General features: G+C 39.6%; 1 protein-coding gene and 1 long non-coding RNA gene across 2 annotated transcripts; one reads left to right on the top strand and one right to left on the bottom strand.

Annotated features, from left to right (window-relative positions):
• Positions 1 to 22,336: 22,336 nt before the first annotated feature.
• PNPT1 (polyribonucleotide nucleotidyltransferase 1) lies at positions 22,337 to 66,511 on the top strand. Its single transcript, XM_058667812.1, has 28 exons — positions 22,337 to 22,563; positions 26,297 to 26,357; positions 27,207 to 27,281; positions 28,693 to 28,798; positions 29,174 to 29,223; positions 30,771 to 30,834; positions 30,928 to 30,975; positions 32,183 to 32,296; positions 35,428 to 35,614; positions 36,303 to 36,354; positions 36,711 to 36,768; positions 38,233 to 38,329; positions 38,775 to 38,877; positions 43,688 to 43,758; positions 45,653 to 45,689; positions 47,504 to 47,570; positions 47,650 to 47,739; positions 49,328 to 49,381; positions 54,768 to 54,874; positions 55,263 to 55,334; positions 55,449 to 55,512; positions 55,888 to 55,971; positions 58,212 to 58,295; positions 61,344 to 61,450; positions 61,528 to 61,583; positions 63,003 to 63,081; positions 65,047 to 65,094; positions 66,330 to 66,511. The coding sequence occupies exons 1-28, from the start codon at positions 22,403 to 22,405 to the stop codon at positions 66,483 to 66,485; spliced, it is 2,352 nt and encodes a 783-aa protein (XP_058523795.1). The 5' UTR covers positions 22,337 to 22,402; the 3' UTR covers positions 66,486 to 66,511.
• On the bottom strand, positions 28,621 to 50,269 carry LOC131480992 (uncharacterized). The gene is made up of 4 exons (XR_009245956.1): positions 50,170 to 50,269; positions 49,677 to 49,769; positions 34,670 to 34,761; positions 28,621 to 28,935 (listed from the first exon to the last, which is right to left on the bottom strand). It is a non-coding gene; the product is annotated as an uncharacterized LOC131480992 (long non-coding RNA).
• Positions 66,512 to 72,089: the final 5,578 nt, after the last annotated feature.

Below are 72,089 nucleotides of genomic sequence, written 5' to 3'. Positions count from 1 at the left end.
AAGGAAAATCAAAAGACTCCACTAAGAGACTATTGGAACTCATAAGAGAGTTTGATAAAGTTGCAGGATATAAAATCAACACATAAAAATCACAAACAATGCCACTGCTAAGAACCAACTTGTAAGATCAGAGCCATTCACAACAACTAAAAAAACTTACATACCTTTAAATAAATTTAGCCAAGAATATATAGAAGGTCTCTGCAACAGAAATTACAAAACATGAAAGAAATAGAAGAAAACACACAAAAAAAGTTGAAAAATCTAACATATTATTGGATGGGAGGAATCAGTATAATCAAAATATCCATGCTACCCAAAGTTGTTTACAATTTCAGCATGATCCAAGTCAATACCATCTTCTCAGAGATGGAAAAAAATAATACTAAAATGGGAATACAAGAGACTCCAAATAGCTAAATCAATCTTAAACTACAAAAAGACAGGTAGAGGCAGCACAATACCAGATTTTGAGATATACCTTAGGAGTTATAATCAAAACATCCTGATATTGGCACAAAATCAGACATGTAGGGTCCAATGTGAAGGTTCATGGGCACGCATCTTTGTCAACTATGTAAACACCAAAACTAAAACATAAATATATAGAAGGAAGAATTTTGAATGGCTTCAACATAACAAGATGATGAGTGTTTAAGGATGTGCTTAACCGGACTAGACCTTACCCGGTGTTTATGTATATAGATGCCTCATACATACTCCATGAACATGTACAATTTTTAAGATAATTTTAAGCTATCAATTTAAAATCTATGAAAAAATGCACATCAAATGGTACCCTACAAATATGTAAAAAAATTATTTGTCAGTTAGCCATCTTAACAATTTTGTAACTCTCCAGGAGTAAGCATTTGGTATAGCAGCTCAGATACCACTTGGAATACTCCTATCTCTCATCAAAGTGCCTGGGTTTGTGTTCCTGCTCCACTAATAATTCCAGGCTCTTAGTAATGCACACTTTGGCCAGCAGCAGGTAATAGCTCACATTATTGGGTCCCTGCCACCCTCGTGGGAGACACAGATTGAGTTCCAGGCTCCCAGATTTGACCTGGTCTAACCCCAAAAGTAATTGTTAGGAATTTTTGCCATTTATGCAAGACACCAGATGCCAGTGAGCCAGGCAGGAGATATCTCTTTATTCAGCGCAGAGGGATGATGTTTGGAAGGGGAAGAAAGCAGGGCAGAGGGAGATGGTCATGGGGAGGGAGTGGAGACAGAGCAGAGAAAGGAAGAGAGAGGGGGTTACTGACAAAATAGCAGGAGAGGGACTTCAAGGGACCACAGAAGGAGGGGGGGGGCTGTGAGCCCACAGGAGAGTGAAAGAAAGAATGGGAAAAAGAACATAGGGGAGGTATTGGGAGTACAGGGCCTTGGGGACTGGAAGATGTGGCAGTAGTCAGGGCCAGGGATACAGGACTGCAGGGTATTGGTGGATAGGGTTGTCAGGTACAAAACTGGGCGAGTATCTAAATAGTGAGACACTTACAGGAATGAAAATGAAACTGAAACTTAGGGGAACTGAAACCTAAGACAGTAACTGTTTAAAGTAGCAGTGAGTATAAAATGGTGGGAGCCTCATCAATCTTTGGGGCTGATATTCAAGTAACAGTAATGTACACTTGTTACTTTCTAAGTGCGAAAGAACGGTAAAATGGAAGGAAATGTTAGGAAAGTTAATATCTCAAGGTATAATTTTGCTGTATTTCAAGATCTCCTTGCAAATTTCTCAAGAGAGGCAGAGTCTATCATATTTAAATTTCTGATAGTACATTGCTCATGAAATCAAATAAGGCAAATCTGTGTGGCCATTTCTCTCCATTCTCCACAGTTAAATAAAATCAAAAGTATGCAAATAGTATACTATGTATAACCAAAAGACTCAATAAACTATTTTTGAAAATGAACCCCACTACTTAAGGTATCATTTCCAAATTAACCTCTTTATTAAAAGGGTACTAACTTGAGTATAAAAAATTCAACACTTCAATGAAATATATTCCCTCAAAAGTTACAATGTTAAAAAAAAAAATAGGAGGCTTATAGGCTGAGATTACGCCAGTATTTTGGGTTCTTGCTAGCAAAGACAAATGCAATTCAATGTAAACAGTAAAAGGTAACTCAAGAGTAACCCATGGAAAACCTCCAACTAACCTCTATCTAGGAACTTTTCATTTTAACAAATCAAACATTTTTTTGTCTTGCATTTGCAAAGACCTATTATATTCCCTGTATGGAGCCCTGAACATTTCACATTGTGGTATTGACAGTTCATGAATTGTTGTCTGCTCAGTCTTCAAAATTTTAATGTACCAAAGTTTGTCTTCTTACGAAACAACCAAACTTTACCAACAATTAAAAACTGAATTTATTCATTAGAAAATACTGGGGGGAAGAAGATTAAACAAGGCTTTGTATCTAAGCCCAAAAGCAATTTAAAGGAAGTTAAATGAGAACCGGGCAGAAGCGTAAAAGAAATGCCATTATGGCCTTTTCATTCATTTCATTGTTTAGAGTCCATGAGAATCTACATTTAAAGGGACAAAATGAAAGTACATTCACTAAAGATACTGTTATATTTCCTCATGATTAGGCAATATAAATGTTTGGTGGTGATGAGAATGATACATATGAAAGCCAAAAAAAAAGTCGAAATTGCTATAAAGAGAGAAACGATAAATGTGGATACTCAAAATTTTTGTGAATTTATTAATTTTTGAAGGCTATATGAAATACTGGAAAGTCAACAAAATATTAAAATTAACATTATTGCTGAACTGCAAAGCCTCATAAAACTGATACACACGTAGAAGCACAGCAGAGATTCTCTTTTAAATGTAAGCATTTCAACTAAAACTTCTTGACCCGGAACATCAACTCTAAAAGAGACCAAGCTGGGAAAAACTAAAGGCTTGTGATTTTAATGCGAATTAATGATGGCAATGTAAAACTACTTCATACACAATAGTCCACTAATTAGTAAGAGCATGATGCTGGTCTTCAGAGTCACCTGTTTCACATCCTAAGCAAAGAATGTGAGTTCCAGTGCAAAACCTTAAGATACCACAAACTGTTCTAAATTTGGATCAACATTCTCATCTCCCACAATGAGCCAAAATTAAAATGTATAGATTGCTTCTCTCTTGATCCATCTTTTGTGTTAATTATCAAAGCCAGAGAAAACTGGGTGAAGGGTGGCTTCCATTCTTCTTGATCTAACATTAATGCTATCCTATTCCAAAGTCAGATCAAAGATACTGTTATTCTGTTAAGAAAACACAGAATACTAATGAATAAGTGTAAATGTTAATGTGGTCTAAAACTCTCACTGGCATAATCAACCAAAAACAATGCCAAAAGTCTCCTATAAATTTCAGTTCACATTAATTCCAAATGACAAACACTGTTAATATAAACCATAGTAGTTTGAACTAACCTGACTAAAAGTGCAATACAGTGTTGGCAAGGTCAGGCTTTGCGCTTAATTACTGTTCACTCATGCTGACTTTAAAGAAATCACTTCTTGAGAAGGAACAATGATTCCACTATACTAAGGACAATTAACCAAACAAAAATTTTAATAACAACCCAAAGCAGAGAGGGAGTTACATTTAGTTAAAATCCCAATGACACACAAAAGTCTGTTTGTAGATTCTGTTTATCACAAAATCTATAAACTTCCTCTAAGATAGCTTATGCCAATTCAGGAAAGTCCATCCTCAGGGGAAAATGACAAACATGATGATAACAAGTAACAGATAACAAAGTAACAAAAAGCCAAATTTCCAAAGAGCAAAAACATTAAAAGCCACTAAAATGGTGTTTGGAAGTCAATGATCAAAGTAACACTAAATAATGAGAGTGCAGCTACTGAGCCACTGTTGTAAGATATGGAAAAATCCTAAAGTAATCTCATTTTCAGCAGTTCCCTTTCTGATTCTCTTTTATTGGAATGAAGGGAAATTTCAGTACACCAAGTGACAAACACAGGCTGAAATGTGTTCTGAGCATTCCTTATTCTTAAAAAAAATAAAACCTGCAAGTGACATTCAGACATTTTCTTATCTGCTTCTTTCCTCTGCCTATAAGCACATTGGCTCAACTGGCTAATCCTCTACTTTCAAGCACCAGCATCCCATACTGGCAGCGGTTCATGTCCTTGCCGCCCCACTTCCAATCCAGCTCCCTGCTTGTGGCCTGGGAAAACATTTGAGGATAGCCCAATGCCTCGGGACCCTGCACCCACATGGAAGAGCCCGAAGAAGCGCCTGGCTCCTGGCTTTGGATCGGCACAGCACCAGCCGTTGCGTCCACTTGGGGAGTGAATCATCAGACGGAAGATATTGCTCTCTGTCTCTCCTCCTCTCTGTATATTTGACTTTGTAATAAAAATAAATCTTTAGGGTCCGGCGGCGTGGCCTAGCAGCTAAAGTCCTCACCTTGAACGTCCCGGGATCCCATATGGGCGCAGGTTCTAGTCCCGGCAGCTCCACTTCCCATCCAGCTCCCTGCTTGTAGCCTGGGAAAGCAGGCGAGGACGGCCCAAAGCTTTGGGACCCTGCACCCGCATGGGAGACCCGGAAGAGGTTCCTGGTCCCAGCATCAGATTGGCGCGTACCGGCCTGTTGCGGCTCACTTGGGGAGTGAATCATCAGATGGAAGATCTTCCTCTCTGTCTCTCCTCCTCTGTATATCCGGCTTTCCAATAATAATAAAATCTTTAAAATAAATAAATAAATAAATCTTTAAAAAAAAGAATTATCACTGGTAAAAGTCAAGCTATCTTGTAATAAAGGAATTGGAGGTAATTCAATCAGACCAACGGGGGATGGGATGGTTGCTTAGCGCAAAGTCAACACAAGTTAGTAAACAATATTTCAGAAAATTGCTCTTAGGCCAGTCCAAAGGCCAGCTCACATCCTGGACAGGTATTCTGGAGGCCAATTAAAAGAGCAGCCCGATGTCCCACAACTTGATCCAACAATTAATTGTCCCCTCTAATCAGCCCCCACCAGTTTTAAAGTCCCAAATGAATGCTACTCCAGCTTTATCTTCCTTCATGATTGGTTACATCCTTACAAACGGTAATAGAAAAAGATTATACCCAGGTTCTTACCACCACATGAGTGGATCTTGAAAACAACCATCTTTTATCCCATGGCTATAATACAACACTCTATCCATTGAACCACCATTTCTCACTATTCATCTTCCTTCTCCTGGCTTAATATCTGGAGATCCTTATGATATCATTCGGCCGTAAGTAGGCTTCCAAAATCATTCAGAATTTAAAATCTCAAAAATACAAATTAATAGTTTTCAGAGCATGAAAACTTAGAGCAATTGTGGAGGTTAGGAGATGATCCTAGTGGGAGGCCCTCAAGTAATGAGGGTATACCCTTGGAAGGTAATCCTCACCAGAGGGTTGTTACAAAAGCCTGAGACAAACCCAACCACTCCATATTTCTGGTTCCTTACTTGATCTTTTCAATGCACACACCCCATCACAGCCTGCCATCCACTACTCTTATCAGATAATAAACTGATATCACCACCTGATCTTGGGCTTAAGCCTGCACAGCTGTGAGTAAAATAAACTTCTTTCCCTTGTAAGAGGCTTTTCTCAGGTACTTCGTTATCATAATGAAACACAGTCTACATTTCATATTTGATCCTTATAAATACTCTCCTGCAAATATGCCCTTTACTTTCTCTATCATTCTTGTGGTATTAGTCAGCCTCAGCTGCCATACGAAAATATCGTAACTGGTGATCTACATAACCAAAATCTATGTTTTTTATGTTTTCAAAGATTTGCATGCTTGAAGCACTAGATCAATGTGCAGCTGAGTCACTCCCTGGCAAGAACTCTTCTCTGGCTTACAGATGGCTGCCTTCTTCCATATTCATGTGAGAAGAGAAGAGAGGGAAAGTGTGAAAGCTCTTTGGTATCTTTTTTTCAAAAGAACACTAATCCTATCAGGGACCCACCCTGATAGAATGAGCTCATCTAACATTGATAAATTCCTTACTCTGGGTGCAGTTACACAGGGGATTAGCCTTCAACATATGAACTTGGGAGGGATGCATTCAAGTCAATGGCACCTAGTAAAACCCCACCCTAGATGGAAAGCCACTAGTCATTCTTTCCATTTCAACATCAAACTAGTGATGTTAAAACAAGTGAAAACACAGAATACAGACTCTTTTCCCTTGAAATTGATCATCACAAACCTCAAAGGGCATGCCTAACAATTCCACGGTTTCTTGAGTAGACTTACTTCTCTGTCACTAAGAATAACTTTCTCAGTAAAACTTCATACACCTTCTCTCCTAACTTGCTCCCTGCTATTACCCTAACCCCAAACTTCTTTAGAAACTGAATTTTTCTTATCCTTCCCTAAGCAAACCTTGAAATTTATCTGCCTCTATTCCCAACCTCACATTCCCGCCCATTACAGTGATGAAAATTTTCCTTCAGTGTGTAAAACACAAAACCAAGTGAGGAATTTCTTCACAGTATCAGAATTGGTTAAACTCCAAAACTGAAAACAGTAATAAGGATCTCAAAGTTCTATAATTTTCAGTGTCCATCACCAATTCCAGACAAAAAAAAGAAAAACTCTAGATATTTGGAAGTGGAATTGCAGAGTAATTGAGGTAGAGTTACCAGCCTAGGACAGTAATGTGGCATTATTATTTTCTTCTTTGGGGAGGAAGAGACAGCACCCTTTGCTTACCCCCATTCTGTACTGAACCAAGCAATGAGAGTCCAAGAGAGAACCATTTGTGGAGAATAAGGGAGAGTGGCATCTCCCTTCCCAAACAGATAATTACTTAGCTGTATAGCATCCTATGCTCTCATGAAGTAGCAGCCATGGCCAATAAGAGTTCTCAGGAACATATGACATATGTTCCTTAGAATAAGAAGAGTATAAGTTCAATATGGGATAGGTAGTCATCCAGATTAGGATCACGGAACTGAATTCATAAGCAACCCCCCTTTTAACCTCCTACTTCAATCAAAACACTCTTTCAGTGATGCATCTCCTTTGACTGAGACCTCAGAGGCCATGTAAACAGTGACACCCCACCCCCAACCTCATAAAAAGAGTCAGGCAACTGGGCAGAGTTCTCTTCCTCAAGAGATCACGATTGGAGCAGATGATGAGGTGCTTGCTTACTTTCTCCTTCCTCCCTTCCTCTACTTCTGGACACATTGTCGAGTCATGACAGTCAAAACACATGATATGTATAAAGAGTCACCTGTACTCATGTGTGTCTGTGTGTGTTTGCTTTATCACTTTTTGAATAAAACTTTGTCCTTTGTGCATCGTACACATGCCTGTACTTAGTATGCTTCTCTAGGTACAAGACAAGAACCTGAAATAAAAATTAACACCCCATTCTCCAAATACAAATCCACTTCATAAATCCACTTCTTAATGTTGGCTGCTAATTCTTTTTCAAAATGTTTTACATATTTATTGTTGAATCAACCCAGTAGTCACCACTCCCTATTAAACATGCCCACTTGTCTAGGGAATGGTGACATCATCAGCTTGACATGCTTAAGAAACATAAATATGTGTGCCACTCAAGTGCAATTTCTTACAGAACCAGCCTAATTCTTCTCCATTTTCTGCTCTTGAAATTGTGACTGACTTAGCAATTTTCATTTGAATCCACTGGGGAAATGAGGTGACTTTATTTTTTGGCCAGAAATCTCTTGATTCTGAAAGTCTTGAGAAAACATGGAGAAGAAAAATGAGATACATTCACCACAAAGGTGGGAAAATAGAGAAAGAATGTCTTTAACCCTTATCACTGATGGAGTTAGGAGACAGGTATTTAGTCCGACATAGGCAGAGAGTAGAAGTGGCTACATGGTGGTGGGCCTGGTTACTAAACAATCTAGGGACTTACATATCATGAGAATAAAAGACACACCTTCACACAAAAGTAGACTTACCTTACATAAGTGATAATCCACACTTAAGAGAAAGTTTTTGCAAAAACAAGATAAGGAAACCAACATCAGAGTCTGGAATTACAAATTAATAAAATAAAAAGACCTAGAGATTGGGACACCTGGGAATAGAGACTTAACAACCGGAAAGAATGGAGGATAAGCAGACAGTATGAAGTTACACCAGAATGAGAAGACATGTGGTCCCTAAACAACTTCTTGTGAAGGAGTCCATATAAACATTTCTATAATCCCAAGGGTAGAGCATCTCGGGCCACCTTTTCCTCCACGGCTGCTGTGCTGAAGTGCTACAGGAGCTTTCATCTGTTTCAACAAATGTTTCTTTTCTCAGGCCAGCATGAAATCTCAGTGGCTGAAATTCTCTCCTTGCAAGCAACAGGATCCCACATGAGAACAGGTTTGGGCTCCAACTGCCCCACTTCCTTCCAGCTTCCTGCCTGTGGCCTGGGAAAGCATTAGAGAACAGTCCAAAGCCTTGGGACCCTGCACCCATATGGGAGATCCAGAAAAAGCTCCGGGCTCCTAGCTTGGGATCAGCACAGCTCCAAGCTTTGCGGCCAGTTGGGAAGTGAACCAGTAGACAGAAGATCTTTCTCTCTGTCTCCTTGTCTCTTTATATCTGCCTTTCCAATAAAAAATAAACAAATCTTTAAAAAAATTCTCAAGCATTTCCTATCTCTGCTTACCCTTCCTTTTTCCATGTCTCTTAATCTGTGTACACACAAGACAGTGAAACCAAAAGACTAAGACACCAAACTCCTGTTATCACTTCCTTGAGGGCTCCTCTGATACTTTTTTTTTTTCAAAAAATTGGCTGCTTCTGATATTTTATTTCAAAAAAATTCTTATTATCCATCATATCTTCTATCAGTTAAAAACAGCAGGCAACTGGGCCTAGTGCAATAGCTCAATTGGCTAATCCTCCCTTTGCCAAGTGCAGGACCCTATGTCGGTATCAGTCCATATCTTCCCTGCTCTGCTTCTCATCTAGCTCCCTGTTTTTGGCCTGGGAAGGTGGCAGAGAATGGCCCAAAGCCTTGGGACCCTGCAGCTATGTGGGAGATCTGGAAGAAGCTCCTGGCTTTGGAATAGCTCAGTTCCAGCTCAGTTCCCCCTCTTCCTGACTCTGGGCATTAGGGATGCTTGGTGGTCTTCTTGTTCCGGTTTTCTTTCACAGAGATTGGCCCAAGATGTAAGACCGGGTCAAACTTGCAGCAATTGAAGGTTGTAAGCCAGGGTAATTCACTTGTTTTAATTGAGAGTTCTTGACCAAGCCCCAGACTCCAACGGACAATCAGGGTGTCAGGATGAGAACTGCATGCTGTTTTTCCTTCTGCAGAGGTCTGTCTGTCACGTGAGAATGGGGTAAGGCCTGGAAGCACCCCAAATGTTTATGGTGAAAGTGATTCTCTGGTTTTACCAGAAGCATTCCCAGTTTGACCCTGAACATCAATGGCTTGTTAGAATGTCAGAGAACTGAACTCTTTCCTCTGTTAGCTCCAACTCCATCTCCTGCTGGCAGTTTCCCTCTTGCCTCTGTTTCATGGCCCAGGTCACTTTCTGTCTCTGCCACACAAACTCCCCATTCCTCCTCTATCAGGTTCCACAAATTCAAATTCCTCCCTCTTTCAATTAGGTCCTCCTAGACTATCTCACAGTCCCCAATCAAGTGCCAGATGCCCCCTGTGCAGATTAAGGTACCTAGTTCCTTCCCATTTGTTCCTGAGTCATCAGTCTCCCCACTTATTACCATTGCTATCTCTCAAGTGACCCATGTCCTGGTTTCTCTTATTTTTTTATTCATTTCTGTCATATTCTTTTCATACCTTATCTCCTTGAGATGGCTCCTTGGAATAAGTCTTCTTAACAGGTCCCCTTGTCCCCCTTATCCCCAGTCTTGTTACTGGGTCACCTTGGCATAAGAGGGATGCACCCTCTCTGCAGACACTGACTCTCAAGACTTCTGTAGAGGAACTCTTTGGAGTTTCAGTTCCAGAATAGGGCTTTCCAAACCTGGTAAGTCTCAAGGTGACAGAGTATTCACATGCCAAGGAATCAAAGGATGAGAGTGAAAGTGAAAGTTAAGGTGAAACCATGGACTCCTATTCTCTGATCCCTGCCCTCTGTGGGCTCTGGGTGGCCTGCATCCCAAAATCAGGAAATTTGGCAAACACCTCAAGTCAGAAAGAAAAGAAGAAAACTGATAGATGCCTTTGTAATTTTTGTCTTTTCGTTTCAGATGGAAGCAAGCCATTCAAGGCACACATTCCTCTACAGTGGATCATTGGGCACTGCATTTCATCTGACCCTCATATCTTGAGAGAAACATGCCTGATCTTTTCTTACACTATGGCATGGCCAAGATACAAGTCAAAGGGTGAAGAAATTTAGCCTCCAAAGGGAAGTATCAGTTAAACCTTATCCTCCATTTATACTTCTTTTATTTACAGAATAGGGAAACAGTCAGAGGTCCCTTATATCTGATTATTTTTGACCTATGAGATAGGCCAGAGCTTGGTCAACTCTGTAAGGTAGAGTTAGCACTTTTAACAGCCATTATTATCAGTGGAACCAACATCTCAGGCCCAATGAGATGGCCTAGTGGCTAAATCTTCGCCTTGCATACACTGGGATGCCAGTTCATGTCCCAGCTAACACACTTCCCATCCAACTCCTTTCTTGTGGCCTGAAAAAGCAGTGGAGGATGGCCCAAAACCTTGGGACCCTGTACCCATGTGGGAGACTCAGAAGAGGTTTTTGGATTGGCTCAAGCTCTAGCCATTGCAGCTACTTGGGGACTGAACCAGCAGACAGAAGATCTTTCTCTCTGGCTCTCCTTCACTCTGTACATTTGCCTTTCCAATAAAAAATACATAAGTTTTTTAAAAAAAAACTCTCCCCCTCTGCCCACGGCAGAACCCATTATATAGCCCATGCCTGCCCCTCATGTGCCCCTCATCTGAGCAAGTAAGACACTGGAGACAAACCTCCAGTTTACCCTTCAGAAGGTTCCTGCAGAGCTCACCACCTCCACTTCTATCCAGGCCCTTCTCTTCGCAGAACCTTTGACAGGTAAAGGGGGATATGGGCAGATCTTCAAATGAGCTTCACAAATGCATAGAGGCATCCCAGACATTAACTCAAATTTATGATCTGTCTTGGAAGGATGTAATGCTACTGTTAAATAAGACTCTAACAGGAACTGAAAGCCAGGCAGCCCTCCAGGCAACATAGAATTTTGGCAATGAAGTTTATAAGACATTTAACACCGCTTGTGAAAAGGAAGCTCCTGGACCATTCTACACAGAAAGACAGGCTGTTCCTCAAGAAGAACCCAATCCTAGATGGAATCCAAAAGGTTCTATGGATGACCAAAAATGCAAACATTTCATTATCTGCATCGTACAGCCCAAGGAAATATGGATCAAGCTTACTAATTATTTAAAATCATCAATAATTGACCAATGGCCAGTATGAAATGCCATAGTCTTCTTAGAGAGGTACTGTTTAAACACACCTCTTTGTTACCACACTCTATAGAGATGCAGGCTGTCTTAGACAAATTTAGAATTCAGTTTGCTCTAGATACCAGGAGTAAACTTTAAAACAGGCAGTAGAATCTGAGAGTACCCTGGACAATCTTTTAAAGATTGCTACCTCCTTTAAAATTGGGTTCAGGAAGAGACCCAACAAGAACAAAGTGAGTAAAACAAAAGCCATGGCTTTAGTGGGGCTCCAGGAACGGCCAAGGAGCTGCAACAGTGGTGAGGACATTTCAGAAAGGTGTGTTCTCATTGAGTAAAAGAGATCCCTATGTTCCTGTCCTGTTTGCAGTGGTGAACTCTGGTCAACTGCCCGAAAACTATCCCTGAGGTCAGTCCTCTCCACTGGCCCCACAGACTGAATGACCCCATGCTTGACTTATTCGCTCCCATAGCCCAAAACATAGGCACTGGGGCCTGGTGTGATAGCCTAGGGGCTAAATCCTCACCTTGCACATGCCAGAAACTCATATGGGTTCCGGTTCATGTTCCAGCTGCTCCACTTTCATTCCACCTGCTTGTGGCCTGGGAAAGCAGTAGATGAGGGTCCAACATCTTGGGGCTATGAACCCACATAGGACACCCCAGTAGCGGGGCTCCTGGCTCATGGATTTGCACTGGCTCAGCTCTGGCCATTGGAGCCATTTGGGGAGTGAACCAGCAGGTGGAAGATCTTTCTCATTGTCTCTCCTCTCTATACATTTGCCGTTCCAATAAAAATAAATCTTTAAATACACACACACACACACACACACACACACACCAAACATGGGTAGTCTGAACTATTTTATATCTAGTGAGGGAAGCTGACTTTCTCTTAGGTACCACAGCTGCCTTCCCTGTTCTCTCAAGTCTGAATTTCCCCTTCTCCATTAGTATGTCTATGAAGGGTATCTCAGGAAAGTCCTTGGTTAAATATTTCATCTAGTCCCTAAGCTGCAGTTGGAATAACTTTTTTTTTCATATGCATTCTCGGTTAAACTGGAGAATCTTACCCCCTTCCCAGTGAAGCATCTCCTTAGCCTCAATGGAAACTATTATTCTCATGGGGCCCAGGGCAACCCATTTGCTTTCCCTTCATTGAAACAAAAATTGACCCTGGAGTTTGAGCAACCTAGGGAAGACCTGGCTAAGCAGTAACTGCTCAAGCAGTCCAGGTTCATCTTACCCCGCCTGTTTTCCCAATCAGAGAAAATATCCTTTAAAACAAGAGATCCAACAATGATTAAAAGCCATAATAGATAATCTGAAGTCACAGGGGCTTTAATGGCCTTGAAAAAGCCCTAGCAATACTCCATTCCTTGGAATACAAAAGCCAGATGGGGAATGGAGGTTAGCATGGGAGTTGCACCTTACCAATGAGGCTACAGTCCCCATTCACTCAGTGATCCCTAACAGTTACAAGTCACTATGTCAGATCCTTGAGGGAGTTAATTGGTTTACAGTTTGGGTTTTAACATACGTCTTTCTATGTATACCTCTAAACCTTTGGAGGACCCTCCTCTCAGTCTTCCCAGATAATTTAGATTGTACTACCCCAAAGTTAATGAAACAGACTCTATTTGTTTAGCTAGGCCCTGTCCAAAGACTTCTGAGTTTTCCCATTCCCAAGTCGTTATCCTGCAAAAATGTAAATAACATTCTCTGTATTCTATCTGAAGGGGATTCCCAAAAGGGTAGCAGGGCCCTTTTCAGTTTCCTGGTGGAGAGAGACTGTAAAGTTCCAAAGTCTAAAGTTCAATTCTGTCATACTTTCTGCATGAATACTCAACTAGTAAAACCAACAGCTCCAATGAGAGCCCTCACATTGAGCAAAAGTAAAAGAATATCTATATTCACTAATTTTAAATGTGTTTACTTAGTGTTCTATGACCATATGTTAAATAAACAGGAGACAGGCAAACTAGCAAGGGAAATTGACTGACAGACTTCACACTGTAATCAGCAATTAAGAGCAATTAAGATCTCCCTGGAGATCTTGAAGGTTCCTTTACGTTAGAGGACACTCACTAGAGATAACACCTTAAGGTCATCTAAAGAGACCCACTGAACACTTTACCAAGGTCATAATCTCCACCAGCTCTCTGGATGACTCCCTTCTGGGAAAGGAAAGGATTCATTTGCTTGCCTCAAGCCAGTGAAAGGTCCCTAAGAGCTTCCATCATGTCTTCTAACCAAGAAAAGATAAAACCCTAGGGATGGTCCAGTTTTTTAATTGGAAGAAACTGCCAAGAGACAAGAATATTGTTGTGGCTTATCAACTTTGTCTTTAAAATAATCCTTCAAGCCAAAGGTTTCCACTCCCTGAACTCTGAGAAAGGGAAGCTATCTATGGGAAGTCTGACAGCTAGAGTTCACATGTATGCCAAAAACTAAAAGCATTTCATATCTTCTAGTTTGGGTAGATAGCTTTACTAATTGGGTAAAGGCATTTTCCTACAGAACTGAAAAGACCACAGAGGTGATTAAAGTTCTTTTCTCAAAAATAGTCCTTCAAATCAGGCTTCCTAAAAGCATACAATATACAATGGGCTTCTTTTTCAAGGCTGCTATCATTCAAAGAGTCTCCAAGGAACTATGCACACAATACCATTTTTTTTATGACTATACGCTCTAATCTTCAGGAAATATAGGGGAAAAAAGGATTCTTAAGAGGCATCTGAGAAAATTGTCCCACAAAACAATTTATGGCACTCTGTGGAGGGAGCAACTGCCATGCAGCTGGCTGCTCAGGGGGTGCACTCGTAGTGACCTGGGGTGCAGGCTTGTAGAAGGCCTTGGGGATTATGTGGCTAGTGAGACAGGAGGGGCAGTCTTGCATCCAGGCAGGCAGAACAAGCCTGGAGATTTCCCCACTAGCATTGTCCATGGATTGATAAGGGAAGAGGGTAAGAAGAATGTACAGCAAGGATGACTGCTGAGGTAATATGTTGCAGACAAGGAATGACTTCTGAGGGACTCTCATCAACAAGGCCACTGTACTTGCAGGTAGGTGAGGGGGCTGAGACTGAGTGGTTTGGAGGGTGGAAGCAGCAGGACTTCTAAGGGTCAGACAGATGAACCAGCCCTTGTGGGAGATCACAGCTGGGCTAGTTAGCATGAACCACAGCAGACCACCAGTCACCGGTACATACTAAAGCTAGAGCTGGGGGCCTACCTGGCAGGGTTAGATTTCAGTACCCACTAGTGAGAGTCAGGAACAGGGGATGAGTAATGCTAGGCTGGGCCATGGCACAAACCAGCATGTGAGAGAACCAGGTTTTGGGGGCAGATTCTGTGGGGGATATGTGGACCCATCCTTATGGAACTGCAATGCAATTTCTGCTGGTTAGCTTAAGGGCTGGGATGGGCTAAGCTAGGCATGACCATGAACCCTCCAATACTCATTGATACTGGGGTTGAGAACAGACCAGGTTGGTCCAGGCGTGCAGCACCTACAGGGGCACCCAAGAATAGGGTATGGGGCAGGTAAGGTTGCAACATCAACAAGTTCATACAAAGTTCCAGGATGAAGGGAGCAGACTATACCAAAAAGGAGCCTAGTACCCGCCAGCACATGTGACGTCTGTGTCTGGGAATGGACCTAGTGGGGAAACTTGGGAAGCTCCCCTGCTGATCATAGTTCCTACTGGTAAGCATGTGATTCAGGCCAAGGCATTGGTCAGGTCAGGAAAGCTAGTTCCTCTAGTCAGCAAGTGTGTGGGTTGGTTCTGGAGAGAGGTGGGCCAGGCAGGGCCAGACCAACCTTAACTTTCTGGCATGTGCAGTAGCCAGACTGGAGTGTGCGTCATGATGGGCTATCACACCTATGGCTTTACATGAGCCAGGGATGGGAGCAGTCTGTGCAGGGCTAGGCTGCAACATCTGCCAACAAGAGTTAGGACTGGAGGCAGGTTAGGCAACAGCATTCAATGCTAAAAACCAAGACAGGGGATGGGTTATGCCAAGCTGGGTCAGAGTAGCTACTGGCATGTGCAAGGTCTGTAGCTGGAAACAGAACTGTTTGAGAAGATACATGGACACTCCAGATAGGTTGTGGTTCCCATTGGGGAGTGCAAGGACTAGAATGGGGGTGGAATTATGGGCTGGGCATTACTGCAGTGCCCCTTGGCATGGGTGTGGACTGGGTCTGGGGTATGCCAGACTGGGCTAGACTCTAGCACCCACTGGTGCTTGTGAGAGACAGGGTGGATAAGGGTGGGCTAGGCTAGGTCTTGGCATCCGCTGAAGCACATGGGAGCTGTGTCTGGGTGTGGGTCAGCTGTGACTTGACTATAACACCCAACAGTAAGAACTGGAATGGGTGTGGACTGGTTGAGCAAGGCCACTGTTCCTGCCAGAACAGGAGGTGGACTAAGTCAATCTAGGCCAAGGTCCCACAGGTGTGTGTGAGATCTGCCCCTGGGAGGAGACCTGATAGAGAAGCTAAGGAAACTCCTTTGTAACGATGCAGTCCCTGCAGGTGAACACAAGAACCAAGTCTGGGAGCAGCCTAGAACAGGCCAGGTTACAGTACCCACTACCACACATGTGGGTCACATCAGGGGTCAAGCCAGGCTGGATCAGTTCATAGCACCCACTGGCAGATCTGAGAATCAGGACTAGGTGCAGGATATGATAAGTTGGGCTGCAACATCAGCCAGTCTACACTAGGGCCAGGACGGGGCCTGTCTATGCTGGGCCAGCATGAGGTAGACTGGGGCAGGCCAGGCCGGACCAGGCTACAGCACCTACTGGTGGATGCCAATGTAAAACAGGCCTTGCCAGACAAGACTGCAGCACCCACCAGTGCACATGAGATCTGGAAGGGGAGGGAGGAGTGCAAGTCTGGTGGAGGACTGCCAGGGGCTCTCCTGCTCTGCCACTGCCTCCATTGGTGAAACTGAGAACTGGGACCAGTTCAGACCAGACTGGGCAGGGTCATAACACCTATTGGCCTGCATGTGAACAGGATTAGGGGGCCACCCAGACTAGGCTGCATGTCCCACTGATAAACATCAGAATCAAGTGTATGGTGGGCAGGGTTGGGCTGGGCCACAATATCCATTAGTTTACGTAAGAGGCCTGGTTGGAGAGAAAACTGACCCAGCAATTGCAACTACCAGTGTGTGTGTGTGTAGGCTGACAGCGATGAAAAACTGAGCTTGGACCAATACTGGCAAACATACGTAAGAGTCAGGTCTGGGATCATCACAGACGAGATTTCTGTGGGGATTTGCCCAACTAAAACCACTGGACTCAGAACTCCAACCAACCGGATCTATGGTCTGAAAATTCACAACTCTTCTTGAACTCATCAAAGGTTGAAGCATTGAAGCAACCAACCAATCATAAAATAAAGAGAGTTGGGATATCTGATCTTGCTTACCTGGTACAGTTACCATCAAACATCAGTAGGAAGAGTTCAACTATGTACATTAAATACTAAAAAACTATGGGTATTGCTGTATATATTACTAAAATATATTCCTTCTAAAATTTACAATTTAAAACCTAACCCCCTATGTGATGGAATGTGGAGATGAAGCTCATTGAGGGCAACTAGGTTCAGATTAAGTCTTGCAGGTAGGGTTCTTATCCTGGGTAACACTTCGTAAGAAGAGACCAGGAAGCACTGTCACTTTCACTCCCTGCCAGGTGAGGACACAGTGCGAAAACAGCACTCTGATGCCAAGAGAACTCTTTCCAGTAGGAAAGTGGCCTGGCCCCTGCCTTTTGAACTTCCAGCCCTCACACACATGAAACATACATTTCTACTATTTAAGCCTTCATCTATGGTGTTCCTGTCCAAGCAAACCAAAACAGAAACACAGAAAGTCTTGGACCCCTAGTAGCAACAGACACAAGAGAAAACTTGTTATTGAGCACTCTCAAAGTAAGAGTATGGTAGTGGCAAAGACCTGAGAAAGTGTCCCTCACTGTGCGGCCTGGGGAAGACATCTATCAATGTGGAAAAGGCAGACTGTGAACTGCACCACTGCTTTACCTCATCCTATAGTTTGGGAAATTGGAGCATCCAAGAGCCTCCACCTTTCAGACAGGTGGATTTCTCAAATAAGTCCCCTAATTTGTCCTCCTTCATCCATCGTCCATTTACCTCCTATTGGTTCTGCCTCTCCAGAGAACTCTAATACAGTAGATACTCAGTAAATACTACAATAATACATTGTTTTCCTTGTAGCAGTTAATAATTACTTTCACCAAAATTAAATATGCACGACAAACCTAAGGAGGAGGCATTATCACTGCCATTTTACAAATGAAGACCCTACTGCATAAAAAGGGTAAGCAATTCAGCCTCATCAGATATTTAGAAGATAGAATAGGTAAGACCCAAGCACTCTGATGCCAGAGGAAGCACTGGTATCAGTAAGCAATACTTACATATTTACTTTCATATAGAAATTTGTGGCAATATAACTAAATTAATGAAGTAGGATGACAGACACAGATTGTACAAATAAATCTGCATACAGAAGTCAAAGAGAATCAAACTAAGGACAGAATTTCACAGATGGGCAGATACAATCTCTATGCTTGTTGTGCCAAGCATAGAGAACCATGCGCCCACAGGCACTCAGGTAGGAGATAGAGTGATATGCTGCAAAGGAATATGGCACTCGGTGTAAGTAAATAAGAGTAGAAAGTATAGCAAGAAGTTGATGAGGCTAACCAGAAAGGGTGAAACCACATCAGTCCGGCTAGATTGTCCTATAGATTAGACTTGCATAACTGCTGAAGAAATCTAATCAGGGTATAAACAGAATTATATTTGTGATTTAGAAAGGTCCCTCTGGCATTGGTATACAGCAGTGTCTCTTAAAGCTAAGCAGGCTATGTTGCTTAAAGAGAAGAAAAAGTCTAATACACTCTTTAATGTTATGATAATTTTAATATAATGTTACTTAAATTTCTAAAAATATAGACCAAGATACAATATCATTTATCTTGTAGTCTTTAGACAGTGATAAAATTAAAGCATGTGTATAGACTGTCTGACAAAACTGACAAAACCACATGTATTTTGTGCAATGTTTTACTTAAGTGAAATTGCTATGAAAACCATGAAGTGTATTAATTATTGTGATGCAGATTCACTGGAAATTGAAAAAAACAGAAAAGGAGATATTGCTGGTAGATTTAAATTGGATCATTTTAATGTCCTTCAAGAATGACAGGTAAAGCATTTGCTTTGTAATTACATTTTGGCTGTCAAACTATGGCAGAGCTATACTTCCAGAATGTGACACCTCAATTGAACCTCACAGATCATAGCCTCCATAGTAATAATCACAAGAATTTACATTTTTTATATTTTTTGTCCCTATTCTAATATAAAAGGCATAATATAAATGTTTGCTGCACTGCAAGGGGGAGTACTTCATAACAAAGCTCTGCCATAAGATTTCAGTGCCCATATTTGCTTTTCAGTTTATGACCCAGTTACTAGTGTTTAAATTTATTTTGGATTGCTGTGAGTAGGCTGGAATATCATGTGTATTCCAACCTTTCCAGCTAAATGAAAGCTGATTCAGGAGTTCTTAAGGAAAGAAAGATGAGAGGAAACTAGAGAAGAAAATGAAATATTGAATCAAAGCTGATTATCAAGTGCTGATAGTGTGCCAGACCCTGTGACAAACATGTAGTATTTAATCCTTGTAGAAATCCTGTGGGATTCATAAAGCATATTTATTTTCATTCATTTGAATGTAAAGACACAGAGAGCTGGAGACAGAAAGATGCCGAGATAGAGCTATTCCATCAGCTGGTTCACTCTAACAGCTGTAGCTGGGGCTGGGCCGTGTCGAAGTCAGGAGCCAGGAATTCAGTCAGGGCCTTCTAAGTGTACTTGAGTCTCCACCTGCTGCCTCCTGGGGTACATACTAGCACCCAGCTGGAATATGAAGTAGCAAAGCTGGGGTTAAAACCAGACACACCAGCATAGGAAGCGGGCATCTCTAGCATGCCTTAATCACTGAGCCAAATCTGCCTCTAATGTTCTTATTGTATAAACCCACAGTGAAGTTCAACTGCGGCAAGTCAATTTTGATAGGTTCATCTCCATGAGATGTTTTGGTGGGTTGATTTTGAAAAAATAGCAACTCAAAGTCAAAATTAGAAGAGAAAAGGGGGATTTTAACACTAAATATCCTACAATTTTTTGCATCTGTGAATTTAATGAGATGTTTTCAAATAATATTCAAAAATTTGGTATTTGTATCAAACATGTAAAGACTCTTCTCAGCACTAAACAATGCACTGTAACAACTATCTGTGTTATGGCTTAGTAGGTTAGGCCGTATTTGGGATCCTGACACTCCATATCTGAGCCCAGCTTCTTTGCTTGCAGGTTCCTGTTCATGTATCTGGAAGTGAAGGAGGAGGCTTGAATACTTGAGTTCCAGCCAGCCACATGGGAGACCAGGATGGAGTCCTGGCTACAGGCTTTAACCCGCTCCAGCCCTAGCTGTTGCAGCCAAGTAAGAAGTGAGCCAATGGATGGAAGACTCATCTACCCACATCCTGTTTCACTTTCTCTTTTAAATCAATATGTACATCTTTCAAAACCCAACTACTTGCATTATGTTACATGTTATAACTACTAATTGCTTAAAGTATTCAGAAGAATGTACTAGATGGCATGGCATTTCATATAAGGGATTTGAGCATCAAAAGATTTGGCATTCTTGGTATGAGAGCTCAGGAATAACCCTGAAGTGTGATGGTACCCATACTACCAGAGGAAATGTTAATATTCTCTATAGACATTGAAATTACTTCATTTCTCATGTATAAAAACGGATAATATGAACCTCACTGAATTTTTGTAAGGATTAAGTGTAACAGAGAATACAAGATGTTTATCAAATTGTCACATTGAAATTTTTCAAATGCAAACTTCAGTTTTGGTCCAAGCTTGTCCTACTTTTTCTTCTAGTTTCCTTTCCTTAAGGCACTGAGCAACTTTCTTTCCTTCAGAATCCCTTGAATCGGCTGGTTTTCATCCAGCTAGAAATACTGGAGTGCATTTCTTAACACCATAGCACATGGTTCATGAAAGCGACATGACAGGAAGCTGCTTTCCAATTACATCTTTTGGAGACAGAGATGGAGATGGAGATGTTCTCTGCTGGACCACAGTAAAGCACAGGCCAGGCCAGAGCCTTCCTGTCCCACATGTGGATGTGGCATGTGAGCAATCAGGATCTGCTACCTCACAAAATCAAATAACAGGAAGCTGGGTTGGAAGTGAAGTACTGGGGACTTAAACCTATTACTCCAATATGGGAAATGAATGTCCCAAGCTCAGACTTAACCTGCTGTACTAACTACACTGCCTCTCCAACACCAAAAGCATCTAACACACTGAAGTACCAGGAGTGGACGAAATTGTTCCACTCCCTAGAAATTTATAAAATTCAAATATCAAACGTTTTTATAAAAATTTATTTAATTGGAAAGGAAAATTCACAGGGAGAAGGAGAGACAGAGGGAGAAAGTTTTCTGCTGGTACACTCCCCAGATGGCCACAACAGCCAGAGCTGAGCTATACTGAAGCCAATAACAACGAAGCTAGGAGCTTCATCCACATCTCCACACAGGTGCACTATCCCAAAACTTTGGGCCATCCTCAACTGCTACTGTTTAACATCAAATAGTACATGGCATTTTGCAGTTAAGATTTGGTTTAGGCCCAGACGCAACAGCTCAGCAGCTAAAGTTCTTGCCTTGCATGTGCCAGGATCCCATATGGGCACAGGTTCTAATCCCAGCAGCTCTGCTTCCCATCCAACTCCCTGCATGTGGCCTGGGAAAGCAGTCAAGGACAGCCCAAAGCCTTGGGATCCTGCACCTGCGTGGGAGACCCAGAGCAGGCTCCTTACTCCTGGCTTTGGATTGGCTTAGCTCCGGCCACTGAAGCTGATTGGGAAATGAACCATCAGACAGAAGATCTTCCTCTCTTTATATCTGACTTTGCAATAACAATAAATAAATCCTTTAAAAAATGGTTTAAAAAATCACAAAGCTTGGCCTGTTATTGTGGTATAGTCGCAACACTTGCATCACATATGGGTATCCTGCTCGTTTTCTAATCCAACTCCCTGCTAATGGCTTGGGAAAGGCAGTGGAAGATGGCCCAAGTGATTGGGACCCTGCTACCACGAGGTAGACCCAAATGAAACTCCTGGCTTTAGTCTGACCCAGGCTGGGCCATTGTGGCCATCTAGGAAGTAAGCCTCCCTTTTGAATAAATATATTTTCAAAAAACAAAAACGAAAATCATGTTTGACTGAAACAAGCAGAGAACTGAATTATAAGAAATAAATCAGTGGAAGTGAAAATCAATTATATATATATATATAAAATTATCAGTCCATAAGAAATGAAATTAATTTACTACAAATCAGTAAACATAAACAACTGCAGTATATATGCGCTGTGTGAAATTTATAACTAAAATTCAGGGCAGAGGTGGGAAGAAGGAGATCTCTTTCCAAACCCCAGTACAAACATTCTGATAATTTTTAGTTCATGGAGGTAAATATTCATAAGTTTTTGACCAGTTACTTCTATTATTACTATATTTACCAAACTTTTATAGATTTACATTATTCTAGGTCTTCTAAAACGACGGCATTCCCTCCGCCGCCCCCATCATTCTTTATTTGCCTTTCACTGGCAAAGAAACAGAAAAAGGCAGCTACAAGGCGATCGCGTTCTGAGGGGTATGACCCTGTTCAGCTGTAGTAGAAAGCGACCCGTGTGCGTTTACCCGGCGTTCCCAGGCCCCGCCCCCCGGGGCCGGGTGAGCCAATGAGGACACAGCCCGGGCTGATCGCGGGCAGGTGTCATGGCGGCGTGCAGGCACTGCTGCTCCTGCCTGCGGCTCCGGCCCCTGGGCGATGTCTCCCTGCGACTGCCGGGGCGGGATCGAGCGCTCACACACTTGCAGGTGCGAGCGCTGTGGGGTGGCTCCGGGGCCCGAGCCGTGGCAGTGGACTTGGGCAACAGGTAAGACACGGCGTGCGTTCCCCGTCCTCGCCAAACTTCCTGCCTGGCCAGCCCGGGTGCGTTCCCCTTCCAGGGTGCGAATCCTGCCGCACAGGTCTTTTGACCATCTCCACCCCAGATCTACATTCCCGGTTCTCCTTAACGGGCTTGGAGTTTCCCCTTCTGAGACCTTACCCTGCCGCACTGCCTCGTGCTCCTGGCTTCTCCCAGCTGCTGTGTTCGGGGCTCCCTTTCTCTAGCCTAGGGTGTCCCTGATTTTTGCGCTTTTCGGGCTCTGACGTAGGAAGCATTGCACTTCGGAATGAGCTGACATATGTATGCGTGATTCCATCCTCCTGACCTTCTCTGACCCTGAATAGGAAGGGAAGGGAGAGGGAAAGAAACGTCGTTTAATTGAGCCGTTGTCTGATATATGCAGCCTTTTAAAGCCTGTGTTAACATACATTTCTATTTTTACAGTTGTAACATCAAAGGATTAAAAAAAAGATTTAAGGAACTTTTTCAGAGTCAAAAAGTTAGTCCTGTGGATCTAAGTGGATTTGGGTTTCTTGTTGACAAATCCCACGCTTTCTTCAGAGATTTGCCAGAATTTATGTTAAAAACTGCTTCCCAAGAAACATACTTGATCTATTTTTAGAATAAATGAATCTGTTAATTCATACTTTATATACCTAAGTTTTTAGTGGCACTTTGAAATGTTTTTGACCCCAGCTTATAAAAAAAAGATCTTTGAATCAGACCTTTTCTCCGTGATTGACTAGAACACATTCTTTCACCACGTGTGTAGCATGAGGTATTTGAATTTGATCAAGAGGTCTGCAAACATTTCAGTAAAGGGCCAGCTAGTAAATAGTTAAAGTTTTTGCACTACCTACTGCGTGTGTTTGCAAACCCTCTTAAAATGGAAGAAGCATGCTTAATGAATAGCTGCGCAGAAAAGGGATACAAGCTGTAATCTGACCCCTAGACGAGGTGATGTCTAAGTTTTAACATTCATCCTGACTTCTCGGACATGTGGCCTACTGATAGATGCAGGTTTGTGTGACACTGCACACTGTGCCTGTCTCTGAGCCTTATGCCCTTGTCTGCTCCACTGCCAGCACCTGCCTCTTTACTCCACCCATCGTCCACCCATTGTTGCCATCAATCAGCGAAAGCTCATTTTATCATACACTTGTATCATTAGGACATTTGTATTTAGTAAAAACAGAAACCCAAATAGAATCTCTAAATAGTCCCCTGTAGTAACAAAAAGAAACCCTCAAATCTTCAAGTTCAGAGCTGATAACACAAAAAACATTATGTTCATTAATATGCATTAAAAAAATAAATATGTGTGTGTATATATATATATATATATATGCTCTGTTCTGATATGAAATTTAGCAAAATGGGTCTCCTGAATAAGTACACGTGATTTTTGTTAACTCAAGCTTTAGGCAGAAGTCCTTAAGGTGCTGATGTACCAGGGTTGTCCCTTGATGCCTTTAGCATGTGAAGGACAGAATACAATTAGGGGCCAACATTGTGAGGCAGCTGATTAAGCCACAGCCTGCAGTGCTAGCAATCCAATATGAGCACAGATTCAACTCCAGGATGCTCCACTTCTGGTCTAGCTCCTTGCTAATGTGCCTGGGAAAAAAGTAGATGGCCTAAGTCCTCGATCCCTATACCTGTGTGGGAGACCCAGATGGAGTTCCAGGCTCCTAAATTCAGTTTCAGCCATTTGGGTAGTGAACCAGAGAACGAATGATATCTCTCCCATTTGAGGCTAATTACGAATACTACTATGAACATTCCTGTGGAAACTTTTGCATGAATGTGTGTTTTCATTTAAGTATACAACCGCAAGAATTTATTGAGTCACAAATTACCTGTGTTACCTTTTTTGAAACTGCCAAGATTACTTCCCAAAAGAGGTCAGCATTTTCTGTTACTACTATTAGGGTGTAAAAGTTCCAGTTTCTGCTCATCCTCACCAACATGTTGCTATTGGTATTCTTGTTCTGCTTTGTTTTTATCTTAAAGATTGATTGATTTGTTTGAAAGATAAAGTTACAGAGTTGGGGGAGGCAGAGAGAGATATTTGAGAGACCACTGGTTCACTCCCCAAGTGGCTGCAAAGCCAAGGGTAAGCCAAGCCAGGGCTAGAAGTGAACAGTTTCATCTGGATCATACACTTGGTTAACAGGGGCCCAAGCACTTGAGACATTTTCCACAGCTTTCCCAGTTACATTGGCAGAGAGCTGGATCCCAAGTAGAGTAGCCTGGCTTTAAACCACTGCACATATAGGATGCTAGTGCAGCATGTGGTGGCTTAACCCACTGTATTACAGTGCTGGCCCCACTACTGATCTTTACAATTGGAGCTGTCCAAGTAAATATAAAGTAATACCTTATGTGATTTTCATTTGCATTTCATTGATGGCCAATGATAATGAAAACAGTCTTATGTATTTATTGGCCATTTGTATATCTATGGAGAGATGAGCATTCAAATATTTTGCCAGTTTTTAAATGGGTTCTTATTGTTGAATTGTGAGAGCTCCTTATATATTCCAGATGCAAGTTCCTTATTAGAGCTATGATTTGCAGATATTTTTCCAACTCTGTTGGGTTTCTTCTATTTTTGATGATGTTCTTTGAATCATGAAAGTTTTCCATTTTGATGAAGTCCAGTTTGCTTTAAAAACAAAAACATTTATTTATGTACTTATTTGAAAGGCAGAATTACAGAAAGAGGAGGAGACTGAGAGATCCCCCAAGTGGCTACAACAGCTGAGCCTTGGCTGGGCTGTGCCTGAGCCCAGCAAGAACAGCTTGCTCTCCCTCGTGGGTGCTGGGGCCCAAGTATTTGGGCTCTTCTTCACTGCTTTCCCAGGCACATTAGCATGGAGCTGATTTTGAAGTGGAACAGCCGAACAGGAACCAGTGCCCACATGGAATGCCACCATCACTAGTAGCACTTAAGACATTATGCTGCAATGCCAACCTCCAGTTGATGCTTTTAATGTCATAGCTAAGGAGACTTTATCCAACACACATTTTTGAAGTTATTCATTTTATTTATGAAGAATGCTACCGTTTTAGTGCTAATATGTAGGCCTAGAATCCATTATTATTATATGGAGAGGTAATCCTTTTTTTTTGTACATATGGACATTCAAGTTGTTCTATCATTGGTTGAAGAAACTTTTTTTTTAATGGTACAATTCTACAGGGTCTGGGATTTCCCTACCCCCTCCCCAAATGAAGAGACTGTTTTTACCCTCCATTAAATTGTTTTGGCATCATTGTCAAACATGAAGATCTCTACAGGCAATATGTAGGAGTTTATATTTTGTCCTGATAGTGATGGGGGAAATTTTGAAAGATTTTAACCTGAGAAATGATCCAATATATGATAAAGGTTCTTGTGATCAACAAGGTGGGACAACAAGAGACAGAACTGTGTTGGCAAATGGGAAGGCAGTTCATTTCTGCATCCTCTAAATACTGTTCTTCGGATGAACCTCTTATATTGGTTCTTAACGTTATTGTTTACGTGACTTTTAAATTCCTCTTGCCCTTTGATAAGGATCATAAATTCTAATTGTTCTATACTTTTTGCTGATGGAGGACAGCCTGTAAAGCATAATTGCCTATATTGTATTAGAATTTTTTATTATTTTGTACTAAGCTGAGAATTATACTGATGACCTAAGCCATTATATATTGTATTTTTTCTTAACAGAAAATTAGAAATATCCTCTGGAAAACTGGCCAGATTTGCAGATGGCTGTGCTGTAGTACAGGTAAAAAGTCCAGATTTTAAAAATTTCATCTTAACAAAATGCTTATGGAAACTGGCACTCAGTATTTTACATCATGTCACTTAGAACTGTAGACATCAAAGTTAATTCAGATTTTAAGATCATTTCTAGTGCCAGAACCATTCCAGACAACTAGAGTTATGTCACTATACATTTAGTGACATTTAAGATCCCTTCCACAGTTGGGGTTCTGTTTTATTCTGTAATGCTTTTCTAGAGAAAGTAATTTTTTTTCAGTACTAATATTAGAAACACACTTCTTAATATGCAGCCTAAATTTTCTCGTATAAAGTAAAGATGCTTTGATTTATAGGATGTGACTAAGCTATAATACCCTAAGAATGAGAGAGGGAAAGTTAGATCTTCCACTGTGCATTTTTCCACTCCTCAAATATGTATGCAACAATCAGAGTTAGGCAGGGCATATGCCAGACCTAATTATGTACTTATATTGAATGATATATTTTATATATTAGGTATATATAAAATCCATCCTGATCTCCCACATGGATGGCAGTACTTGAGTCATCCATTACCTGCTGCCTTTTAGGTGCGTTAGCAGGAAGCCAGATTGGAATCAGTCCTAACTGGGGAGCTGGGCGTCCCAAGGATTGGCTTAACCTGTTATACCACAATACCCATCCTAACTCTATAGCTAATGGAAGCTTACTTACGTAGAAGGAATCAAGGTTTGGGCTATTTGTAACTAATTGTTTTCGTTGTAATGTGGGTGACATCTCTTTTCCTGAGTTTAAGTGGAATGAAGAATCATTCAATTGCTACTTAAACATTTTATTTCAAAAGAATTCAGCAGTATTCTTTATGTTCAAGTCAGGTGACACTGCAGTGATGGTCACAGCGGTCAGTAAAACAAAACCTTCACCTTCCCAGTTCATGCCTTTGGTGGTAAGTATTTATTAACTGATATAGCCTGTATTGTGGCATAAACATAGAATTAGTAATATCTTTACAGTGTCTAGTAAATTCCTTGGTTCTTTGATATTGCATCATTAAAACAATTTAAACTGATTTATCCATAGCTCATTGTAGTGCTAGAAGTAAGCATACTTGAGAATATCTTGGTGTATAAGCTGACAAATACAGTAGCACATATGAATACTTTGATGTTGAATAAGCAATGAATATCATTGCCCTCATACATTTCCCTTCAGTATGATTCTGTAAGTATATGTTTAAGAAATAGCTCATTTTGTTGGGGCTTTTAATTGATCGGGATGATACTCTGCCAGCTCTACCTTCAGACCAGAGATGGTCTCCCCAACAAGCTGTTGAACTTATCTGGACAATAAGATGCTAGACTCTATGCTTGCTATATGCTTGCATCAAAAGAATCTCAACTGAACTTGAACTGTGGTAATGCAATAAGGTGGAAGAATCCACCATGGGGGGAGGGTTTGGGGAGGGGTGGGGGAAATCCCAGTACCTATAAAACCGTGTCACATCACGCAATGTAATTAATTTTAAGAATTTTTCAAAAAAGAAAGAAAGAGCTCATTAGGATTTTATGGTGCATTTCTTTTCTAAAAAGGGAAATACAGTTATATCTAACAGAGTTAATTCAAAAAAGGGAATATTTGACTTGACCATAATAAGCTAATTGTGGGAAGTAGTGAATTTAGGTAGCCATGTGATCACGAAGTGAGGCTTTTTAAAAATCAAGTTACTGAGAAACGCACACTATGGCATGGCTGTTAAAGTTGATCCCTGAGATACTGACATTCCACGTGGGTATCAGTTCATGTTTGACTACTCCACTTCCAGTCCTTGCTACTGGCCTGGGAAAAGCAAGTAGAAGATGACCCAAGTGTTTCAGCCCCTACACCCTTTTGGGAGACCCAGATGAAATCCCTGGTTCTTGACTTTGGCCTACACCAGCCCTGGCCACTCCAGTCAACTGGAGACAGAACCAGCCAGTGGAGGAGTATCTATTTCTCTGCCTCCTCCTCTCTCTCTCTGACTTTCCCACTGTCTCCATCTCTTTCATTTTCTTCTTTCTCTTTCCCTTCTCTTCTCCCTCTTCTAGCCTCCCTCCACCTTCCTGTTCCTCTATCTCTATTTGTCTCTACCTCTCTCTAATATTAAAATAATTTTTTTTAAAAAATCTAGTTGCTGAAACATTTTTATCAACTTTCTCCGAGAGACGTAAAAAGCTAAAAGAAAATAAAATATTCTGTATCCTTACTCTAAAGTGTTTTGTAAGCAACTTTGGGAGAACTAGTATTTATATAGCAGTTCTTCAATTCTAGTTTGTGATAGAAAGAATCATATGAAATTCATTTTTTCATTGCTCTTTTAGGTTGATTACAGACAGAAGGCTGCTGCAGCAGGTAGAATTCCCACAAACTATCTTAGAAGAGAAATTGGTTCTTCTGACAAAGAAATTCTTACAAGTCGTGTCATAGGTAAGATACTAAGATAATGATATTGTCTCTGATGTACCTGTAGTCTCATCTCTTCTTGTCCCCATTTGTAAATTTTCCTTCATTGCATTAACACCATCTGAGATTATTTGTTCTCTCTTCTCACTCACATATGGGCTCTAAGAAAGAAAGAAATTTTTGTCTCTTAACTGTTCATCTTCATGAAATATGTCTAACTCCGTTTTTCCCACACTAGTAAAGTACCTTTGTATTATTAAAAGTATTGACATTTATTCTTATCCCTTTTGGTAAATCAGTCCAAGATTGAGCTGTTACCTATGTTGGTTTGAAAGTTTCAATCCTTGAAACAACCTTGTCACTATTACTTAATGTCTTTTGGGGTTTTGTTTTCTGCAGATCGTTCGATTAGGCCTCTCTTTCCAGCTGGTTACTTTTATGATACCCAGGTAAATTCTGTTTGAGATTTGTTTCCAGATTAGCAAAAAAGTTACTTAATAAAGTTCTTTAACACTTCCTACATCACAACAAATGTAAAGTAATAACTATGGACAATACTGTTATATTTTAATTTTTTCCAAGAAAGATAGTACTTTAGGGTCCAACACAATGGCTCAATGGCTAAATCCTCACCTTGCAAGTGCCAGGATCCCATATGGGCACTAGTTCTTAACATGGCCTCCACTTCCCAGCCAATTCCCTACTAATGGCCTGGGAAGGTCGAGAATGGCCCGAATCCTTGGGGCCCTGCATCCATGCGGAAGACTCAGAAGAAGCTCATGACTTCGGATCAGCTCAGCTCTGGCTGATGCGGCCACTTGGAGAGTAAACCAGGGGATGGGAGATATTTCTGTCTGTCTGCTTTTCTCTGTGGATCTGCCTTTCCAATAAAAATAAATAAATCTTTTTAAAAAAAATCAACCATGTAATCATTATTATAAAATAAAAAGTTGGGAAAAAAACATAATACTTTAAAAAGGTAACGTCTATTGATGTCAGTTTAAGCTAACATCTAAACTGTGAGTTGTGGTTACCTAACTAGGATTATTGGAGAAGCTCTCGAGGTAGATGCAAGAAAGCCCTGAGGCAGGGAAGAAACTACTGGGTTTGAAAAGTCAGGGTGACTGACATAGATGGGGAGCAGCCAGGCTGGATTATTGGTATAGTAAGCATACTAGGTCACAGGTCATATTAGTAACATACCAAGATGATCAGCACAACTCATTTTTATTAACAGAAATTTCTGAGTATTATTTTATTTCACCGTAATAGCACATAAATTTTAAGTTTACCTAATTGAGACATTTTTTTGTGGGGGGGAGGCAAAGTCCCAGAGAGAGAGATCTATCTATCTGTCATCTGGTTGAGAGAGATCTATCTGCTGGTTTGCTTCCCAGATGCACAGAATGGCCAGGGCTGAGCTGATCCTAAGCCAACAGCCAGGAGCTTCTTCAAGGTCTTCCACATGTAGTGGGTATAGTGGGCCAAGCATCTAGGCCATCCTCTCTGCCCTCCCAGGCACACCAGCAGGAAACTGGATAGGGAGTAGAGTAGCTGAGACTTGAACCAGCATCCATATCAGATGCCAACATCACAGGTGGCAACCTAGCCTGCTGTGCCATGGCAAGGACCACCAAGGGAGTAATTTTCTTAAAAACAACTTTAGGCATATGGTTACAGTATAAAGTAACTCATTGGTTTGTTTACCTGTGTTTATAAACAAAGTTAGCATTTTTTAATAGTAGAAATAATTTAGCTAACATTTCCTATTTGCAATACCCCCAGTATGTTGGTAAGTACTGTACACAAAGTATTTCTGTAATTTGAAAAGTAACCTTTTAGGAAGATGTCATTTTTCTTTGCTAAAGATGAGGAAGTTTTTAAGATTTATTTTATATATCCAGTGTCAAGCATTTAGTTCAATGATAGCCAAAATTAAGAGTTTTGCTACAAAGCACATGCTTTTAAAGTGCTTTGAATCTTTTCTTTTACCTAGGTCCTTTGTAATCTGTTAGCAGTAGATGGTATTAATGAACCTGATGTCCTTGCAATTAATGGTGGTAAGTATTAAAATAGAGATTAAAATTATCACTTGATTTTTTTTAAGCAGTTATGTGTTTTAATTTCAGATTTTATTTTTCTCCTTTTTTAAGCCTCTGTAGCCCTCTCCTTATCAGATATTCCTTGGAATGGACCTGTTGGTAAGTTAGGATTTAAAGATAAGAAAGTATTCATGTTTTGTCAATAAATAATAGTGAACATGTTACAACAAGGACATTGATTTGTTGACTCTGATGTATTGCATCTTAGAGATTGAAACAGGCATTCTAAGACTCCTTTCGGGTCATTCAGATGTTTGCATCCTTGTCTTGGATTTTGCTTCCAATTACAGAATGTTAAGGTGCTACAGATTATATAGCCCTAGATATTTTAACTTCTTAGTTATATGTTTGCTGCTAGAAGACCAAAAAATTACCTCACTACATGCAGTTTCAAGAGACAACAATTGTGTTTATTAACTTATAACTCTTAAAAGTTTTAGTTACTTGGGGCCAGCACAATGGTATAGCAGGCTAACCATCTGCCTACTGGCGCCAAATCCTGTATGAGCTCCAGTTCATGTCCTGGTTGCTTCACTTCCCAGTCCAGCTCCCTGCATATTGCCTGGGAAAGCAAGGGACCCAGCCCAAATCCTGGAGTCCCTGCACCCTCATGGGAAACCTGAAAGAAGTTTTTGGCTCCTCGCTGAGATCAGCCCTGCTCTGGCTAATGCAGACATTTGGGAGTGAACCAGCAAATGGAAAATCTTGCTATAACTCTGACTTTCCAAGTCAAAAACTAAATCTTTTTTATTTAATGTTTCAATCATATAATATAAAAGTCATTCATTGAGCAAATAATTACTGGGTATTAAATGCCACTAATGACTGAGCCAAGCACTGAAGGAACAAAGGCAGATTCACACTAGCAAAACAAAGATGAAAGAGGTGGTTCTTATGTTCAGAATTAATAATAGAAAAGATAATTATTTATAAGCAGTATTATTAAGGCATAGGCAAAGTACTAAAAAAAAAAAAGATAAAGAACTGGCTTAGTTTTGTTGACTTAGGTTGTCAAGAAGGGCTTCTGGTAGTAGTCAGATTTTAAACTGGTCCTAGAAGTCTAGATCAGGAGAAGAATATGAAGCATAAATGCAGGGATGTGGACAGAATGATCAGAGCATTCCGGAGTGCTCCAATGAGGCAAGAAAATAGGATGACACATAATGCACTGTGAGCCTTCAAAACCTGGCAGGACTAGAAATTTTATTCTGTAATCACAATCAAAGATATGATAGAAGCCATCACTGGCATAATTATTGAAAATGGGACTTTTCATTTTAAAACATGTCGTTTTATAATGTTTCAGGGGCAGTACGAATAGGAATAATTGATGGAGAATGTGTTGTTAACCCAACACGAAAAGAAATGTCCTCTAGCACTTTGAATTTAGTAGTTGCTGGAGCACCCAAAAGTCAGATTGGTAAGTGACTTAATACCACTTTTTCTTATTAATATTATTTTAATATTCTTTTCATAGTTGATTAGGGCACGAATGGTCAAGGGCTACAGGAAAGTGGGTAAGACCACTGTTTCCACATTATTTTTTTTTCAGGGTAAGGGGGGAGATAAATGGAGAAGCCCACCCAGCCTCCCACCCATCCCAGGTCCCCGTCGTGAGGCATGCTCTGAGGGTCCTGCTCAAGTGGTTTTGATAGTCCAACAGTTCTGAATTGCTGCCAATCTTGCCATTCCAAGTACAGTGAAATCTCTCCAGAATCTACTGGCTGTTACAACCTACCTTAGAGTTTCCATTAGCCCAGATTTTCACTGCCAACACATGGCTGGGGTAGATGATTGATTTGTTCTGTCCTCCATCCTGTTGTGGTATCAGGTGTCCTCTGCAGGTTCTAATAGACTGCCATATCCTCCATGTACACTTGGATTTGCTGTATACTGTTCCATGTGAGCCTCTGACGAGGCTCAGCTTTGACACCTGCACTCCATGGTCAGTCCATGGAATCTGCACTTCTCTTCATGGTTGGGGTTCTGAGTCCGGCACTTCAGTTGGAGTGATCCCCAGAGAAACTTCGTCTGAGGTGATCCCAGACCTGATTCTTGTGTGTGCTTGCCAGTACAATGGCCGGCATATTCCATCACCCCAATCAGCTTATGCCTGTGCTGGTGGTTGCAGTTGCTCGGTCAGTTTTGCTTCCAGCCCTGTCTTCCACACAAACCAATAGATGTTGCAGTCCAGCCTGATTCTGCCCAGCACACATTTCGGCCCTCACACAAACCAGTGGGCAGCCTAGTCGGGGCGAATCCCAATAACCCCCACCATGCCCGCCCCCTGCCCTGGTTACCATGCCTGCCAGCATGTACAGCAGACTGGTCTAGTCTGTCCCGCATTGCATTCAGCTCTCCTATATGACAATGGGCATTGAATCCTAGTTCAACCCAACCATCCCCACTATCCAGCCCACACATATGCTGGTGGGTGCCGTTCTGTCTAACCATGTCCGCCACAGTCCTGGTTTTCATGCTCTCCTGTGAGAGTGATAACCCAAGAGGGAAGTGCCCACTATGTCCCTACTGGGCCTACTCCCAGATCATATACTTTCTAGGTAGTTCTGCAGTTTAGCTTGACAGAATTAGTCCCCAAGTGCCAGCATCTGCCAGCTGAAGTTGCGGCAAAGCCCAGCCAACTCTAACCCATTCTGATTTATGCTTACAGTGTAGGAACAGTCAACCTAGCCTGACTTTTCCCTGACCTACCTCACATGAGGCCCACAAGTGTTATAGCTCTCTGCCCAGTCTGGTCTACCCCCATCCCAACTCACGCTCTCCAGTGGGAATGATGTTCCAGCAGGGGAGCCCTCTACATTTCCCCTACCAGCTTTATCCCTTCCCTCCGGGTCTTGCATGTGCTGATTGGGCTAAATACCACTTTTATTTTGTATTTCTTAAAAATTGAAGTTCTGACTTCCTAAAAATGTGTTTAACTTCTATGTAGTTAATAGTTCCAAATAGTTTTGTCCCTGTCCTGTTTTGAAGTACTCTTCATATCAAGTAAAACCTTAAATGAATTACTTTGTTAGTTTAAATGTTTTAATTTAGATGATACTAAGTCTGGTTGGTGTTATCCAAGAAACGACAATGTTTATGGTGAGTAAAAAATTGGCAATAAAGAATAAGAAAAGCACTGATCTTGGGTTATTTTTACTTATTTTGTATAATAAAAATGACACAATTGCATGAATGAAAAATAGGGCCTTATTCTGTGGAAGGAGAGTGTCTTAGCAATCAGAATGACCAGACTTTGCAGTCCGACTCTACCACTTGTAACTATGAACTAAGGCAGATAAACTGAACTTACCATTGATTTTATTCTACCATGTGGGATTTGACTTTTCAGGTACATCTTCTGTTATGTAAACATTTTGATAAAATATAAAGTGAACTATTAGACTTTCAATGTAACATTATGTGAAGCACCTCATTTCCAGCTTCTGGTTCTGGTATGCTGATAGTAATTGAGTTAGAATTAGGTAGTATATGATAATAGGGAAACAGATGTAACAGGGGTTTTATGTAGTCTACATATTACTTGAGTGTGTTGTCAAATGAAATAACAAGATTTTAAAAAGATGGAATTTGGGGACAGTGTGCTAGCCTGAGGGATTAAGCTGCTACCATTGATACTGGCATTCCATATGGCATTCCAAATGGGTATTATTACTGCAAGTCCTGGCTGTTCTATTTCTGATCCAGCTCCCTGCTAATGCACCTGGGAAAGCAGTGGAAGATGGACCCCTGTACCCAAGTGGGAGATCTGGAAGAAGTTCCCAGCTCCTACCTTTGGCTTGGCGTAGCTCCAGCTGTTGTGGCCACTGAGGAGTGACCCAGGAATGGAAAATCTTCATCTCTTCTGTCTCTCTGTAACTTGGCCTTTCAAATGAATAAATAAATCTTTACCCAAAAGAAAAAGAAATCTGCTTTTCTCTCAACTAAAAGAAATACAGAGATATGAATCCCAGACAAGTGGTAGTGCTTCCAAGATTTCTTAATAAACCTAAATTTCTTCTAGCTCTGTTACCTTCTCAAGTGTGACCTTATCTTTGTGCTTGGGAATTGGCAGCAGAACTCTGGCTAGGTCCTCTGACTTTCATGCAGGAGGAAGGAAAAAGGAGGGATTACCAAAAACATGTGTGCCTGGGGAGTAAGTAACTCTCCTTTTTAAGGACCTTTCTCGGAATTTCTCACACAGCAGGTTCCATTTACGTCTAACTGGCCAGGACAGTGTCACCTGAATGTGTCCTTGACTGCAAAGAAGGAACAGTTTCCTTGATTTCTTTGTTGTTTCATTTTTATGGAAAAATCTCATTAAATTTAAGGACAGTATACACCTAAATTGAAATATAAAGATTTCTTTATTAATTTACTGTTGTCTACTTTTGAAAGTATGTTGATTTTTTGAGGAAAGAAACCCAATCCGTGAATGTATCACTAAAAAATGAAATCATTCCATAAGTGTTTGTCATGTTGTGGTATTTGAAAATGCTTTATTGATAAAATTCCAATGGCAATCATGATTTTCTTCTTTTCTTTAAATAGTCATGTTGGAAGCCTCTGCAGAAAACATTTTACAGCAGGACTTTTGCCATGCTATCAAAGTGGGAATGAAACATACCCAACAAATTATCCAGGGCATCCAGCAGCTGGTGAGAGAAATTGGTGTTTCCAAGAGGACACCGCAGAAGTTATTCACCCCTTCGCCAGAGATTGTGAAATATGCTCATACGTAAGAACACTTATACAAAAGAAAATATGAAATTGTTCCCAGGTTTAATTTCCTTTGAAGAAAAAAACTTTTCTTTGAAAGCACTCCTATGTATTATTTCTTAAATCAAACTTTCCTGTTTAGAGAATCACTTGCCATAAATATTTGTCTAATACATAAAAAATCCTCTTGTAGAAGAAAAATATATATATATAAAAATCTTCTTGTACAGAGCCAGATTGAATCTCAAATGACAGAAACAGTATATTCACTGACCAGGAATTATATATTCTATGTATACCTGTAGCTGGGAAAAAGAAATCCTAAGAGATTTGAATATCAAAGATAACTTGAGATTGCCAAAACAAAATCAAGTATAACTATCACCATACTTCAACAGTATTTGAAATAGTGCGTGACACATACACACTATACTTACAAATAAGTCCTATATGGAATTAAACCATTTAAGAAAAGGGGCACGGTACCATGTGAGAGTGATTTCTTGTGAGGGGTGAGGGAAAAGAAATGTATGTTCTATATCATAAGTAATGGATTAGCCATTATAAGCAATATTTTTATATATTTTTAGTGCTCCATGAAATATTTTTTAAATTTTTAGCTTTCTAAAGTTCAGTTTTATATATAGTGGCAACTGCCTTATGTTTCCCAATATTTTATGTTAATATTTATTTTGTACTTTACATAGACTTGCCATGGAGAAACTGTATGCTGTTTTTACAAACTATGAACATGATAAAGTAGGTATACTTGAATTTTGTCATATATAAATGTCCCAGGAATACTTCTCTGTCATAATTCACATAATTTCACTTGTGATTGTTAATGCTATTTTTATTAAAAATCTGTACTCAAAAGGCTAAATAAAATGTTATTTGCATCTTGATTCTTTCATTGATAAATGCAAGTTTTAAGAAGGTATGCATTATGTTTGTGTGAATTAGGCAGTTATTTCTTATAAGTCCATAACCGTCCTGATCTCTCAAGGAAGACTATTAGTATAAGAAAAATCTGATTGTTCTTACAGTGTCTGAAAAATAGAAATATTAAGTGCTATATACATATATATATGAACTAATCCTAAATCTTCTTTTAGATATCCAGAGATGAAGCTGTTAACAAGATAAGACTAGATACAGAGGAACAACTAAAAGGTAGATTCCCTTTTTTTTAATTAAAAATTCAAAGTAAATAATTGATTTTTAAATTTTGGGTAGTAACACCTAGAAAAAAACAGTGACTGTCATTACTCCTTGATTTTATTTTCAGTAAACTTAAGGCAGTAGTATATCACGGGAATACTGCTAACTTTAGTAATGTTACTGGTAGTGCATTTGGTCTAGAGAGTGACCCAGAAATGCAGAAGGTGAAATGCACCTAGGCTTCCATGCTTCCGACTATTTCATTCTAAGTTGGGTAACCTTGTGTCATATTGTTTGAAAGTCGGAATGATATTCTTTAAAATGCTTGGGTTCTTGATCTATGAAATTCCAACACTTGTGGGCAGTACAGCATAGCAGGTTTAGCAATGGCCAGGGTTGCCTGAATCACATACCAGAGTGCCTGAGATTGACACTACCTCCACTCTAATCTAGCTTCCTGCAAATGTGCCTGGAGAAAGCAGATGATGATTCAAGTACCTGGGTCCCCACCATCACTGTGGCAGACACTTACGGAGTTCCTAGCTCTTAGCTTTTAGCCTGGCCAAGTCCTGAGGCTGACAGTTGTATTCAAGTCATGGCTGATCAGTGGAATTTCAGCACATTTTTACCTTAAAGCTTTTGTTCTTCTGTAGAATGATAGTTATAGAATGTACCTCATGAATCATTATGAAAATTAAAGCTGTTTTTTAAACACCAGTAAAGTACCTAACAAAACAATTTCAGGATTTAGTTTAAAAAAAGTTAGTTTAGGGCCCAGCACAGTAGCCTAGTGGCTCAAGTCCTGGCCTTGCATGCACTGGGATCCCATATGGATGCCGGTTTGTGTCCTGGTGGCCCTACTTCCCATCCAGCTCCCTGCTTGTGACCTGGGAAAGCAGTTGAGGATGGCCCAAAGCCTTGGGACAATGCACCTGCATGGGAGACTCAGAAGATGCTCCTGGCTCCTGGCTCTTGGCATCTGATCAGCTCAGCTCCAGCCACTGAGGCTACCTGGGAGTGAACCGAGGGATGGAAGATCTTTCTCTCTGCCACTCCTTCACTCTGTAAAAATCTGATTTTCAAAAAAAAAAAAAGTCATTGGGAATTTGTGAAATATAAAGAACATTGCTTCCTCACCATTTTGTGGGTTAAAAGTTCCAAAGCAAAAGAATGAGAGTGACTCAGATCATCTTATCAGAGTTAGCTGGATTTGTCAAAAACCATGAGAGAGCTGTTTGCAAAACACTGTTGTTCTAGTAGAAAGCAATCTCCAGTACCAGGACATCTGGGGTATTTAATACTGCGTGTCCCAGTATTTTCAGATCAATACATGATTTAGTAACTTTGTTGGCCTTAGGACAGATGTTAAATTCAACTCCTTTGGTTTAATGGTTAATTGATTTGATGCTGTGAATGTCAGAAAAATTATTTCATCCAAAAAGAAAAAAAATTTGTTTTGTCTTTTTTTTTTAATAGAAAAATTTCCTGAAGTTGATCCATATGAAATAATAGAATCCTTCAATGTTGTCGCAAAGGAGGTTTTTAGAAGTATTATTTTGAATGAATACAAGAGGTAAACATAAGCTTTTGTGATAAAATTGAAACATGCTCTGTCTCTGCAAGTTGCCTTTAGAGTAGCAACTTGCTCAAAGGAAGAAACTAGCTTTTTTCGTTCAAGTGAACAATAAAGAAATTTATTTGTTTGAAATAGTCTCCTGTTGAACAAAGAGTATGGGGCTGTCCCTCGTGAGCTGCGTTTCACAGCCCTGACTGCATATTAGAATCACATACAAAGCTTTTTATAAGACAAGTATGTAGGTCACAACCCCAGAAGTTCCAGTTTCAGTGGATTTAGTGTGGGGATCAACGATCTGTATTATTTTTTTATAAAGTTCTACCAAGGATTATGTTTTAGACGTACAACTGGGTTGAGAATTTCCTGGCAAAAACGGCTAATATGTGATTTTATTTTTCTGTTTCCCACCAGTTTTTCATGTTCATTTCCTTTATTACTATAGATGCGATGGACGGGATTTGACTTCACTTAGGAATATAAGCTGTGAAGTAGATATGTTCAAAACTCTTCATGGGTCAGCATTATTTCAAAGAGGACAAACACAGGTAATATACATAAAAAGCCCTTGCAACTGACTCAATTATTATTTCATTAAAACTATGCATTATGTACCTGCCATGTTTTCATTATATGAAATTTATGTATTCATATTAATATTTGGCATGTTTTAGAAATAATTTTTGCAACATTCACCAGCTCATACAAGGCCAAATGGAAGGCCAGAGTACGCCGAGCACTGGCCTAAAACCCAATGGCATGTATGTGAACTGAGTCAGGGAGTGGATCAAGTGGAAGAACTTGGGAACCTCCTTTGGCGAGTTATAGCTTTTGCTGATGAACACGTCGTCCAGATCTGGGGGTCGGACAAGCAGGGCATAGTAGCTCCAAAATGTGTAAATTGGTAATGGAAAGGAATGTACTGGGCAGGACTGAGCAAACCTTAGCCTACAAGCAAAACTAGAAACCAGTATGGAGCACAGGTCATACCGAGCTAGGCTCTTGCACCTACTGGTCCTCAGAGCAACCTGGGGCAAGTGCATGATTTACAGCTAGGAACAGGCCCAATTGGGGAGGTAAGGGGATACCCTAACAGGGTTGAGGTTCCCACCAAGGGGCGCGTGTGCTGGAATGGGGGCTGTGTTCTATCTAGGAAACAGTTGTAGTCACCCGAGGCACTAGTGTGGACTGGGATTGGATGCACCAGGCCAGTTCAGACCCCAACACCATCTGGTGTCATGGAGAACCAGGGTAGATGTGGGACTGACTAGGTTGGGTCTCAATCCCCTACTGAGCCATGTTTGAGCTGTATGTGGGTATGGATGAGCCATGGCTGGGCTGAAACATCCAACAACAAGAACCAGAATGGGGTGAAAGCCAGCCGGGAAAAGCCACTGTTCCTGCTAGGACAGGAGGTGAACTGGGTAGGGTTGGCTCAAGGACCCCCTGGTATGCACAAAATCTGGCATTGGAAGGGGTTCTGATGGAGGAGCCTGGGCAACTCCTCTGGCAGAACACAGTCCCTGCAGGTAAGCGCAAGAAGCATGATAGGAAATAGCCCAGAATAGGCCATAGAAAGTTTCCCACTGGCACACATTCAGCATGGGTCATGGGCAGAACAGGCTGAATCAGTTCATGTCATCCACTGGCAAATCCAAACACCAGAACAGAATGTGGGTTGAGCCGGGTTTGGTCGCAACAAAACCAGTACACATTATGGAATGCCAGGGTGAGGTAGCCTGCACTGGATTTGACTGCAGCACCCAACCAGCACACGTGAGAACCAGGAAGGGAGGGGCAGAACTGGCAGGGGGATTAAAGGGCTGGTCCCTTCGCCGGACAGCTACTCCCACTGGAGAGCGAGGGCTGGGATGGGGACAGACCAGACTAAGCAAGGCTGCAACACCTGTGCGCTGCATGTGGACTAGATCAGGGAAAAGCCAGGCTGGGCTGATTATTCCTGTGGGTGCAAGCATAAATTAGAATGGGTGAGGGTTGTTTGGGCCTAGCCGCAGCATCAGCTGGCAGAAGCTGGCACTGGGGACTAATTCTGTCAAGTCAAATCACAGAACCACCCGAAGAGTGCATCAACCGGGACTGAGAGAGACCTGGGAGGGATAAAGTGGGTTCCCCCCTCTTGGGTCACTACTCCCGCGGGAGGGCATGAAAACTAGGATGGGGGCTGGGGTGGCTGGACAGAGAGGCACTCAACAACATCCGTGAGGGCTGGATGGTTGAGTTGGTTAGATAGAACTAAGCTTTAATACCCACTGACAAGTACAAGAGCCAAATGGGATGGGGGACTGCCACACATACTGGCAAATCAGGGTAGGGGGCGGGCCTGGTGGGGGTTATTGTGGTCGCCCCGACTAGGCTGCGGCTCACACTGGTTGATGTAGGGGCCGAGTATGTGCTGGGCAGAACCAGACTGGACTGCAGCACCCATTGGTTCCAGTGCAACTCGGGACTGAGGGCGGAGCCAACCCACCAGTTGCAACCACCACCTGGTCGTGGTGATGGACTGTGCCGGGCCCTGTGCTTGCTGGAGCATACAAGAATCTGGTCTGGGAATACCTCAAAGTTTCTTTGGGGATTTCCCCAATCGAACTGCTGGACTCAGAACTCTAACCAGGAAAAGACAGAACACAGAACAGGTCAATCATTCATCTCAGCTATATGTTGGCAGCGAAATATGGGGCAAACGGAGACTTTATGAGGGACCATATCAATCAGTGGATGCCCTCATAGAGCGAAACTGGCAGCGATTCATAACTGTTGAACTATTAAAACCACTTGAGCAAATATCTCAGAGCATCTGGGACTTGGGGTGGGCGGGAAACCGGGTGGGGCTTCTCCCTCAATATCCCCCTTTACCTCAGATACATGATGGAAACAATATGGACATAATAGTATTGCCCACTTCCCTGTACCCCCTGAACCTTTTTTTTTAACCGTAATTAACTATGTAAAGATTGTCAACAATACAATAAAATAAATTTAAAAATTTTAAAAAAAAGGAATAATTTTAACAAGTTTTTTGAGGTTCAACTGACATCAATAACCACGTTTAAAGTAAATGTTTACACATTTGAGAATCTTACTACAGTCCATATAATGAACATGTTCATCACTCCCCAAAATTTTTCATGCTTCTTTGTTAGAATAGGGAATAGAAATATTCCTCCAAGCAACTACTGTTCTGCTTTGTCAGTTTGTACATCAGTTTGCATTTTCTAGAATTTTCTAGTGTTTTTACTGTATTTTAATTTTAGGTATATAAACTTGAGTCCCTGATATGAAAGTGCCCCAGAGTTCATAGGAAAATGAACTTAAAAGAGATTTATTTTGGTGCAACAAGTTTTTGAAATTTCATGCATAGCTTTTTCACAATGCACATGATTGCTATTAATAATCTGTTAGCTATCCTTTGTATCCTGCAGTGGTAGATGTAACATCTCTTCATTCATCACTGATTTTATTGATTAGAGCCTTTTTTTTCTGTCTTCATTTCTTAGTTTGTCTAACTAAAACATTGCAGTTCTGTTTATTTCATTGATTTCTTTGGTATTTCTTAAACCTGTCATTTCCTTGCACTGTTGAACTTTATTCTTTCCTTTAGCTTAATTTTGCATTTGATTTGTTCTTATTTTTTTTCAGCTCCTTTGGGTTTAGCACTGGGTTGTTTATTTTAGATCTTTCTGGGTTTTTTTTTTTCCCCTGATTTATTTAAAGACACAAAATAAAGGTAGAGAAAGCGGAGGGGATTATCCATCCCCAAATGACTATAGAAGCCAGGTCAGTGTCAGGCCAGAGCCCGGGGCCATGTTCGTCCTAGTAACCCACAGGGGTTGTCAGGACAGAAGCACTTGGTTCATCATCTGCCTCCCCCCAGGTGCATTAGTAGGTGCACATGAAATGCTGGTATCACAGGCAGCAGCTGATCTACACCGTCACAACTCCAGCCTCCTTTCTGCATTTCTGATTGATATGAACCTCGCTCTGATCAGTGATTTTGTTGTGTCATAGATTTTGGTGTGATGTGTTTCCATTTTCATTTATTTCAGGAAGTTCTAAAGTTTTTTTTACCACTTTTTAGAGCAACTTTTGTACAGAGAATGTTTTTACTAGGTATAGATTTCTTGGTTACAGGTTTTTCTTCTAGCATGTGAGTGGTTTTTGTTTCCTTTTTCTTTCCAAATGAGAAGAAGTCATTCAAATCATTGTTTCCTATATGATACTGTTTTTGTGCAGGTTCCTTCTAAGTTTATTTTTGATTTTCACCAGTGACACTATAAAAAATGTAGATTGCTTTGAATTTATCTTGCTAAGAGTTTCCAGAACTTGATTCTGTAAAATTGGCTTTTGTCAAACTAGATAGGTTTTAGCCATTATCTCCAAAATTGTTTTCTACTTTGTCTCTTAGGCTATCTGAGGTTGTAAGTACATGTTTGTTCTTTTGATATTGTCTCTTAGATCTCTGATACTGTTTTTCAGACTGGGTGATCTCTGTTACCTTCTTGTTCACTGGCTCTTGTCATTTTTTCATTATGATAATATATTATATTTTAAATCCCCTTTGATTCCTTATAACCTTGCACAGAATTATTACAGCTGTTGAACATTTTTGCTACTTAATCTTCTTAATAAACTTTTTTTTTTAAAGATTTACTTTTATCACAAAGTCAGATATACAGAGAGGAGGAGAGACAGAGAGGAAGATCCTCCGTCCGATGATTCACTCCCCAAGTGAGCCGCAACGGGCCGATGTGCGCCGATCCGCTGCTGGGAACCAGGAACCTCTTCCAGGTCTCCCACGCGGGTGCAGGGTCCCAATGCATTGGGCCGTCCTCGACTGCTTTCCCAGGCCACAAGCAGGGAGCTGGATGGGAAGTGGAGTTGCCGGGATTAGAACTGGCGCCCATATGGGATCCCGGGGCATTCAAGGCGAGGACTTTAGCCACTAGGCCACGCCGCCGGGCCCATTAATAAACTTTTTTTTGGACCTTCATTATTGAGCATGGCCCCTGTTTGTTGTTTTGTTATAGGCTCTATCCAGGACCTTATGAATGATTCATTTTAGAATCTCTGGATTATGTTATAATCCTCCAAAGAAGATTGATATATTTTTTGAAAGCAGGCAGTTTTATTGACTAAACTTTATTAAGCCTTCTTCTGTCGACTAGTACATAGTTTTTATTAATATTCCTTCTTTTTATGTCCTCTGTAACACTCTTAATACAATGCTATTTTTGGTATATATGATGTTACATCTGGATTACCGAAAAGCTTACACAAATATGTTTAACTTTCATCTTTCTTAGTTTATTAAAGTTCAAGGAATTTTTTCTTCTTTTTTAGGTGCTTTGTACTGTTACATTTGATTCATTAGAATCCAGCATTAAATCAGATCGAATTACAACAGCTATAAAGTAAGTTAATGTTTTCTGACAATGTATTTGTGGATATCCTTGCTTATGATTAAAGTTCATATGGTATATTAATCATTTTTTTATATTTTTATAATTTTTTAACTTATATCGGTGCGTCATGTTTGTTCAAATACTTAGGATTTCAAGTGATTTTTTTTGGTGTGATACACTGTCTCAGTTTGGAACAAATGTTGATGAAATATTTAATTCTTTAAACACATTTAGTTCATTCTTTTGTCTCTCAAGATATCCCTTAGGACAAGTTTTCTATATTATGAACAAATAAATCACATAGACAATTAATATCTAAGGATATTAATGAAAAACTTTGACTAATCCCAAGTCTTATTGTGATTTTGTGCTCATAAATATATAGCTTTCTGCAAAAGTTTTCAGTAAAATGAAAGTGATCAATTTCAGATGATGAGAATCTATATTGCAATCCCTTGCAGCATTACTACATCACAGTCCTGGGACTTAGAGCTAATTTTTGTTTCCTCTAAAATGGCTATTTTCCCATTCCTAGTTAAGGATCTCAGAATAGGACTCTGTTGTCCAGGAGATAAGGATAACCTCTAGTACTTCAGGGTAGCCACCCCCGTTGTTTATCCTTTAGCTGATATGATGAACAACCCAGTTACATGTTTAAGGTTAGAAAGCCCATCCTAACCATGTGCTTTGTGTGTATTTTATGTTCCCATTAAAGCCAAAACTGGGTTGCCCTACCCCTTTGCCTCTTTTTTCTTCTGAGAGACAACACATTTTAGTAAGAAGGAGCATTGAGCACCTCCAAATATTTTGGTCCCAGGTCTGTAGTCGCATAAATGAGAAGGAACAGCTCAGCCATCATGGCCTTTGGCTTACTTCTCTTAGGAAATGCAGGTACAGAGCCAGCCATCCTTGTCTTCCTCTCTGGTTCCAAAAATCTGTGACTCCTTTAGTCTCCTGAGTTGATTTGTAGGTTTTTTTTTCTAATGTTGCAGTCAACAGCTATACACATCCTGTTATATCCCAGGGTTTTTTCATGTAATTCCACTCAAAGGAGAAATCATTTGTGTTAAGATCCTGATGTGACTGTATTTTCGTCTAGATTTCTGATTTCCTTCATCCAGGAATTGGTTTCTACCCAACTTCTTTTCTCTCATTCTTCCACACACTTTGAAGATTTATTTTTATTTGGAAAGGCAGAATAAAGAGAGAAGGAAGAGAGACAGAGAGAAAAATCCTTCTTCCACTGGTTCACTCCCCAAACAGTTTCAACAGCCTGAGCTGAGCTGATCTAAAGCCAGGAGCTTCTTCCAGGTCTCCCATGCAGGTGCTGGGTCCCAAGGCTTTGGGCTGTCCTCCACTGCTTTCCCGGGCCAAAGGGAGGGAGCTGGATGGGAAGCAGAGCAGCTGGGATTAGAACCAGCGCCCATATGGGATCCTGGCTCATGCAAGGTGAGGACTTTAGCCACTAGGCTACCGCGCCAGGTCCTCTTCCACACACTTTGACAGCAGTTCTCTTTTAAAGCCCTGAAAGATACTTGCCTTTCAAATAATCAGACTACTCCCAGTTAAATCCTTTGTTATGATGTTCTGAGATTTAACTAATATGGTCATGGCAGGTAGAGTTCTCTGAGTAGTTACAAATGCTTAAAAATATGTATCTGCCATCTTAATATATTATTTCTATGTTTAAAGGCTTACATTTTGAAAACACTTCTTTTTCTTAAATATCTATTCATTAATTCATAAGTGGCAGAAAAAAATAAACCATCTTTCGTATTCTTAATTTTTATGGGTCTTCATTTTCAGACAAACTTAATAACAATCAATACCTTTTTGTTCTAATCCTAATATTCACTGAAATAAATATATTTATATAATATTAATATTGTACCTTTATTTATAGTGGAATAAAAGATAAAAACTTCATGCTACACTATGAGGTAAGGTTCAGTTTTTTTCCCCCAACATTTTATAATGAGAGTTTTTAGGACAGAAAAGAGTTAAGCTAAAGTGAATATATTCATATACTATAACCCTGATTCTACAACTAATCTTTTACTCTGCTCGTTTTATCATATAATATATTTATCTGCTAAGATTAATTTGGGAGATATTATGTATCATAAAGAAAGGATTTAGGGAGATTCAGTACTAGTTTTCTGATTAACTTGCTGATCCAAGCCTTGCATAAAGTTAAATATATTAGTCAATATTGTTTCAGGAAAGAAAGAGACAGTACATGTATATCAGACAACATTGGAGCTTTTCAGATACTTCACTAGATTAATCAGCTTCTCCCATTAGCTCATTTAAATGTTCCATTTCTACTCAGTTGATTAGCAGTAAAGAATTTGAAATATTTAATCCTAAATACCTTGTTTGAAATAATACATAATTGAATTTGTGATTGACTTTATTCATAGCCAGTGCTTAGGACCCAAATATATGTATGGCATTTATTCGTTTATTTTTTGAAAGGCAAAGTTTACAGAGAAAGAAGCAGACATAGGTGGGTTTTCCACGCTTTGGTTCACTCCCCAAATGGCCACAACAGCCAGGGTTGAGCCAATCTGAAACCAGGAGTTAGGAGCTTCCTCCAGCTCTCCCGTGTGGGTGTAGGGTCACAAGGGTCTGGACCATCTGCTGCTTTCCCAGGACATAAGCAGGGAACTGGATCAAGAGTAGAACAGTCCAGTTGGGTTTTCCTCGTGGGTAGCTTTAGCCCAGCCAAAGCTGGCCATTGTGGCCATGGTTGGAGCTGGTCACCTGTTGGAAGATTGCTCTTTCTCACTCTCTTCCTCATCCCCATGAAGTTCCTGACTCCTGACTCTGGCCTGGTTCGGCCCTTGTTGTTGTTGCCTTTTGCGGAGAGAACCAGCAGATGAAATATCTCTTTCTATAACTCTGCCTTTCAAATTAAAATAAACTTTCATATTTTTATAGGAAATTTCTCAATTTTTAGATAATGACTAGTTCATATTCCTTTAAGAAAACATATCCAATCAACCACTGACTAAAATAAAACTCTGAAGGAATCTGTTTTTCCTCAAGATGTACTTAAAAAAAAAAAAGGATTTACTTTTGATTTGAAAAGCAGAACAGAACTACAAAGTGATATCTCCCATCGGCAGATTCATTCCCTAAATGGTCACCCTAGTTAGGACTGGGCCAGGAACTCCATCTAAACCTCCACATGGGTGGTTGGGCTCAAGTACTTTGACCGTTTTCTGTTTCTTTCCCTGGCACACCAACTGAGAGCTAGGTCAGAAGCAGAGCAGCTGAGACTCAAACCAGCACTCTATTATGGGGTGCTGATACTGAATGCCAGCGTCTCAAGCTGGCTTAACCCCCTGTACCACAATGCTAGCACCCAGTATGTACTTTTGGAAAAAAAGAAAGTACATATTTTATTACAATAATATTTTGTCATTAATAAGTAATATATTATAAAAATTTATGGTGTAAAACGTGTAATCATCTGTTCCCTTCTCATAATTCATCTGCAAGTAAAATATCCATTTAGCAATTAAGTATATGTATATTCATATTTTATTCATTTTTTATTAATTACATTGCATTATGTGGCAACAATTAAGTATATATTTTTAATTTATACCAGACATGTATTTATATGTGTGTGTATACATAGTTTTTTTAAGAAAAAACTAAAGTAGAATTCTATTTTATAACTTGTTGTTATTTTAATAAATCTTAGATATCTTTCCATGTTACTTGTATATGTTTTTATTTTCAGTTTCCTCCTTATGCAACTAATGAAATTGGCAAAGCCACTGGAACAAATAGAAGAGAACTTGGGCATGGTGAGACAAATCTATATTCTTAATGTGGTGTTCTTACAGACAGTATATTTTTTGCTTATTGTTTTCTATTCTAATTTAGGTGCTCTTGCTGAGAAAGCTTTGTATCCTGTTATTCCCAAAGATTTTCCTTTCACGATAAGGGTCACATCTGAAGTCCTAGAGTCAAATGGTAGGATGTGGAAATACTTATTTTCTAAGTGGATGTTGATAAGATTCTCTGCTACAGTCTTGACTTTTTCAAGAGTGATGTTAAATTGTGTGTAACTGGAGTTTTAGTTAACCATATGCCTGAATCTCTTCTTAGTTTGTAAGTTATATTGAAAGTTACATTAAACATGGTTGTCTCTTTATATATCCATTATAATAGTTCCAGTTTAGTGATATGTTTTTCCACTTTATTTTTACAAATAAGCAGAGAGCAAGGTCAGCTTTGAAAGAAGAGCCAAATAGACGGGAGACACATGTCATATATCACAATTGATAAATTAATAGATACCAAAAAGGAAAGCTGGATTAAAAGCCTAGATTTAAATTTTTAAAATTCAGTCTGTGGGCTAAGGCAAGTCATGAAGACAGAAAAGAGAGTTCTAGAAGGTACAGCAGACATAAATCAGATGGTTGCAGATTTTGAGGAGAGAATACCAAAGAAAGTTCAGCATGTAAAGTGAAGACGTTTCTGTTTTCCACTGGACATGCTAGATTAATTGTGAATGGCCCAGTGAGAAAGCTTGGAGACCTCTGTATTTAACTGCAATAAAAGAGTACACTCTGGGAGATTAAGAATCAGATTCTCTATGGCAGTGTGTCTAATAGAACTTTCTGTCATGATGGAAACTTTTTTAAGGTTTATTTTATTATTTATTTTAAAGTTCAGAGTTACAGAGAGGGAGGGATGTAAAGCAATCTTCCCCAGATGGCTCCAATAGGCAGTGCTAGACCGGGCTGAAGCAAGGTGCCAGGAGCTTCTTCCAGATCTCCCACATGGGTGGCCGGGTCCCAAACACTTGGACCATTTTCTAATGCTGTTCCCTAAACATTAACAAAGAGCTGATTTGGACACGTAACAGCAGGGACATCAATCAGTACCCTCTATGGGATATCTGCTTCACAGGCAGCGGCTTAACTTGCTACACCACAGTACTGACACCTGAAAATCCTTTCTATTTGTGCAGTCTATTTTTCCAGTAGGAAAAAAAATGCATTTTATTTTAATGAGTTTAACTAGCAGAAGTGGCTAATGGGTACACCATTTGAGGTTGTAGTGTTTAAAATTGTCTTTAAATGCTTTTGAAAAGAAGGAAGCAAAGACGATTAAATGTTTATAATTAAATGTAAGGAAGTAATCAGAAGTAACATCTGCATTTTAAGCAGTCAGTGTTTGGGGCCGGCAGTGGGATGCAGTGGGATAAGCCACAGCCTGCAGTGCCAGCACAGGCAACAGTTCAAGCCCCGAGGCTGCACTTCCCATTCAGCTCTCTACCAAAAACCTGGGAAAGTGGAGGAAAATGACATCAGTGCTTGGGCCCCTGAAGCTACACGGGAGACATGAAGAAGTTCCTAACACCTGGCTGCAGCCTGGCCCTTCCATGTCCTTGCAGCCATTTGGGGAGTGAATCAGCTGGATGGCACACCTCTCTCCCTCTGTGTCTCTCTGTAACTGCCTTTTGAATAAATAAAATCAGTCTTTTTTTTAAAAAAAAAAAAAGTATGCTTTTCAAAATCCAGTGTATTATAAAAGATGTCTTTTTTTCCTATAGGGTCATCTTCCATGGCATCTGCATGTGGTGGAAGTTTAGCATTAATGGATGCAGGTAAAAAAAAATTACATCTCAGAATTACTAATGCTTTATACATACTCGGTGTAAAATGTAAGATTTCATTAAGATCACATTTAGTATCCCAAAGCCTGATTAGATTACTAAAGTGGTTCAAAGGTAAATTAAAAAGAGTTGCAAAGCTTCAGATACCCAGGTTATCTATTGGAATGAATAGTTTAAATGGAAAGCAGTACACTAAAAATTATTTACTTGCCTTGATTTACTTCAAAAGCTAGAGAGCTCCACTTCCCAATCATCAAGGAAGTTTTAATCAGTAAGTAGGATTTACACGAGCAAGCAATGGTTTAATCTTTCAGCCACTTAGAAGTATATGCAGAATTTTCAGAAGGCAGAATACAAATAATTCAGTATAATTTTAAATCTGAAACACAATAAGGGGAAGTTACATTAGGGGACTTTGAAAACCATTGTCTGCCAAACACCCATCAATAATGCTGTGTAAAGAACTGGGGAGCAAACCTAAAGACACTAAAAAAACCACACAGGAGTTCTCTGATAAGCTCACACATTTACGGTAGTGATAAAAGTATGGAAAAGTGGACATAATCAAGGATGAAATGGAAAAAAAAAAGGTAATGGTGTGAATAAATGTTATTTAGAAAAAACAGAACTTGAATAGGACAAAGCCAAAAATGCCAAACGTGCTTTTCTAACATTCTCACGGAAGAAATACACAACCTTAAATTAATAAAAGCTAGTAAGATACTGTTATATTTTTCATCCTCATGTACTTATTCAACAAATCCAACAAAGTGTGTTACCTAAATACCAAGGTTTAGGCTGTTGAGACATGGTAATGAACAAGACAGAACTTTTTCCTGAAGCTGTGTTTCTCAGTCTTCCAAATCTCATCTGGGACAATACATAACACATGCTGCAGAGTACACTGGAAGAAAAAAGAAGACATAAGAGAGCCTTTAAGCTCTTTAGATACATTCAAATCTAATCTAAAACCTATTCTAGATAAAGATGAAAATTTCAAGATAAGATTATTAAGCCATGTTGTCAGTCTTTGAGAAATCCTTTATACACTCTGGTTGAAGAAATGAACTTTATTTCAATAAATTTAAATTCCTAGTTCATGGGAAAAAAATGGCTTATAAGCCTAATGGTTAATAAGGAAGCTGTAGAGAAAGATCCAGAAGGGACTTGCCAAAAATAAGTCCATATCATACTCACTGCTGTTTTTGAAAGAATTACTATATTAGGGGTGGGTGTATGTGTAAATGAAAGGGGTGAAGTATAGATGAGTGAACTCAGAATTAATCACTCAGGCTAGATAATAGGTATTCCATTCATAACTGGTTGAAGGGTAGACAAGGGGAATGGCTAATCTCATAAAATTGGAGAGGATTCTTAACCAGAATACTTGAGGACACTTGAGCCTCCAGCTGGTCTCTTTCTATGATTTTTTTCATTGAGTTGATGTGAAGCATTGGCATAACCGCAAAAAAGGATACTGAAAAGAAGGAATACGTGACTGATTTGTTAAATGACAAAGTGAATCCCTCAAAAAGAAGAAAAAAATGAGATAAAATAAATACATCAAATGGGCCAGCACTTTGTTGCAATGAATTAGGCTGCTACCTGTGACACCAACATTTTTCTGAAATATGGAATACAGCAGATTTGATCAAAATCTTGAAAGTTTTCTGTGTATAACCCACAGCCATGATTACATGAACCCTTAAAAATTCTACACAACAGACTGGCACAGTGCAGGCTAATCTTCCTTTTTATATTTTTAACTGATACAAAAATATTGTAAATACTTACGGAATACCATGTGATATTTCAGTACATTTATTCACTGTGCAATGTCCAAGTCAGAGTAAGTACATCTGCCTCAAAAAATTTTCTTGATGAAAAATCCTCTCGTTATTATATATGCATATAGATCTATGTGCATATATGTATATGTAAACAAAGTTCATTATTATTAGTTAGCCAACTACTGTGTAGAACATCAGAGCTTCTTTCTTTGATCTAAGCACCTATTCATCAAGTTTTCCCTATTGTTAATTTACCTCTACTTTCCCCAGCCTCTGGTTACCACATCTTACTCTCAACTTATTTGGTAAAAAAGATTCCTCTGGGGCCTGGCACAGTAGCCTAGTGGCTAAAGTCCTCGCCTTGAACACGCCAGGATCTCATATGGTTTCCAGTTCATATCCCAGCTGCTCCATTTCCCATCCAGCTCCCTGCTTGTGGCTTGGGAATGCAGCTGAGGATGGCTCAAAGCCTTGGGACCCTGAACCCATATGGGAGACCTGGAAGAAGCTCCTGGTCCCTGGCTTCAGATTTACAGCTCCAGGCATTTCAGCCAGTTGGGAACTGAACCAGCAGACAGAAGATCTTTCCTTCTTCTGTATACCTGACTTTCCAATAAAAAAATAATAATTTTTAAAATTTATTTATGTGAAAGAGTTACAGAGAGAAAATGAAACAGAGCTTACATCCACTGTTTCATTTCCCAGATGACCACAACAGCCAGAGTGAGGTTAAAAGGAAGCCAGAAGCCAGGAGCTTTTTTCAGGTTTCCATGTGAATAGGAGGCACCCAAGCACATCTTTCATGGCTTTTCCCAGATCATTGGCAGCAAACAAGGTTGTTAGTTAAGCAGCCAGGACGTGAACCAACACCCATATGGTACACGGGAATCCAGGTGGCAGCTTCATTTGCTATGCCACAATGCCATATTCATACTCTCAACTTCTGAGATCAACTTTTTTAGGCTCTAAGTATGTGTGAGATCATGCAATGCTTGTCTTTCTTTTTTTTTTTTTTTTTAAAGATTTATTCATTTTATTACAGCCAGATATACACAGAGGAGGAGAGACAGAGAGGAAGATCTTCTATCCGATGATTCACTCCCCAAGTGAGCCGCAACGGGCCGATGCGCGCCGATCCGAAGCCGGGAACCTGGAACCTCTTCCAGGTCTCCCACGCGGGTGCAGGGTCCCAAGGCATTGGGCCGTCCTCAACTGCTTTCCCAGGCCACAAGCAGGGAGCTGGATGGGAAGTGGAGCTGCCGGGATTAGAACCGGCGCCCATATGGGATCCCGGGGCTTTCAAGGCGCGGTCTTTAGCCACTAGGCCACGCCGCCGGGCCCAATGCTTGTCTTTCTGTGCCTAGCTTATTTCACTAAACAGACTTGCAATCCCATCCATGTCTAAATAACAGGATTTCATCCCATTTTTTTATGATTAAGTGGTAGTCATTGTGTATTTGTGTGTGTAAGAGAGAGATGTTTTCTTCATCCATTCATAAGTCAATTCATTTTTAGGTTATCTTAACATATCTTGGCTGTTGTGAATACTGCTAAAATACACATGGGAGTGCAAGTGTCTCAATTACAAGCTAAATTCATTTACCCTAGACACATAATTAGAGGTGGTATTGATAACTGTATCTTTAGATTCTTTTTGTTGTTTGAAAAATCTCCATTCTGCTTTTCAATGACTGTTCTATTTCACATTCCCACAATGTACATGGCTTCATTCCCTTCTCCACATCCTTGGCCAACCCTTGTTACCTTTGTTCCTCTGATACAGCCAGATTAACTAGAGTGAGGTGATCTCATCGTTTTGATTCACATTTTCCTGATAATAAGTGGTGAGCATCTTTTTCATGTACTTAATGGCTATTTGTATGTCTTCTTTGAAAAAATGTTTTGATTGCCCATTCTTAAGTTTGGTGGTTTTTGTTTTTTGTTGGTTTGTTATTAAGCCTTTTGCAGATGTATAGCATATAAATATTTTCTTGCATTCTGTAGGTTGTTTTGTTGTTGGTTGATTTCTTTGATGTGCAAGTGTTTAGTTTCTGTTTCTTATCCCATTTCTTTATTTTTGCTTTTGTTTCTGTACTTTTGGTTTCCTTGTTCCTTTTAGTGGCCTGAAGTCTTTTCCTCTAGTTTTCTTCTAGTAGTTTCACAGCTCCAGTCTTAGATTTAGGTCTTTAATCTGCTTTGAGTTGAGTTTTGTATATAGTGGGAGACAGAGGCTTAGTTCCATTTTTCTGCATGTGAGTATCCAATTTTCCCAGCAACATTTAGTGAAAAACTATGGGTCATGAGTTTACTTCTAGGTTCTCTGTTCTGTTTCATTGATCTGTATATCAATGTTTATGCCAGTAGTGTACTGTTGTAAATTACTATAGTATATCACATATTTTGAAGTCACATATCTTAGTATCTTTTACATTTTTTTCAATTGCTGTGATTATTCAGGGATTCCACACAAATTTTAGGATTGTTTTTTCTGATTCTGTGAAAAATTTTGATATTTGACTAAGGATTGCATTCAATCTGTAAGTCACATTGTTTAGAACAGAAATCTCCATTTTTTAAAATGTCCTCTGTAGTTTATTTCATCAGAGTTTTAGTTTTCACTGTAGAGATCATTCATCTTTATTTTTTTGAGATAACTGCTCTCTGTGTATATCCATGCTATTCATACTTGAATGTCAACTTTCTATCCTATAACATCACTGAATCACTTTACTAGATCTTAGTTTCTTGTAGAGTCCTTAGGGATTTCTATATACATCATGTTACCTGCAAATAGTGACATTCTTTCTCTTACCTAATAGCACTGGCTAGGGCATCACAGTATTAATTTTATTATTTGTACCTTAATAAAGATCCGTTCATATAGAAAAAAAGATTGAAGGCCCCGATCAGAAAGTGCTCCAAAAGAAAAAAAGAATAGTTATTAACATTAAAAAGTGTTCAGTTTGAGCAGCTTTATTTTTAGACGGCAAGGATCAGAAGTTTACCAAAGATCAACATGAACACAGAATAATGTGTACACTTGTATTTCAAGTATGTATTTGGAAAGCAGTGTGACAGTGTAAATACTTTTTCTACATGTCTTTTTGACTGTACATTCTGATTGCTGTATGTGGCTTATAAAACTTAAGAGGAATACTGTTCAGAGGAAAGGTGGAGCTTTGCATTGATATCTATCAATATGAAAAATAACTAAGTTACATTTCTAAGAGGCAGAATATTGAATGTATGTAGTATGCCACCATGAATAAGTAAACAATTATATTTACATAGTAACATTGTAAAAAATACTAAAAAAGTCAAAGCAACAAATAATTTAAACATGATAAAGTTTGCTTTCATTACAGATTTCTTATCAAGTATTGTGATTACCTATTAAAATTGTTTTAAGCTGTTTTATTATATACAAAAAGAAATGAAGTAGTGTGATGACTTCTTAAGTTCTTTCCAGCTTAACTTTGGTGACTGTCAATTTAGAGGGCACCATCTTTTCACATTAAAATAAGTGTCAGCTGAGTAGTAAGAATGGAATAAGCTTTACACACTAAAGTTCTTTTTCTCCATTATAGGAGTTCCAATTTCATCTCCTGTGGCAGGTGTAGCAATAGGATTGGTCACCAAAAACAATTCTGAGAAGGGGGACATAGAGGATTATCGTTTGCTGACAGATATTCTGGCAAGTAAATTCCAGTTTCAGATATTTAATACTCACAGCTACAAATAATTTGAAAGTATTGTATGTCTAGAAGAATACTAGTACCTGAGAAATAGAGGTTTTACTCTTACATTCCTCCTGTGTATATTGACTTTACTCTTAAAGGATATGAGGTAAAATATATGTTACACTTATAAGTATCCATAATGGCTCACTATAGAATGTTCATAAGCTAGTCCTTGTAGTTTTATGGAGGGAAAGTACAAATTAGAAGCAGTAATTAATGTAAGAAATGTTTCTTGTGATGTTCTGAAATGACATGGTTTATTTCTAAATGATTTCTGAAGTTCTTATAGAGTGACAATCAGTCAAATAAAAATATTTCATAAAGTTTTCATTTTTTTTAAAGGGAATTGAAGATTATAATGGTGACATGGATTTCAAAATAGCTGGCACCAGTAAGGGAATAACGGCCTTACAGGTATTTTTAAAACTCATTTTGTTTTTTTGTTGGGTTTTTTTTTTTTTCTGTAATGTGTAAGTAGTATCACAATTTAGCATTTACAGAGTTTTATTTTTGGTTCTTCCATGTTAGGCTGATATTAAATTGCCTGGCATACCCATAAAAATTGTCATGGAGGCCATTCAGCAAGCCTCAGGTAAGCCAGTAGATCTGATGCTCTTTGCATTGTCTATTTTGTTACAGTGAACTATAAATTCTCTATGGACTTACTATAAAATATTACTTAAAAAACAGATGTCATGTAATTTTACTTACATTAATAAGTATTAAATAATGACATACGATTACCACTGAAGAGATGAGTAAAATTTTAGTTTTTACAAATTTAGCAATTCAATGGTAGTATTTATAGAGAAGGCGATGGAAATCAGTTTTAAGGGAAATTTAATGTAGAGAACCTTGGCTATTAAGCTATAGAGTTTGAGTTTTACTCTATAAAAACTGAATACAGCTTTTTCTGATCATATTTATTTTATGTGGTTATAACTTTTATTATGTTTATCTTCTCCAGTGGCAAAAAAAGAGATATTGCAGATTATGAACAAAACTCTTTCAAAACCTAGAGCATCTAGAAAAGAAAACGGACCTATTGTAGGTAATATATAAAGTTGTTACTTCATGATACTGTCAAAATTAATATATACAACTACACTAAAAATGTATACCCTACACAAAATAAAGATATTTTAAATACTTAAGTTTATTTTTATACACTGATTTACCAGGTTGGCAGTTGTGGCACCGTGGTATGATATCCCATACCATAGTGCTAGTTTAAGTCCTAGCTGCTCTCCTCCCAATCCAGTTCCCTGCAAATGTGCCTGAAAGGCAGAAGATGACCCACGTATTTGGAACCTCATCCCCAACATGAGAGACTTGGATGGGGAGTTTCTGGATCCAGAATTCGGTTTGTCCCAACCTCAACATTCCTAGTCATTTTGGGGAATGAACTAATGGACAGAAGATCTCCTTTTTGTATCCTGTTTGTCTCCTCTGCTGCCATCTACTGTTTTTTTTTTTTTAAACTACACTTATTGCATTTTATGACATAGTTTCATAGGCTCTGGGAGTCTCCCAAACCCTCCCCCCACACTGAGTTCCTCCACATTGTTGCAGTAGTACAGATCATAACCAGTCATGATTCCTTATTGCGGGCATGGACCATGCAGAGAGTCCAGCATCTTATTGTCCAGATAAAATCAACAGTTTCATTGGGAAACCATCCCTGGTCTGAAAATAGGTCTGGCAGAATATCATCCCCTCCAATGAAAAGCCTCAGCACAAAGTCAACAACAATTTACAACATCATGAAGTTAATTGACATGGTACTGAGTGACCAGTATGTTAGAAAATGCAAGTTCTTAACCACATCCTGTAACTACTTCATTGACATCTCAGTTATAGTTTATAGACATCCAGCTACTCTACACCTTAAAATAGTTAAATGGTACTATTCAGCTGTCTCGTGTCTATCTTCATTTAAATATTTAGCAGCTTAAAGTATTCAAGCATGATTTCTACTGAACTATGTGAAATTTAGGATAGTCCAAACAGGCTTATACCTCAAACAAGCCATATGTTAACAGTTGAGGAGCAGAGCAGTTTTAGGAGGGGTGTGCAGAGAAATCTTCAATACCATAGTGAGGAGTAACTAATCTTTGTGTCCCACCTAGTAAGGTATATGTGAGTCCAAGCTGACTGTTTCCTGTCTGTTTTAAGCTTTCCTTATTGGTCTCTGTCTATCTGATCTAATTTTTTATGGGGGGCTCAGGAGCGACCCTGATGGCCACTGCAAGAAAGGGTGGGGTGCCAAGGTTGGAACTAAGTAAGGACCAGAGAAAACTCTCCCTAGTCATGAAGGAAGTTTATTGTTCTTCTGTTTCTGAGGACCGCGCAGGGCTCCCAGCTATTGTTCCGGTGACATTAGATCCCGAGAGGAAGGATCTGGGCTTCTTCCATCCCATGTGGGAGATCCGGTAGGAAATGGATGACCTCAGAGTTCTCAGCCTGCGAGGGCACTCCAATTCCCCGTGGTCTGCTTGGCTGGCATCTACTGTTAAAACTGCACCAAATGACCAGATCTAGGCCATGCCAAAGCCAGGAGCCAGGAGCCAGGAACGACATCCAGGTTGGATGACAGGGGCCTACATACTTGAGCCATTTTCCATTGCCTTCCCAGGCATATTATCCAGGAGCTGCATAGAGCAGCACACAAAGGACTAAAACGAGCATTTCAGACTGAGATGTCAGTCTGTTTTTTTTTTTTAAGTTTATTTGTTTTTCTTGGAAAGGCATATTTACAGAGTGGACAGACACAGAGAAAGATCTTGCATCCGCTAGTTCACTCCCCACATAGCTGTTGACAGCCAGAGCTGAGCCCATCTGAAGCCAGGAGATAGGAACTTCTTTTGGGTCTCCCACATGGGTGCAGGGTGCCACAACTTTGGCCATCCTTCACTGCTTTCCCAGGCCACCAGCAGGGAGCTGGATGGGAAGTGGAGCTGCCAGGACACAAACTGGTTCCCATATGGGATCCTGGCACATGCAGGCCAAGAATTAAGCCACTAGGCTATAGCACTGGTACATAGGTGCCAGAATCTTAAGCTACTTAAAATATTCTACTACAGTACTGGCCCCGATTAAAATATTTAAAATTTGAGGGACAAAAAAATCCTGGACATATTTCAGCAATTTGAATAATAAGCTGTCTTCCTATTTTCATGGTATAATATTTTTACATGTATTAGCCTAGAAAATAAGATTATTCTGTTAGAACATTCTTCGATTCACATATATATTTGTAGGATTTATGTATTTATCTGTATTATATCTCAGAAACTGTTCAAGTTCCATTATCAAAACGAGCAAAATTTGTTGGACCAGGTGGATATCATTTAAAAAAACTTCAGGCTGAAACAGGTAAGAATTTTATCAAGTTTGAAACACTTAATTCAGTGCTGGACCATGCAAGTTTTCTATCTCATCTCCACTGATTTGCTCCAAAAGTAACTTTGAGAAATCAAACACCAAGAGAAACGGATATGACCTATCTTTGAGTTTTCTGTGTGCCTTTTAATAAATCGGTAAATGATCATCCATAATGATCATTATGAGTATGACCAAGGATTTACTGGGTTTTGGGTTGGTTTGGTCATCTGGTTTGTTTTGCAACATATAAAAGCTGAATATCCAGATTAATTTTTAGTTTTTCACTTTAGATGAGGTAAGCATTGATGATCTCCTGATACTGGATACTAAGCTTTATTTAGGTTCTTATTTACAGACTATATGCAGAAATAGTAAGCTCCAAAATGTATTATTTAGAAGCAACATCTAGGTTACCTGGTATATAGCAGTTCTGAAGTTACTAAAGTGAGAAGTTCAGTTGCCTTAGCTAGTTATTAAGAAATTGACATTTCATCCCATCACTCCACCTTTATAAAGGGTAAGATGGGGACAGAGGGGAATAAAGGTGAGTAAAAGACTCTAATGTGGTTTCTACCCAGCTAAAGTAAGACCAAACCCTTCAGCGTTGGCACGGATCTGCTTTATGTCACCAGATAGTGGGTTCCAAGAGAGTGAGGACATTGGTTTACTATTCATACCCCAGAACCTCCTGCAATGTGCAAATCAGAGCAGGTGTGCCATGTGTATCTTTTGGTGAACGAATCCCTTAATCCCTAAAGCAGTAATTAAAACAGCATAATCCTGTACAGGTCCTTCCACTGTTGTCACATCTTTTTTTTTTTTTTAGTTTAGAAGGATAAAATAGTCAAGTATTTCCCAGATAGCTTATGTTTTTAATAATTTATGGATTTTTTAGAGAAAATAATTGTTACACTTTTAAATTTTTCATTTAGATTATTTTCATTTAGAATATTTTTCATTTAGATTAATTTATTTCTTGGAAGTTTTTATCTTTCTGACCATAAAGCGTCTCTTAAACTTCTTGGCATTTTGTTTTCTCTGAGTTCCCCAGGTGTCATTCTTCACTGGTGAGAGCTTGTTGTCCAGAAACAGAAACTTATTTACAGTAGTTCTCTTGGTTCCTCTCTTGGTATAAAGTTTGCTGCAGGAAGGCCTTGGCTGCCTGCTGCCTCGCATCTCTCAGCTCCTGACCCTTGAGCCTCAAGAGCACATAACCTTTATTCTGGCTGACAGACTGTATTTTCTGCACTTTAACTTTCTTGGAGTCACTTTAGCTTCTTTCTGCTTTCCTGGCAATTTCTTTACAGTGGCCTGTGGAGCTGCAGCCGTCACATCTACTTTTTTTTTATTTTATTTTATTTTTTTTTATTAATTATTTTGCATTATGTGAGTTTCATAGGCTCTGGGAATCCCCCCACCCCTCCCCACACCCCTCCCCCCGGTGGATTCCTCCACCTTGATGCAGTATTACAGTTCAAATTCAATCAAGATTCTTTCCTTGCAAACGTATACCAAGCATAGAGTCCAGCTACTTATTGTCCAGATGGGTTGAACAGTTTCTTGGGGAGACCATTTCTGGTCCGAAGTTAGAGCTGGTAGAATATCATCCCAGTCAATTAAGAGTCCCAATATAACATCAACAGCAATTTGCAATATTATGGAATTGGCATGGTTTTGAGTAACCAGTATGTTAAAAAAAAAAAAAAAGTTCTTAACCACAACCTATGATTAGCTCATTGACATCTCAATTTTAGTTTGTATACAGGACCGGCTGCTATATACCTTAAAATGGCTATAAGGTACCATTCAGCTGTCTCGTGTCTATTTCATTTTAGTATTTAGCCATTTGTTGTGTTGAAGTATAATTTTGCTGATCTTGGCAGATTTTAGGATAATCTAGACTGGCTTGTAACTCTAACAAGACATTTGTCGACAATTAAGGTGCAGAACATTTTTTTTGGGGGGGGGGTGCAGGAAAATCCTCAACACCATGGTGAGGAGTAACTAATCTTTGTGACCCACCCAGCGAGGCATGAGCCAATCCACTCCAGCTCTTTCCTGTAAGATTCCAAGCTCTACTTTTTGTTGTTTGGCTATTTATTTTAGGTCTTTTTAGTTTGTATGATTGTTTGTTTGCTATGAGGGGTTTTCAGAGCGATCCCTATGGTCATTGCAAGGGAGGGTGGGGGTCCAGAGGTGGAGCCAGGCTCGGACCAGAGAAAGCTCTCCTCCCTGGTCCCGAAGGACGTTTATTGTTCTTCTGTTTCTGCGGACCGCTCAGGGCTTCTGGTTGTTTTTCCGATGACGTTGGTTTCTGCATGGTAGTGTTTGGGCTTCTTCCATCCCCTGCGGAAGCTCCGGTTTGGGGTGGGTGACCTCAGAGTACTCGGCCTCCGAGGGCATCCAATTCCCTGTGGCCTCCTTGGCAGTTGGGATAAAGTCCTTGTTGCTTGTATTGATAGTTTGTGGTGAAGGTCTGGGAGTCTTCATGGTTGGGATCCAAGCTTCCTCCTTACCACCTGCTCCACTCTGGAGTGCCCCCCTGCTCCACGCACTTGACCTCCTGTTAAGAGGTTGTCAGGATCGCACCCAATTCCCCCCTCATGCATTGGTATAGTAGTTTTACTATTGTTTAGTGCCGCTTTGAGTCTGTTGTCTATGAATTACCAGATTTGATCTTGATAGGCTATATTGTACTTTTTCCTCACTCTTTTTATGGTCCTGAAAGATTTCCCTGCACTCCCTCCCCATTACGGATTAACATAGCGTATTGAGGGTATAGTAGGTTTTACAGTTTTTCGATGTAGCTCTTAAGTATTCTGACATTAATTGTTGGTTTATAGATTATATCGCATTATCTTATTGCAATGGATACAGGTTGTTAGAGATTGCACTAATATTACAATATACAGGTACTATCTTCCAAGTTGTCATCTTTTCATCTCAGATTAAGGCAAACATGCATCACATCTACTTTTAAGATTAGACTCCACTGCTTGTGCAAGTTAACACTAATATGTTAAATTATCTTTTTAAAAGGTGTAACTATTAGCCAGGTGGATGAAGAAACATTTTCTATATTTGCTCCAACACCTAGTGCAATGCATGAAGCAAGAGACTTCATTATTGAGATCTGCAAAGATGATGTAAGTACAGTTCTTATGTATTGTTTCTTCTGCTTTTTGTTTGTGTCTTAATCTGATGGTTTATTTTGCACTTACAGCAGGAGCAACAGTTAGAATTTGGAGCAGTTTATACCGCCACAATAACTGAAATCAGGTAATATCAAGCAACATATTGTGCTGTGTTTTAAAAGATTTATATGATAAACTCAGGTTAATTTCCTATTTATTGCATTCATTTTGAAATCATAAGTTATTTAGATTATACATAAGTTACCACATAATAATGATTTTCAAGGTTTTTATTATCTATAGCTGTTGCTTTTTAGTAATACAGTTCTGTGCTTATAATATATTGTCCTAACTAAATCATTTTCCTTATCCAAATCTGCTGTCATTTTCAGTTTCCCAGTAAACAGTAAATGGATCCAAAGTTGATAAAGCATTCTTTCCTGTTATTCTTATTGATTGCTAGTTCAATAGGTTAAACTGCGTCTTAGAACTCTCGCAACCTATATTAGAATGCTGGTTTGAGTTTCAGCTACTCCAGTTCCAACTCGGCTTCCCGTCAGTGAGCTTGGAAGGCAACAAGTGCTTGGTCTCCTGTCCACCCATGCAGGAGATCTAGATAGAATTCCTGAGTGACTTCAGCTTGAGCCATCTCTTGCTGTTCCAAGCATTTGCAAAATAAATCAGTAGATGGAAAATATCTATCTCTGCATTTCAAGTATATGAATATAAATAATTTTAATTTTTTTAAATGATATTGTTTAATGTTAATTAGCACATATTTTTTAAAGTTTCAATTTCAACACATTTTATTTCTTTAAGGACACACAGAGCTCCCATTTTCTAGTTTACTTCTCCCAGAAGAAAAATCACAATAGCCTGAGCTAGTCAAGCGAGGCTGGGAGCTGAGAACTCATTCCACATCTCCCATGTGAGTGGCAGGAACCCAAGTGCTTGAGTATCAGTTGCTGCGCCCTGGGGTGCACATGAATAGGAAAGAGGGCAGACAAGAATTGAACCCAGGCACACAGGTATAGGATGTGTGCTTTTCAATTGGTGGCCTTATTGCCACACCATAGGCCTGACCCCAGTGCATTTTTTTGTTAGTGAAAATAATGGGAGTTTCAAAATTAGAAAATCCTCTGAGGAAAAAAAAAATCCAATGCAGTAGATGTGTTCCTAAATAATTAAAGGCAGCAGGATATGTGATTCAATATTGCAGATGAAAATATGAAGTAGGATGTTCTTATTTGGCAAGTCAAAGTAACAAAAGAAGTTTTTAACACCCTTACTGAAGTTACTATCACTATCAGGTTAAACGGCATCCTACACTTTTTAAATATTTAATGTATTTTTTAAAGTTTTTGGAATTATGAAGAAAAATACAGATGAATGCATATTCTGAAAGTTTTTTCACTATACATTTTTCCTTTAAATTTTGTCTTTCACTGCAAAAGTACCTAAATGAGGTACATATTTTACTAATTACATGTTACATAATTGACTTTTTATATTCTAAATATATATCACTTTTATTCTGTTTTTAATGTTTCTCTTTATATTATAGAGACAGTGGAGTGATGGTAAAACTATATCCAAATATGACTGCAGTACTACTTCATAATTCACAGCTTGATCATCGAAAGGTAAAAGATTCAGTTACTTTCAGAACTCTGATAACCATATTAAAATTGCCTAGACTGATGAGAATTGTAGACTTTGGCTAATAGAAGATTAAACAGGGGAAGGGCTTGGGGAGGGGTTAGGGGAAACCCAGAGCCTATGAAACTGTGTCATAAAATATATAAATAAAAAATAGAAGATTAAACAAATATGACAAAAACGAAACAGGCAGAGATGCTGCTGGCAACAGTTTTTATTGGTTACCAAGGCTGTTTACATTCTTCCTTCCAAGACAGTGCTAGAACATCATCCAGTGTTGGCATTAAGTATTTACTAAAACATACAGCCCTTTTTCCAAATTTCTGCTGTTAATAAATCATACCAACCTATGTTTTGGGATTTTTTTTTTTTTTTAAATCTTGGAGTTCATACATGTAAAAAACAGAATAAGACTCATCAGGAAAACTACAGGGCTATGGAATAATAGGGAGTATATTTTACCAAATATTAAAATATAATGCTATACACAATAAAACAGTGTTATTGGCTCAGAAATAGATAATCCATATAATAGAAAAAAAGACAACCAGAAATAAGCCTGGGTAGATACAAGGATACCAAAGTTTATGGAAAATAAATTAAAAGATTAAACTTTATCTTTCAGGAAGTTTTTGCAGCAAAATAAACTTTTTTTGCTGCAAAAACTTCCTGAAATTTCTGCAGTTATTTGATAATATGCATTTTTCTAATTAAATTTTTTAAGACACTTTGTACATGGTTCTATATTAAGTATTATCAATGTTGTATTATCAAAAGTTGTATTTCAGTCAACATAGAAATAGACTGTTCAGTAACTCAGTATGGTTATAACGTAAGATCTATACTCACTTTTACACCAAAATCGTATCTGAATCAAAGAGCTAAATACAAAAAATAAAGGAGAAGGAAAACAAGAAGGAAACGGTGGTAAGGAAAGAAGGAAATACAGAAGGGGCACTGCACTAGATAAAAATGTGGCTACTTTAATCTAGATACTGGGAAGTCTTTCATGACAGCAAAGCCAAACACCTAAGCAGACTGATTAAACTTGATTTCAGAATTTTTCAAGTGATATGACAAAAATCAAATAAGGTTAAAGATGCACCCAAAGGAAAAGTGCTTACAATATGACAGAAGCTGAATATACAAATACTGGTCAATAGGAAAAATGGCCATCAGTAGTAAAATGAGCACAGTGCATGGAATAGTAAATCAGTTTTTAAAATCGACCAAGGTACTCAGTGTCACTGGCAGTTTCAAGAAATACAAATAAAATCAAGATGTTATTTTTAACATTTAGACAGTTGAAAACTCCCAGCGTAAAAGAAAAGACATTTTCATATACTGTTTATCTGAGTATCAACTGGGAAAAAACTTTTTTATAGATAGTCTGGTAATTGTGGATGTATTAGTTCTACATTTGGGACTTTGTTCTGTGATGGCAGAATAGATTAACTTTTTTTCTTCCAACCATTTGAATAGTTACAATTCCTGGACCACAGATTATTATCAAATTAAAAATTAGCCTATCTGGATGTATTGAATTTCAAATCCCACCTGCAGTTGCCTTGGCAAAGCCAGATCAAATGATTTTACATGCTTTGTACTGCAAACAGGACAGAAGTTCCCCACTCCTGGAACAGATGAATACGAGATCAGCAAAACACAGAAACGTCAAAGATTTTAAACCTACAGAAAACCTGAGCTGATAATACAACAAATTATTACAACACTGAAATTTAAAACAAATGACTATCCTAACAGATGTTAAATATACAGTTTGACTACTCAACTGTAATGTTTCATTCCCTGATATAAAAATTAAGATTATAAAAACAGAAAAACCAGTAAATTGGGAAAAATTTATATGTACTTGGAAAAAACTGCCTACTTAAATAGATGTTACATCATTATGCTTAACAACTCATCATTAATACACTTTCTTTCAGATTAAACATCCCTCTGCCTTGGGATTAGAAGTTGGCCAAGAAATTCAGGTATCTGTATTCAGCCTTTTAGCCTTAACATTACAAATTCTACTTGAAGTTTTAATTTACATAAAGCTGAAAGAATAGAATTGACATCCATTATGAGTATTATTTATACGTAGTGCTTCTAATAATATAAAATACAATATCTGTCCTTCAAGAAGCTTACAGTTTAGCTAAAAAAAAAAAAAAGTAGCCATCTCTAGGACTTTAAAAGTGCATAAGCAGGGCACTACAGGCTATGCAGAGTCACTGATACGGAAGCAGACATAAGAAATCAGGTAATGTTGCACCCGTGTGGGAGACCCTGAGGAGGTTCCTGGTTCCCGGCTTCGGATCGGCGCGCACCGGCCATTGCGGCTCACTGGCGGGGGGGGGGGGGGGGGTGAATCATTGGACGGAAGATCTTCCTCTCTGTCTCTCCTCCTCTCTGTATATCTGATTTTGTAATAAAATAAATAAATCTTTTTTTTTAAAAAAAGAAATCAGGTAATGTAACTTTGTGGAGGCCTTAAATATCTTCTTTGAGGAGCTCTCTTTTCCCACTACTTGAGCCTAGGAGTTAGGCCTACAATTCTGATAACAAAATATTTTTGGTAGTCTTTGAGTGAGTGAAAGAAATAATCGCTGGTCTAGCTTTGTTGTTGTTGTTGTTTGTGTTTTTTTGATTGCACCATTCTATTCTAGCCACATCTAATACCCATGACCTAAGTTAACTAAGGCCTCAAGTTTATTCCAAATCTGTAGTCCAGTTGTTTAAGTGACCTCCAAGGATAAATGAGAAGTATAATATAACTGTATAATGCTGTTGTTTGACATCACACGGACATTAAACTTGCCCCATTTCCCCCAAGGTAAAGCCAAATAAACTCCACTGTGGTGATCCCTTTAGCAGTAGTAAAAGTTTGAGTGACTTAAGTATAATCCTGGATGGTTATAGCACAATTAAGCCCAGAAAGCCCCAGACAAGAATTACTCACCAAGTCATTAGCTGTTCTTCCCATATAAAAGAGACTTAGCCTGGAGAGAATAAAAACACAGAAATGATATTATGACAACCAAATGACTCTGTACAATTTTATAAGTACTTAACAAAAGTATATTTATAATACATATATACCTCCACTTAACACTGAGCTGTTAATGAGCAAGTAAAACATTAATCTGGACCATATAAATTTTATCTTTTAATGTGGATGTTGGTCAGTATGCTGTAACTAACAGGCAGTCTTTCTTTGACACAGGTAAAATACTTCGGACGTGACCCAGCAGATGGAAGAATGAGGCTTTCTCGTAAAGTTCTCCAGTCTCCAGCTACAACTGTTGTCAAAACTCTGAATGACAGGGGCAGTATTGTAATGGGAGAACCTATTTCACAATCATCTAATTCTTCCCAGTGATTTTTTTAAAGAGAACTTTAGCAATATCATTTAATGATGTGTAATAAACTATAAATATGTTCCAATTATTTCTATGAAAATATTCATTTACATGTGGCATTCTTTTTTTAAGAGTAACTAATATTAGCTTATTCTTTATACTAGAATCAATAAATGTCTATTAAAAGTAAACCATTTATATTTCTTAGGAAACGTTACACTGTTATTCCTGTAATTCTAAAATATGTGAAAAACCTAGAAGTAATATAATATATATGTGATTATAATGGATTCTGCCTACATATCTTTTTTTTGTTGTTTTGTTTTTTGTTTTTGTTTTATTATTTTGTTATATATATCTTCCCTGCAATCAGTTTATACATAGTCAACTAATGGTTTACCTCTCTGCCCCAACAGCTTTGTTTGCCTATAGTTCTTTTATAAACTGGAACTTACTCTGTTCCAAGCCAGTGCCTTTTTCTTTAGAACACTCAACAAATACAAAATAAAAAGTTGTGGGAGCCAGTTTGCCCATTTTTATTGTGGTCCTATTCAAACTGGTCAAAAAAATCATAAATAGGGCCCGGTGGGATAGCGTAGTGGTTAAAGCACTCACCTTGCGCAACCGGGTGCCCGTTCTAATCCCAGCGGCCCTGCTTCCCATCCAGCTCCTTGCTTGTGGTCTGGGAAAGCAGTTGAGGATGGCCCAAAGCCTTGGGACCTTGCATCTGCGTGGCAGACCCGGAAGAAACTCCTGGCTCCTGGCTTGGGATTGGCTCAGTTCCAGCTGTTGCGGCCACTTGGGGGGTGAACCATCGGACGGAATATCTTCCTCTCTGTCTCTCCTCATCTCTATACATCTGCCTTTCCAATAAAAATAAATCTTTTTTTTAAAATCATAAATATAATGGAGTAATAAAAATGGACTCTACTAGCATGAAGTACTAGAAGCATTTTTCAAACATACCTAAAAACAAAAAAATTATTTACTCATAAAATAAAAACAGGTCAGTGTTAAGCATACATATTGCTAACATATGAATATATTTGGTATAAGTATTGGCACAATTATGATTTGTAGTTAAATTGTTTGAAGTAGTCATGTACAAAGGTTATACATACAATTATAAGTAATGTCACACTTATTCCTATCATTTAAAATATTATAGTTCAAAAATCATACATGAAAGTCCCCAAAAATCATGCCTGAAAGTCGTAGTTAATAACGTGATCTTTTCTAAACTTGATAAGAATGTGTAAATTTACAATTCAGGATTAAGTAGTTTTTAAAGTTAAAATTTAGTTGCTCAAAAGAAAAAAATTAGCTGGCCAAACCAAAGAATTTTTAATTTATATATATATATATATACACACACATATTTAATCAAACATTAATCATGTAGGCAATATTGTTATACTAGATGAAATATTGATCATTTAAAATGAAAAGTTGAACTATTTGCTTTCTACATATGCTAATAATAGTGACAGAAGTTTGTTTTTCTTCATTTTGCTCTACTTAAGAAATCTTTTTTTTTTTTTTTTAAAGATTTTATTATTATTGGAAAGCCGGATATACAGAGAGGAGGAGAGACAGAGAGGAAGATCTTCCATCCGATGATTCACTCCCCAAGTGAGCCGCAACGGGCCTATGCCGGGAACCTGGAACCTCTTCCAGGTGCAGGGTCCCAATGCATTGGGCCGTCCTCAACTGCTTTCCCAGGCCACAAGCAGGGAGCTGGATGGGAAGTGGAGTTGCCGGGATTAGAACCGGCACCCATATGGTATCCCGGAGCTTTCAAGGCGAGGACTTTAGCCACTAGGCCATGCCGCCGGGCCCCCCAGGAGCTTTTGTAAGGAACTGGATCCCAAGTAGAATAGCCAGGACTAGAACCAGTGTGCACAGGGATGCCAGTGCCACAAGCAGCAGCTTTACAGCACCAGCCACTGATATTATTTCTTCATAGTGCAGTATAAAGGGGCTGGTGCAGTGGTTCAATATGCTAATCCTCCATATGTAAGAGCCAGTATCCCCTATTGGTGCCATTTCATGTCCGGGCTGCTCCAATCCAATCCAGTTCCCTGCTTATGGCTTGGGAAAGCAGTGGAAGATGGCTTAAGTCGTTGGGTCTCTCCATCCATGTGGGAGACCCAGAATAAACTCTCAGCTACTAGCTCCTGGCTTTGGATCTCCCCAGCTCTGACCATTGCAAGCAGCAGACAGAAGATCTCTGTCTCTCCTTTTCCCTGTAACTCTTCCTTTCAGATAAAAATAAGTATTTTTTAAAAAAAGTATAACAAACTATATTTACAGTATTTATAGCTGCTTATATAATATTTACATTGTATTAGGAAAAGGTAATCTACCGATGAGTTAAAGTATACAGGATACGTTACATAGGTTAAATTCTATGTCACAAAATATTTTTAATAAATTCTATGTCATTTAAATTTTTTTAATATTTATTTCTCTTGGAATGCCAGATTTACAGAGAGGACAGAGAAAAGTATCTGTCCAATGGTTCACTCCACAAGTAGCCACAACGGCCGGAACTGAACCAATCTGACGCCAGGAGGAAGGCGCTTCCTCCAGGTCTCCCATGCAGGTGCAGGGTCCCACGACTTTGGTCCATCTTCTACTGCTTTCCTAGGTCATAAGTAGGGAGCTGGGTGGAAAGTGGAGCAGCTGGGACACGAACCAGCACCCACATGGGATCCCAGCGCATACAGGGTAAGAATTTAGCCACTCAGCTATCACACTGGTTCATCCAAAAAAAATGTTAAACTTATTTGAAAGGCAGTGACAGAGAGGAAGAGACTGTAGGAGGACATTGTGACCATAGGATTACAGTTACTGGGACAATATTTGTATGATAAACAACTGAATGGATGTCTTGTGTGTGACTGATTGGATAGCCTTTGCATGAGAACAACTGTATGGCTACCCTTTGTACACCTGATGAGATATCATTTGTATAAGAACAGTTGAGTGGGAAGTAATATACAAAGCAAAAGGACTTCCAAACTAAGGCATAGAAACAGTTGATGGTTCTGTTGATGAACTAAGTATCTCTACCCTAATCCTGTAGGACCCTCAGCATATAGTCTGTTGCCCCTAATAAATTTTGGCTATTGATCATCAGTCAGTTGGCTCCGTGCACCAAGTCCATCGCTGCAGGACAGCGACAAGAGACAAAGATCCTGTATCACTATAGTTCACTCCCAACTCCTGCAATGGCCAAGGATGGAAACTCCAGTAGCCTGGAAATCCACCTGGTTCCATCTGTCCATCTGCTGCTTTCCCAGGCACAGAAAGGCAATTTTAGCAGCTGTGATTCCAGAAAGGGATGTCAGTGTTTAAAGACTGATTCCTTTAAAAGACTGACAGAGATCACACTCCCATTCCCTGACTCTGGAAAGGCCTACAATAACCAGGCCCGGGCCAGCAGAAGCCTTGAACTCTATCCAGGTCTCCCAGCTGGATGACAGGGACCCAAGTACCGTCAGTGCTGGCACTGTCACATACTGCTTTTCTAGGAAAACTATCAGGAATCTGGCTGGATTGAAACAAAGGAACCAAGACTCAAACTAGCACTCCAATATGGAATATGGGCATCCCACAGGGTGGCTTAACCTGCCATGCTACCATGGTAGTCCATATCATAGGAGTCTGGTATCCAAGGCAGGTCCTTAGAACCTATCCCCTGCGAATATCAAAGGATAACTGGATACACACATACATACAGAGACGCTTAAATTTACTTGTTTATACTTAAAAATCTCTGGAATAGGAGGGCACGGTGCAAATAAAAAGTAATAATTTTGAGACAGCAATTATAGAGCATTAAATCAAATGTACAATTGTTTGGACCACTCATTTGTGATGTTCTGGCAACAGACGTTGGAAATGTAGTGGTGCTGACATCAAGAGGGAAATCTCAATGGCAGGAGGTCGGGATGGAAAGGACACTTATTTTTTACCATATACTTTTCTCTGCCTTTTAAATTTTGTATATGTAAAGGCATTTCATATTCAACACAGGGGGGCTGTGGACTTATTTGGGTAGCAACTCTGATGAACCTCAAATGTGGTAGAGTACTGCCCTTCAGCTGCATAGAGGAATGGGCTTCGTGCTCTCTGAGCGTTCCACAATGGCACGAATGGACTGCGGAGCCCATGGAATACAGAGATGTGTCCACCTGGCGCTCTGGGTACCCTGGAGTTCCGACTACAAAAGCTCCCCTGCTTCCAGGATCTGCATTTTGAAGTCCTCTTGTCATGTTCTGTTCTCCGAATGGACAGCAAATGTGCCTACATTCAAGCAGTCTGGAGTTGAACACATGTGGCTGGGATGTTCTGTCACACTGGGCTCAAGAGTTGTGTGAAGCTTTTTTCTGACTCTTACAAGAAAACGTTTTCTCTAGGTTCAAAAATATTTAGAAAAAATTTTTTTTCCCTATCACTTTGGCTTTTGAAAGTCTGACAGACAGGAGAGCTCACTCTCAGTCTACCGGTTAACTACCCAAATGGTCAGCACTGAGCCAGGCCCAAGTGGAGCTGCCAGGACCCAAACCACAGCGTGGAAAGGATCCACACCTTTAAGAGGCTATGCCACAATGCCAGTAACCAAAAAAATTTTTTTCCAGAGACACTGATCTTTCAATCCATTGGGTCACAGCATAGCTGGGCTAAGGAGAGGCCGGGAGCCTGGAACTCAAGCAGTTCTCTCAGGTGAGAGGCAGGGATCCAAGGACTTGAGCCATCAGCAGCAGCCTCCCAGGGTGGGCATTAGCAGGAAGCTGGATCTGAAGCAGGGGGGAAGAGCCAGGCACTCCAACATGGCATCCAGACACCCCAAGCTGACACTTGTGGCTCTGCCAAATGACCCCCTCAACTTATTCCACCTACATAATTCACAGAAATTAATGAACTCCACTATTTGATATATTACAATGAGTGAGCTCAAGTACACATTCTGAGGTACCCAGTAGGTTAAAAACAAAAGTTAAGATTTTGAAAAATTTTTAAATTAGGCACCTGCTCTGTGTAAGTGACTGTCCCATGTTTTAATGCTTCAAAGGGTGTCCACATGTATGTGACCTAATGAAAACATAAGCACCTTTTGACAAGCTCATTGCTAAGGAACGACTACAACTCCCAAGATGCACTGTATAGGCTACATAGGAATCTTGCCGACTTTCCACATTTCAGGCTACCTCATGGCCCAACAAGCCAAGGGACTGCAATTGGAAAACAGAGTAAGGGGATTCCATCTAGAACAATCACTGGCTGACGTCAACTACAAGGCGAGGTGGCACAGCACGTGACCTGTGTGCACCACGCAGGACTCGACCAAATGAATGGTGAGAGAATTCTGCCATCAGTGCGCAAAGCCTCCCCAGGCAGGACGCAACCCACGCCCCGAGGAGGAGCTCCAAACACCAACACCAGGCTCCCCGCCACTTCCTCAACTTACCCTCAGACTCGTCTGCTCAGGAAGCACAAACTACGCTTTCCAATCGCCCGCTACCAAGTGCCTGCCAACAAAAGCCTGCTTCGGCGGGAAATGGGAACCTCAGGAAACATTCCCTGGCCATTTACTGTCCACAGAACGCATCCTGGAC

Source organism: Ochotona princeps, chromosome 8 (assembly GCF_030435755.1).
Source record: "Ochotona princeps isolate mOchPri1 chromosome 8, mOchPri1.hap1, whole genome shotgun sequence".
Taxonomy (NCBI): domain Eukaryota; kingdom Metazoa; phylum Chordata; class Mammalia; order Lagomorpha; family Ochotonidae; genus Ochotona; species Ochotona princeps.
The sequence above is the reverse complement of the archived record's forward strand: the minus strand, read 5'-3'. Positions and strand labels throughout refer to the sequence as shown.

Excerpts from the sequence above, each read along its gene's own strand:
- PNPT1 (XM_058667812.1), top strand. The coding sequence starts at position 22,403 with ATGGCGGCGTGCAGGCACTGCTGCTCCTGCCTGCGGCTCCGGCCCCTG. Across the intron at positions 22,564-26,296 it reads GCAGTGGACTTGGGCAACAG|AAAATTAGAAATATCCTCTG; the intron begins GTAAGACACGGC and ends TTTTCTTAACAG. Across the intron at positions 35,615-36,302 it reads ATTGTGAAATATGCTCATAC|ACTTGCCATGGAGAAACTGT; the intron begins GTAAGAACACTT and ends TACTTTACATAG.